This window comes from Hyaena hyaena, unplaced genomic scaffold (genome assembly GCF_003009895.1).
Source record: "Hyaena hyaena isolate Hyena2069 unplaced genomic scaffold, ASM300989v1 scaffold_1616, whole genome shotgun sequence".
NCBI classification, from domain to species: Eukaryota; Metazoa; Chordata; class Mammalia; order Carnivora; family Hyaenidae; genus Hyaena; species Hyaena hyaena.
The window spans coordinates 78016-150104 of NW_024082254.1; the positions used below are offsets into that span (position 1 = coordinate 78016).

Sequence of the window (72089 nt, forward strand, 5' to 3'; positions counted from 1 at the left end):
AAAGACCATAAAGAAAACCCAAGTTAAGGTAAAACTAGGAGTTTACATAGAACTGCAAGGCGATGCTAGGAATCTAAGCCTCAGAAAACATAATTGATCCTCTGAATTAACAAACCTTGAAGTTTCCTCTACATCTGAACCTCCTATTGTGTGCATAATTTAGTCTTTCATTATTTAAAGTCTTTAATCTGAGGGTTTTTTTTTTTTTCCTTAAGTGAAGCAAATTGTATCTCAACTGATTCAAAATAAGCTACCATGCTTAGGAACCTTTAAGCAACAGATTCTAAAATATGCAATTAACATTGGGATTGGAACTATAGACAATAAAGATCTCACAATTCCTGTCTGAGAACTTAGTTGTGAAGTTGATTAGGCTGCTGCATATTCTACATTATTTCCAGGCCAAGAGCCAACCAACACTACAATATTTCTGTAAATGGTAGCGAAATTCTGGAAGTTGGCATGGCATTACCATTTTTTGTGGACATTGGCAACTTTGTAAATGAATGGGGTTAGTTTTATCTAAAGGTGTCTATCTAAGAGATAACAGTACATCACTGATAGTTTGGGCAAGAGGACTTTTCTACCTGTGACTTCAATGCAAGTTGATGAGATTTTCATCATTTAAAAAAATGGTGGAGTAGGAAGAGCTTGAAATCTTGATGGCATCTAAAACAACTGAATCAATAAACATGCTAAAGTTTGCCCTACTTCTGAAATTTCTAACTGGATATAATGAGAACATTACTTGCTAGGCTTCTTTGAGATTGGGTTGCTAATACTTGCATTAGTAAGTATCTTCACAAATACAAGAACAGAGTTTATCTGCTTGCACAGTCAAGGTTTAACATTGGGGTTAGATTTCAAAATAATTGAGGGATGCTCCTTTGCCATATTTGCTTTTATATTTTCAGTAAGTCACAGAATACTTAGAACATGGTAACACTCAACAAACGGTTGTTTAAAGAGTGGATCTGGCAAGAATTTGTCAGAGTGTTAAAGCCTCACATAAAATGTGGAGGTTCAGTATCACTGACGGTACACGTAAGGCCCCACAAGGCCTTCTGAGACACTATCTCCCCTTTGATGATTGGCTTGGAAGCTGGAGATGGCCCATGACGTATAAAACTCATTAGCAGATATAGTCACAGGACAGGTCAAGACAAAGGCAAGGAGATTGATGAAGTGTGAGACAATAATGTGATCTTCTGATCTACATATTTAGTCCTACAGCTTTGGGATACTAAGGGTCATTAATCATCCACATTAAACCTTGTTGCAAAGTAGCCTCTAATGCCATTGTTGAATAATTAACTCTTCTTAAATTTACTGCCAGTTGCTATAGACCAGATAGTACCTGGTAGTAAGTTAGGCTTCCTATTAAGCACAAATCCTGAGACACTGACACAACCTTGTCCATCATCAATAGTGTATTCATTGTTTGCCACTGGCCTCTTCTCTGTTTCACAGTAAGGAAAATACTGCTCATACTCATAGGACTAATTGGAACATTAATAAGAAAGTGTCTTCAGAGGGTAAAAAGAAGCCCAGATATAAAATAATAGGAATGATCAAAATCAAGTTTTATCAGTTGGCATTACTATAATGAATAGTGTAATATTTAGTGTGTTAAGCAGACAATGTCATGTGTGATATAGTCCCAAATTCATGAAAACAAACACTATGTCTATTTGTCTTTGTGTGTGTCTTTGTGCGTGCGTGTGTGTGTATGTTGGTATGAATTGAAAAAAAATCTCACTGAAAAAGGACGATTGACAGAATGTAAATCCTAAAGTGTTTACTTGTTTTGCCTTTGTTTGTTTGAGAGAGGGAGAGAGAGAGACAGACAGAGTGCCAGAGGGAAAGAGAGAGCAAGAATCTTAAGCAGTTTGCCAAGACCCTGGGATCATGACCTGAGCCAAAATTAAGAGTTGTACAATCAACTGACTGAGCCTCCCAGGCACCCTGCCCCTGTTTGTTTTGCTTTGAAATTCACTGGATTCATATTGCTCCTTTAATATTGCACCTTTGTACTAGGAAGAGAATATTGTCAGGTCCCATATATTTTTTTACAATTCTAAAATAACACAAGCCCGTCTAGTCAGGAATTAAATGGGTAGGCCAATATACTAGTAAATATTCTGAATGGTTTCATGTCATGGTTTCTTCTGTACCTTCCCTACACCACCACCTCCCTCACTTCCATGTGAGCAAACTATGAAGCTCACATTCAGGGAAGGAGTGTTATATGTTTCTCTTCCTTTTATTTCTTGCCTATAGATTTATCCTCCACTCAATTTGATTCTGAACCTTTGGCGTTGGAGCACAGAAACAGTGAAGAGGCAAGTGGCACAAAGTACACAATTAACAGGTATTGTGAGCAGATATAATACCTGCTCTATGACCTGGGAAACTGTATAAACCCATTGTTTTCTAATGTATTGCCACTGTTTATCAAATTATGCCTCTGGCTGTTCTTAGATTTTGCTCTTAAAAAAATCCTAGATAGCCTCATGCTGATACCTCTTGTGTCTCATGTCAGATTCACAGGCAACAGAAAACACTGTCAACCTCAATAAAATCTGAAAATGCAAGATGGTAAACCCAGCTGTCTAAATTTGGTTTCCCCCTCAACAGCTAGACATGCAATGCTCTTGAGTTTAGGTCTGAAAGGTGAGGGATAGACAGAAGTCTCCTTTCAAGGACAAAATTCAAACTCCATAAGTGACTACATTCAAGTAACTTTTACTAGAACTTACGATGAAGAGCAGGAACAAGAAACCATTTAACTTCTTTAAAACGGTAAGACTAAGGGGCGCCTGTGTGGCTCACTTGGTTCAGCATCTGACTTCAGCTCAGGTCATGATTTCACAGTCCCTGGGTTCGAGCTCAGCATCAGGCTCTGTGCTGACAGCTTAGAGTCTGGATCCTGCTTCAGATTCTGTGTCTCCCTCTCTCTCTGCCCCTCCCCTGATTGTGCTCTGCCTCTCTCTGTCTCTCCAAAATAAATAAACATTAAAATAATAAAAGAAAATAGTAAGGCTCACAGCTCAACAAAAAAATAACGTACTTCTCTCCATGCTTCTTTTCTCAGACTTTTCAAGCTCTTTTGAATTGTGGTTGGTTGCTGCTGGAGGACAGCTTTTTTTTCACAAACTTCCAGCAGAAGTTGGTTGACAGATTTTCTGTTATTAACATTTTACAATTCCAGTGAGTGGTCTTAATTGGAATATAGTGTCGATTGTTACCAAGTCTCAGCTGAAACTGATCCTATGTTTCAAAACATATCCTTTTCTCTTTTGCTAAAGGCTTATAAATGGTCTCTTCCTAAATATGAAATTCATTTTTACTGATATGTTTATACCTAAGTGTTCTTAATTACTTCTTTACTGCCAGGCTCCTGATACACACCTATAAAAATAAATGATCTAAGTTTCCAGCCATGATTGAGTGGCAAGGATAAGATTTACTATCACTTGCAGCAGAAATAAACAAACAAAACGGACATGTTGTATGAAACAGTTTCAGGCAATTATACACCAGGTAGTAAAATGAATCCTGAAAGAGGAAGTGAGCCCTAAAATTTCCCCAGTTCACTGCCTTGAGAGAGCGACCAGGACACAGAAGAGGGAGGGTGAACCCAGTCAGAGGCTGGTGGACTCCCTGTTTTGAGGAGAAAGAGATGAAAGACCAAGACATTTCAAGGTATCTTAGGCTCACAGGGCAGAGTATCAGACAGGAGAGAGCTGCACAGAGAGAACCCTAGAGTAATCAGAGGGTTCCCTTCAAATCTTCAGCTGACTACTGATAAACATATGTGTCAAGAAACTACTTGAGGCTATGGAAAGAACTACAGAGAGAGAGAGAGAGAAAGAGGAGAGAGAGAGAGAGAGAGAGAGAGAAAGATACCACTGGAAACAATACCTAAGTCTCCAAGAAGTCTGTTCAGTTTCCTATCAGCCAGGTTGGAAAATTTCTTTATTCAGTAGGGCACTCCAGATGATATTGTCTTTGCAGTGAGGCAAAATTAGGCTTGAACTTAAAAGTGTGTCCTGATTCTACCAAACAAAGCTTAAGTGATCAAGTTGTTTTGAAGTTGACTGTATTTTAAATCAAATATCAAGAATATGTATGGGAAAAGTTAAAAACATATTAAATGAAAACAAATACCCCCAAAATGGAATATAAGGGGTGGGATCAGTCAAGGGTCAACAATAGAACAAGTTACAAAAATTATAATCATCTTCATTCTGTCTCCTGTAATTAACACTTCTTTGCTTCATCTTGGATTTAGAGTTTTATGAATCAATTTGTTTCCCATTAGAGTTTTAGAAATTCTTACCCAGTTCAGTGTTATTATCTTAAACTTCTCAGAAACCTCTATTCTACAGTTTAATCTTTGTTGAAGTCTTTTTTGTGTGAATCTCTTTAATGAGAAAGCGTTTTTGCCTGCTTGCAAAAGTTTTCAGAGAAAATTAAAGAGTAAAAAATAAATAAAAATAAAAAGTAAATAAATAGCTGCTTTTGAGTGCCAAAAATTTTAAAATAGCCATGATTAAAGATCTGATGAGATCAAAAAATGCTGCAATTGAGAAGCAAATTGTTATTTTGTGATGTCCAATATTGTAAATTAGTAATGAATTGTGACTGATATTATACTAAGACATGTCAGAATTTTAGGAATTTCACACAATTTCTGGGACACTTATTAATAATATATACTTATTATTAATAATATTAATTATATTAATAATATATACCCATCTAAATATTACCTAAGAAAATTAAATATTTGTTTTTATTTGATAATGTTTCCCATGCAATTTAACATATCAAATAAGCCTAACTAAGTTATTACTTCTCTTTTTTAAGGAGTGAAAACACTTCTTTTGAGATCTTCCAGGGAATCTCTGAACAATTCCAAAGTTAGAGGTCAAATAGACTTCATTCAAAATTTATTATGTGAGTTGTTAAAAATGTCAAAAAATGTAAAGCCATTTATCAAACAGGAGCGGGGGTCACTGTGAAATAATCTTAAATATGCACTCAACCAAAGTGACTTAAATATTTAAAAAGCAAATAAAGTTACATAGTTGTAAAACTATAGCTCTTTTAATATGGAAAAGACTTAATTTTTCAAAGTAACCCAAGACTTGATGAAGACAAGGTGAATTACAGAAATATTTCATAAGACATAGAATCTTTGTTTCCTAGGAAGATTACGTTAAAGGTAAAGAAAAATCTTTTATAATATTTTACTAAGAGCAGGACAATAACCTAAGAAATTTTGTAATTTTAACAGAGATCGTATCAATACATTTTTGGCTCATTAAAAACCCTTGTAAGTAAATATATTAATTTTAGCCTGCTTTGACCTCACAACATAAATTTTATATTCCACAAACCTTCTATGACTTTTTATATTCATTTAGGTTTTATCTTTTGTTTTTCCCTTTGCTATTCTGGAACAGCCAGTTAATTTACTTTAGAAAGAAAAATAACTATTTTTCTTTAAACAAAACACATCCTATATTATTTGCGTACTCTTCATATGAAAACACATACCATATTCTTCCTATACTTTGTATACAAAGTTGTTTCCCTTTGTTATTATTTCCAGTACTTTTGTTTTTAGATATTGATTATAAATATTAACTATTAGTAACCTTACTTTCTAGTGAAAACTGGGAAGCAAGAAATTATGAAGTCTATCATACATAAGCATTCTATAGATTAGCAAATTCATCAATACATAATTATAAAAGCTTATCATTTATTTGAGACCATGTAATTGAAGAATGCATTCCCTTCTGTTGCAAATGGTAAAATCTTATTCTTTTTTATGGATGAGTAATATTCCATTATACATGTTCCATATCTACTTTATCCATTCATCTATCTGTGAATATTGAGCTTGCTTTCTTATCTTGACTTCTGTAAATAATGCTGTAATGAAAAAAAGGCATGCATATATCTTTTCAAATTAGTGTTTTCATTTGGGTAGGCATAAATACCCAGTAGTGAAATTACCAGGTCAGATGGTGTTTCTATATTTTTAATGTTTATTTATTTTGAGAGAGAGAGAGGGAGAAAGAAAAAGAGAGAGGGAGAGAAAGAGGGACAAAGAAAGAGCTGAGGGGAGAGAGAGAATCCCTAACAGGCCGAGTGGTGTCAGCACAGACTCCTATGTAAGGCTCAATCCCACAAACTGTGAGATCATGACCTGAGCTGATATCATGAATTAGATAGTTAACCAGTTGAGCCAACCAGGTGCCCCATGGTACTTCTGTGTTTAAGTTTTTCAAGAACCTCAATACTGTTTTCCATAGTAGTTGCACCAACAGTGCGGGAGGGTTCTCTTTTGTCCCCACCCTGACCAACACTTGTTGTTTCTGCTCTTTCTGACAGTAGCCATTCTGATTTTTGTGGGGTGAGTATCTCATTGTGATTTTGAGTTGCATTTTTCTGATGGTTATTGATGTAGAGTATCATTTCATGTATATGTTGTCCATCTATCTTTGGACAATTGTCTATTTCAAGTCCTCTGGATATTTTTTAAATGGATTATTTGGAGGATTTTGATGTTGAGTTGTAAGTTCTTAATATAATTTGGATATTATATTTGGATTAGCCCCTTATCAAATAAATCATGTGACAACATGAATAGACCTAGAAGATATTATGTTAAGTGAAATAAGTTAGTCAAAGAAAGGCAAATACCATATGATTTCACTTATATGTGGAATCTAAAACAAATGAACAAACAAATAAGGGACAGAAACAGACTCATAAATACAGAGAACAAACTGGTGGTTGGCAGAGGGGAGGAAGATGGGAGAATGGGCAAAAACATGTTGAGGGGATTAAAAGGTACAAACCTCCAGTTATAAATAAGTCACAGAGATGAAAAATAGAGCTTCAGGAATAGTCAATAATATTGCAGCAATGTTGTATGGTGACTACATTTTTGTGATGAGCATTGGGTAGTATATAGAAATGTGGAATCAGTATGAAACTAATATAGAATTATATATCAACTATATTTTATACAGTTTTTAAAAATGTATTCCATTGTGTCCAAGAGGTTTGAGATCTTCTCTTTTCAAGGATGCTCCTTAAGGTAGTCTATCTTATCTAAGTTAAAGCCTACTCAGAGTGACTAATACAATTCCAAATTATGTAAAAATTCATCCATTTTCCAAAAAAGCAGAAGATCCTGGCCTATAATGAGTATACATATAGAAAACAGGAGTTTTTGAGAGAGGTGAGAAAAGAGTTTTTGACCAAGTGGAACCTGTTTTTGCCTTCATGGTCCTTAAGATGTCTCAACTATGGAGGGGCCCTGTTTTCTTTTTCTTTTTTAAAATTTTTATTTATTTTTGAGAGAGAGAAAAACAGAGCATGAGCAAGGGAGTGCGGGCGGAGAAGGGAGGCACAGAATCCAAAGCAGGTTCTAGGGTCTGAGCTGTCAGCACAGAGCCCAATGCAGGACTTGAACTCACGAACCATGAGATCATGACCTGAGTCGAAGCCTGACAGTTAACTGACTGGGCAATCCAGGTGCCCCTAGGGGTCCTGTTTTGTTTTGTTTTTGTTTTTGTTTTTAAAGAATGTTTTCAAACAGGGTATCACTCATTCCCAACCTCCTTATGAATGAATAGGATGACTTACTAAGAAGCTTCAACAAACAAAATATGGGTATGCACAATCAAGTCAAAGAGTTCAAATGCAAACAGAGATTTATCCTCAAACTCCAGGCTCAGCAAGAAAACAGTGAACTCAGTGGGTCCTGTGGGGACAAGCACCTGGTTGTTCAGAGTCCTTAGCATTTTATTTGGCTACAATTTCTGACCCCAGAAATTGTCAAACCAGAAGTAGCAAAATTAAAACCACCAAATCAATGAACAATATTTAGTAAAAGTTTATTGTGCATCCAAAAAAAGTGTGCACAAAGTGGAAGCTTCCAAAATCAAAGACTGATAAGTAATTCAGGAGCATGAAGTTACAGGATGGCTTATAAAGTGAAAATGGAAGTTGGTTACCCTCTACAATGATTGGTTATTACAATGAAGGTTTCCAGATGGCAATGGATTGGTTAAGAGTGGTTTTATCACACCAGATTTAAGAGGAAGTTTAAGTTTATTTTATGATTATCAGAGGCATTTACAAGAAGTAACCTAAGTTTTGCTTCTCTTCATGAAATTAGCTAGATTTAGTTTTGCTTACATTCCTTACATGGTTTTGTCTGCTGTGGAAATCCCCAAGTCCATTTGCCACTGTGTATGTAATTTTAACAATAAGGACCCTTTTCCCATTTCCCTGATTCAGAGAGGCAATTTCAGTCTAAGTATTTTAGATGTGAGTTCTCCCACTGCGTAGCATTAGTGTGGCCCCATAACTGAGGTTTGCCTCAAGGTAAGGGCAGGGAAGAAAAACTAGGAAAACATCCCTCATCTTGCATCACATGCACACACCAATGAGGGTTCTCCTCATGTACAGGTGCTGCTAGAGCCTTTTCATGTCCTTAAAGGAGAGAAGGGAGGAAGGATCTCATTCTGAATTGCCTAAGAACAGAGGTAGAGTGAGTCTTGTCTCCTGAATTAAAGTTCAGAAAGGTAAGTAGGTTATTTACAATAATCTACTGTAACCTTCCTATTAAACCACAGTACCTCTTTGTGCTTTACTATCTTGGAAGAAAAATGTGTTTTAGTCATAAAGTAGCTCTTTTGTTTTTCTTTTAACTTTGTATGTGTCAGTCTCTAGGCTAAAACCAGTTTGGGATATGTTGAGGATGGTGTGGTGACATCTCATTCTGTTATATAGGATTGAAAAAAATGTGAAATATGTCTTAAAGCCTAATACATATGATGGTTCAAAATTGTTAATTCAATCTAGCATGAGAAAACCATGAGCTAAAATAAAATGTTAAACGTGATAATTTTACCACATTAAAATAATTGTTACAAATAAATCCAAGTATTCAAAATGGGCTATAAAAATGTTTTCTGTTGGTGAAGCTAACATTCTATGCTTTTACAAACTTTTTTTTTTTTTTTGTAATCGCTGCCAATGTTTTCTCTCCATATCAGGTAATTAACTTGACTTGCTTTGCAGCATTGTGTTTACTGCTTGGTTACTCTTCATTGAACAGTTTTTAAATGCATTCCACTTTCCTTATTGGGATTCGGCAAATTATCCTAGTTAAACGTTCTTTCAAAATGACCTTTAAAGGCCTCTAGTATATCAATTTCTTCACTGTATTGATTTCATTATGCATTAGTTGAAACTACTATTGCAAACCCATCAAAAACACTGCTTTTCTTTTCTTCTTCTTCTTCTTTTTTTTTTTTTTTTTTGTCTTTGAAACTTCAGTTTTGGCATAATCAACCAAGTTTTCTGTCCTAAGAGTTTACTCTAATTATTAAAATTTTCATGATAACAAGCAATTATTTCTTGGATCTAGTATTTGGTTTCTGTTGAGTGTTTATTTTCCAAGTTAATAGTTTGAGTGACCTTTTTTAAACAGAAGAAAAATTAAGAACTTGGCAAAAACTGCATATTCTTTGTTTCTGTAAAATCCTGATCTTCAATATGGAACACAATTTGGAATATAATTATTATAATTGAATTATATTCAGAGTGCCTGGGTGTCTCAAACAGTTAAGCACCTGACTCTTGATTTCAGCTCAGTCATGATCTCACAGTTTGTGAGATTGAGCTCCCTTAGGGCTCCGAACTGACAGGGCAAAGCCTGATTGGTATTCACTCTTTCTTTGTCTCTGCCCCTTCCCCACTATGCACATGTGCACTTTCTCCCTCTCAAAATAAATAAACATTAAAAAATTGAGTTATATTCTTATCATATAAAGATAAGAGAAGATATTATAAGATATAAGATATATAAGATATTCCTGTTCTATAAAAGTTAATTTTTACAAGCAAGTGAATGAAAGAATCTCAAAAGAGAAAACACCATCAAACGTGTAGGTACTGTCCTTCAAAATAGTGACTAAAACAAATTTGGAAAATGTTCAATATTATAAAACCCCCCCAAAAAAGAAAAGCACTAAAAAAACACCATTTATAATGTCATCATTTATTAAACTAATGAAATGACCAGGATTGTGAAAGTGTGAAGAAATAGACATTGTTACACAGTAATAAATCTAAATTCACTTTATTTTTTAAACTTAAAAAATTAAGATATTTAAATTCCAGTTAACATATAGCTAAGATTAGTTTCAGGTGTACAGTATAATGATTAGCACTTCCATACAACACCCTGTGTGCATCACAAGTGCCCATCTTAATCCCATCCCCCCAACCACCTCCCCTCTGGCAACCATTAGTTTGTTCTCTGTAGTCAAGAGTCTGTTTCTTGGTTTACCTCTCCGCCCCCCCCCCACCTTTGGTCCTTTTTGTTTCTTCAATTCCATGGATGAGTGAAATACTATGGTATTTTTCTCTGACTTATTTCACATAGTATAATATTCTCTAGCTCCCTCCATTACTTTGTAGATTTCATTTTTGATGACTGAGTAATATTTCATTGGCGCACGCATGTGCATGCCTATATATATATTTCTATTTTTTGACTATTGTAGATAATGCTGCTGTAAACATCAGGGTACACATATCCCTGTCAATTGTATTATTGTATTCTTTGGATAAATACTTAGTAGTGTAGTTGCTGGACTGGAGGATTTAGAAAAATGTCTCTTCATGTCTTTTGCCCATTTTTTAACTGGATTATTCATTTTGGGGGTGTTGAGTTCTTGAAGTTCTTTATACATTTTGGATACTAACTCTTTATCAGATAGGACATTTGCAGATGACTTCTCTTATTCATAGGTTGTCTTTTAGTTTTGTTGATTGTTTCCTAGCTTGTACAGAAAATTTATATTTTGATGCATATGATTTATTTTTGCTTCTCTTTCCCATGCATCGGGAGAAGTATCTAGAAAGAAGTTGCTAAGGCTGATGTTAAGAAGTTATTGCCTGTGTTCTCTTTTAGGATTTTTATGGTTTTAGGTCTCCCATTTAGGTCTTTAATCCATTTTGAATTTATTTTTGTGTATGGTGTAAGACAGTGGTCCAGTTTCATAATTTTGCATGTTGTCTAGTTTTCCCAACATTATTTGTTGAAGAGATAGTCTTTTATCTATTGGATATTCTTTCCTACTTTCTTAAAGATTAATTGAATATGGTTGTGGGTTCATTTCTAGATTTTCTATTCTGTTTTATAAGTCTATGTCATTTCAGTTTGATTACCACCACTTTGTAATATAACTTGAAGTTATTAATATAACTTGAAGTATCTGGAATTGTGATACCTCCAGCTATATTTTTCTTTTTCAAGGTTGGTTTGGGTATTAGGAATCTTCTGTGGTTCCATACACATTTTAGGATTCTTTGGTTTAGTTTTGTGAAAAATGCTGTTGTTATTTTAATAGGTAATACATTAAATATGTAGATTGTTTTTGTGTAGTATAGATATTTTAACAATATTTGGTCTGCTAATCCATGAGCAAGCGATGTTTTTCCATTTCCTTGTGTTCTCTTTAATTTGTTTCATCAGTGTTTTATAGCTTTCAGAGTACAGGTCTTCTATCTAATTGGTTAGGTTTATTCCCAGGTGTATCTTACTGGTTTTGGTGCATTTGTGTATGGGATTGATTCCTTAATTTTCTGTTGCTTAATTATTGGTGTATAGAAATGCAAGAGATTTCTGTACATTGATTTTTGTATCCTGTGACTTTACTGAATTTGTGTATCGGTTCTAGAAGGTTTTGGTGGAATCTTTGGGGGTTTCGATATATAGTAGCATGTAATCTGCAAATAGTGAAAGTTTGACTCCTTCCTTGATAATTTGAATACTTTTTTTTTTTTTTTTTGTTATGGCTGTGGTCTACTTAGTGTGGTTAGAGTTTCCAGTACTATGTTAAATAACAGTTGTGAGAGTGGACACCCCTCTCATTCCTTACCATAGAAGAAAAGCTGACAGTTTTTCCTAATTGAGGATGATACTAGCTGTGTGCTTCCATATATGATCCTTATCATGTTGAGGTCTAACCTTACTTTGTTGAGGGTTTTTATCATGTGTGGATGTTGTGCTTTGTCAAATGATGTTTCTGTATTGACATGATCATAGTTCTTATCCTTTATTAACGTGATGTATCATGTTGATTTGTTGCAGGGGACCAGCCTCTGCAAGCCAGGGTTGGCCCGGAGAGTGATGGTTGGCATCGGCGAAAGAAGACACGGAGCCAGCCTCTTCAGGTGGACTACTCAAATTTATTTTTCAGCTTAGGGTTTTTATATAGCAAATTCAAACAATCATGCTTAAATAATTTACATTTTTTGAGTACAGTCATAGGACTTAACATTTCTAAGTTTTCTTGGCAACAGTGATTTCACGGTACGTAATTTCCACTTCAACCAATAAAATTTAACCAGGGAGTCATAACAAAGTTTTACATATTCTTTACTACGTATGACAGGGTATCTAAGGATAAGTGAAGCATGTTGCCAGAATACATGAGATCACAGTGCCCTTTAATTGTTTAAATTCAGTGGGCATGCAAACACAGGATATACTCGTACCCGCGGTTGTAGGTAACAGACTCTCACGACCCCTTACTAAGAAAGAACAATGTCAACATTTATCATAGATGATGTATGGAAATGTTTTACATGGATCAACTAGAATTTGGTCTCTGCATTTACCAATCTCATTCTTTGACCAGAACAATCCATAAGTTGCCTTACAGGCTTGAGGTCAATATTTTGAGGCAAATATTTCTCTAACACTTATTCAAGAAAGTCCTCCACAACTAGTAAGTCTTGTTTTTGTCTCTGCTTATGGCATAATATGTATTCTTACTGGCAATTAGATACAAGGAAAATGAATTCTAGGTCTCTCATAGATCCAATGCATACTGGACTGTCTCCAATTTTGCTAATTGCTACAATATTTATTAGACAATATCCGATTGAGGGGGAAGACATGATATTTAGGTACATTCCATTTTGGAGGAAGGGGGGAACTTTGGGCGATTCTGGTTTCACATTAACCCTAGAATAGACTAACAGCAGAAGTGAGAGTAAAAGGTACAGACAAAATAGAGAAGAATTCTTCTGGGGGTTCTTCTGACTGCATTGCAGTCTCTTCCCTGGGCCTTGCCATCAGGGATGATCTGTGCAGTTTCGGTCTCCGGCAATTTGTGAATATTGAACCATGCTTTCAACCCAGGAATAAATCCCACTCGATCATGGTGAATGATTTTTTTTTCAATGTATTGTTGGATTTGGTTTGTTAATATTTTGAGAAATTTTGCATCCATGTTAATCAGGGATATGTAGTTCTTTTTAGTGGTGTCTTTAACCCATATTGAAATCAGCGTAGTGCTGACCTCAAAGAATGAGTTTTGCTTCCTTTTCAATTTTTGGAATAGTTTGAGAAAAATAGGTATTAACTCTTCTTTAAAAGTTTGGTAGAATTCACCAATTAAGCCACCTGGCCCTGGACTTTTGTTTGTTGGGAATTTTTTATTACTGATTCAATTTCTTTGCAGGTTGTCAGTCTGTTCAATTTAACATTTCTTTGTATTTCAGTTTTGGTAGTTTATATATTTCTAGGAATTCATTCATTACTTCCAGGTTGTCCAATTTGTTGGCATATTGTTTTTCATAATATTCTTCTACTTGTTTATATTTTTGTGTTTTGGTTGTTACTTCTTCTCATTTGTGAATTTATTTGCTTCCTTTCTCTTTTCTTTTTGTCAAGTCTGGCTAGAATTTGATCAAATTTATTAATTTTTTTAAAGAACTTGCTCCTTCACTGAGCTATTCTGTTGTTTTTGTTTGTTTCTAAATAATTTCTGCTCTAATATTTATTATTTTCCTCTATCTTTCTAGCTTTAGGCTTTCTTTGTTCTTTCGTCTAGCTCTTTTAGGTGTAAGGTCAGGTTGGTTGTCTGAGATTTTTCTTGCTTCTTGGCGTGAGCTTGCATTGCTATATACTTCCCTCTTAGGACCACTTTTCCTGTATCCCAAAGGTTTTGGGCCATCACATGTTCATTTTCATTTGTTTCTATCTTCTTTGATCCACTCTTTATTTAATAGCATGTTGTTTAACTTCCGTGTATATCTGTTTCCAGATATTTTCTTGTAATTGACTTCAAGTTTCATAGCATTGTGGTCATAAAGGTGCATGATATTACTTCAGTCTTTTTGTATTTGTAATGTAATATCTGACCTATTCTGGAGAATGTTCCCTATGCACTTGAAAAGGTATGTTCTGCTTCTTTCATTTGGAATGTTCTCAATATATCTGTTAAGTTCATCTGGTCCAGTGTGTAAATCAAAATCCTTGTTTCTTGTCTATTTTCTCTTTAAATAATCTGCCCATTGATGTAAGTGGGTGTTAAAATTCCCTACTGTTATTGTATTATTGATTAGTTCCTTTAGGTTTCTTACTGTTTCATGTATTTTGGTGTTTCATGTTGGGTACATATGTATTTACAGTTGTTTAATCTTGTTGGATTATCTCCTTTATTTTGATATAGTGCCCTTTTGTCTCTTCTTACTGCCTTTGTTTGAAAGTCTAGTATCTCTGATATAATTATTGGTACTCTGACTTTCTTTTGACATCCATTAGTATGATAAATGTTTCTCCATCCCCTCACTTCCAATCTGCAATTGTCTTTAGGTCTAAAATGAATCACTTGTAGGCAGCTTAGAGATGGACTTTGTTTTTTGTGTGTGCTTTTTGGTTTTTGTTGTTGTTGTTGTTTTGTTTTTTTTAATCCATTCAGACACCTTATGTCTTTTGATTAGAGTTTTTATTCCATTTGCATTCAAAGTAATTATTGCTATATATTTATTGTCATTCTATCATTGTCTTATCATTGTTTCTGGAGATTTTCCCTGATTCTTTCTTGTCTTTTTTGATTTTTGTCATCTCCTTTGCATTCAAAAATTCCCTCTTAATATTTTTTGCAGGGCTAGTTTGGTGGCACAAACTCCATTAGTTGTTATTTGTCTGGGAAACTCTTTATCCCTCCTTCTATTCTGAATGATCACCTTGCTGGATAGAGGGTTCTTGGCTGTAGATATTTTCCATACAGCACGTTGAGTATACTGTGCCACTCTTGGCTTGCTAAGTTTCTGTTAAGAATTCTCCAGCTAGCCTTATGGGTTTTCCCATGTAAGTTCAGGACTTGTTTTGTCTGGGTCCTATAAAGATTTCTTTCTTTATCATGACATTTTTCAAATTTAATTATAATATATCATGGTTTTGGCCTGCATTTAAAAAAAAATTAATGTTTATTTTTGAGAGAGGCACACACACAGAGCATGAGTGGGTGGGGGACAGAGAGAGGGAGACCCAGAATCCAAGGCAGGCTCCAGGCTCTGAGCTGTCAATACAGAGCCCAATGCAGGGCTTGAACTCACTAGTCATGAGATCATGCCCTGAGCCAAAGTCAAACACTCAACTGACTGAGCCACCTAGGTGCCCCTGATCTGCTTTTATAGATTTGATGAGAGTTCTCTGTGCCTTCTGGATTTGGATGTCTCCTTCCTTCCCAGGTTAGGGAAGTTTTCTGCTATTATTTCTTCAAATAGATTTTCTGCCTCCTTTTCTCTGTCCTCTTCTTTTGGAACTCTTCTACAAATATTATGCTTGATGGACTTAGTGAGTTCCCTAAGTCTATTCTCATGTTCTGTAATTCTTCTCTTTTGTTCATCTTTGTTAATTTCTGTTATTTTATCTTCTACATCCTTGATACACCCTCTGCTTCTTTCAGTCTTCTTTTTGTATCTTCAAGCCTGTTTCTAATCTCATTTATTGCATTCTTCATCTCTGATTCTTTTTTACCCCTTTTATCTCTGTGGTAAGGGCCATACGGATACCTTCTATTCTTTTTCTCCAGCCCTGTAAGTATTCTTATGATTATGGTTTTAAATTCTCATCAGGCATGTTACTTATATTTGTTTTACTTACATCTCTGGTTGTGGCCTTGTCTTGTTCTTTCATTTGGGGTAAATTCTTCCATCTTGGTATTTTGTCTAAGCCTCTGCCTTCTTATCTGTGTTAGAAAAGCCAGTTATACTCCTGAAATAATGGCCTTATAGAGAAGAGGTCATGTAGTTCCCAGGACCTGCCATTTAAGGGAGTCTTTCTGGTGTACACTGTGTATAGCCTGCTGTTGTGTTTTGACTGACCTGCCTTCAGGCCAGTCATCCGTGGAGGCTCTCCTTGCCTGCTGTGGGTGGTGTGTTGTCCCTGGCCCAGATGTGATGAGTTTTAACTTGGTGTACTCTTGTCTGCCTGTGAAATGAGACTATCACTACCTCCAGTCTGAGGCCCTGCGAAAATCTCTGCTCAGAAGATGTGGTAAGGGCAAGGGTTTATCTTGGTGTTCTGGGAATGGTTGTCACCATGCTGGTACTGAGAAAAGTGTGATTGAGAAAGACAGTCCCACCAGTGTGCAGGGGGATGGGACTTGGTGTAAGCAACCTATGCAGTTTTCCAGCAAGTGACTTTGTGTTTATGCTGAGGGATGGGAGAGGTCAATCGTGCTGGCCCACTAGTTTGTCCTGGAGAGACATCTGTGTAAATGCTCCCTTTTGGGGATCCACTCTGAAGAGTGCAGAATATCTCTCCACTGTGTGCCCCAGGCAGTCTTTAAATAGCTGTTCCCATGCTGTCTTCCCTGTTTTGTTCTCAAAACAATTGTCTGCCTTCTCTCCAGGAGCAGGGCAGTCCTTTGGGCTCTATCCCAGCCAAGCCCACTGACCTTTTGAAATTCAGGTTTTAAGCCCTGCTGCTTGCAAAAAGTCATGAAATTCAGCCCATTTTATAATCCAAACCATACCTTCTCCTTGTACATTCCTCTATGTGCTCCTCTTACCCCCTCTTACCCCCCTCATGCACTTTACCTTCTTACCTGCTGCAGCCATGATCTGTGTCTCCGCCAAACCATGTGTCTGCCTTTCCTTCTTCATTGTGGCCACTTCTCTGCCTTTAGTTGAGGAGTTTGTTCTGTCACTCTCCAGGTCAGTTTTTGAGTATTCAGGATGATTTTATAGTTATCTAGTTGTGTTTTGGGGATGAGGCAAGTTTAGGGTCCTCCTTCTCCGCTGCCATCTTCCCTCCAACCTCTACTTTGCATTCTCCTTAATAATGTGTGTGTGTGTGTGTGTGTGTGTAAGTGTGTATATATGATATCTTTATGTATACAAATACATAATAGCTATATACATGTATGTATGTATAAATATATGTGCATATATAAATCTATATACATGCTTACAATTTAAGTTCATAGTAGTAGTAGTTGTGTATGAATGTGTATTTAGATACACCTATAGGGGCACCTATGTGGCTCAATTGGGTAAGCTTCTGACTTCGGCTCAGATCATGATCTCCTGGCTCATGAGTTCAAGCCCTGTATCAGGCTCTGTGTGACTGCTCAGAGCCTGGAGCTTGTTTCAGATTCTGTGTCTCCCTCTCTATGTCCCTGCCAAATCATGCTCTGCCTCTCCTTTAAAAAGAAATAAACATTAAAAATTGTTTAAAAAATAGATACACTTGTGTATGTGTATCAATATAAATTATTAATATATCACAAAATATTTTAAACATTTACTTATTTATTTTCAGGGAGAGCATATGTGTGCAAGCAAGGAAGGGGCAGAGAGAGAGAATCCCAAGAAGATTCCATACTCCATGCAGAATCCAATGTGGGTCTCAATCCCACAACCCTGGGATAAGGACCTGAGCCAAAGTCAGAAGTCAAATGCTTAACCAACTAAGCCACCCAGGCACTCTGAACAAAAGTATTTCTTCTATATAGTGATTTCTTTGGTCTCTGCCAATCTACTTCAAACAATTTATCTCCTCATGCTAATAAGACATCCATACATCTATTTCAAAGACTATACAGTGTAGTATTAGCCATGGTAAAAATGAATGAAAACAAAATATGTCCAATGAAAAATTGGTTAAATATGGCAAAGACAATGATTCTATTATAGAATAATGTGGAAAATATAAGCATTATATTTTAAAGGACATGTAATGTACTGATAAGTACAAAAGTAAAATTATGAAGCAGTATATACATATGGAATAATAATATGCACTAACATAAACAGTTCTATATAAGCAAAGTATATATTGCTCATATATTAACATTTCAATTTAGCCAAGAACTACAATTTTTTAGGTAAAAGTTTAGTTTCCATAGCTTCTACTTGACAATAGGTGATTTATCAATACAAAATAAAATTAGTTTTAAATGTATACACACACACACACACACACACACACAATGACAAGACAGTTTAATTTTTTCTTGGTCATATATTTTTACTCTTAAAATTTGTGTTTCTAGTTTGAATGCCTTTGTATGAAAAATTATTCTTGGGCTGGGAGGCCTTGCTTTCCTTCAATACACAGAAGATACGGCTCTCTAGGTAGGAGAAGAGATCCATCTCTAAGGAAATTTTATTTGATGCTTATCAGTTTCTGAACCTAGATGATTACACCATTCAGACAAAACAGTAGCTAGAATTGTTGGAAGTGAAAACTGTTTCCCTTTAAGGCTCAATATGCAAGATAGGAAATGTATACCTGTCTTATCCGCCATGTAGTGTAGTGATGCTTTATTATAACAAGAATTGTAGCCTCGGGTTGAATGAGTAAAGTAAGAAAAGCGAACCAGTTTGCTGGATAAGACACCATATTATATTTCTCAGAGTTGGAGGGCTTCAGTAAAAAATTCATCAGTGTAAGAAGCAAAGATTGCATGTGCATTTTGAAGTTGTATCATGTCACTAAATGAAAATGCAAATTTGTATATAAATTGTGATGAGTTCAAGACAAAGTAAATATAGTTAAGTCTTCTATATAGTAGCTTGTACCTTGCACCCTTCTAGAAGATTACTAATATGATTGTATGTGCATTTTCATCATTTCATATACACACAAGTATATAACAACTTTTAGTCCTAAAAATCTTAGAATTTTTATCATTAGTACGTTCATTTGTTAAGTAGAACTTCAAGATGGAATGAGTGAACACAATTTCAGTTTTGAAATTATCAGCTATTTTTTCCTTTTCTGCATTTTGTGAGTACAATAAACATCTTTGATTTATATTTTTAGAAAGATAATACTCATTAAAAATAATTTTGTAATTTGATTTAGAGAAGTTATCTCCCTAACCCAATGATCCATTTTGGAGCAAGGAAAGGTCAGAGAAGGATATTAATCATGTCATCATCATATTAGTTTAAAGTACTATGAATAGAAGTACCAAATAATATGAGCAGCTTCCCTGAGTTCTGACTGTTGAATTGTCTCCAAAACTAGTTTAAATAATTTCAAATATGTGATGGTAGTTTTGGGAAACCAGGATATATATTTTGTAGAAATACAGAATATCTGAAACCCAGGTAAGTGAAAAGCATAAAGATGTGTAGTTTTTTGTTTGTTGGTTGGTTTACTTGCTTATTTCCTCCAGATTTGTTAAGAAATAAGTGGCATGTAACACTGTATAATTTAAGATGTACAATGTGTTGATTTGATACTTACATATTAAATGAATATCACCATCACATTAACACCTAGTAAGTACCTGCATCACCTCACCTCCCATAATTACTATTTTGTGTGTGTGGTTGTGCGAGCTCATAGAGCCTGGTTGGCTAAGATTAAGAAAGAAATATTTGCAGCCTGGGAAATGGCTGGTTGAGAAGCAGCAAAGCAGACCAGGTAAACTGGTCTCTTTTGAAATGTCAAGGCTGAAAACAGCCAAACGTTGCCTATAGATCAGCATATTTTCTTACTCTGTAAATGCCAAATCTAAAGTAGTAAAACAACCCCCTTCCTATGATGTATACACTGCCCCCGTGACGTCTGCCTGCACATCACTACCCTGATTGTACTGTTCCACCGATAATCTTTGATTTTCCTCCCTCCCTAAGCCCCTGGTAGCCATGATTTTAGTTTATTTCTATGTGTTTGGTGTTTTCAGATTCAGATCTAGGTGATATCATACAGACCTCTTTCTGTCTAATTTACCTCAGCATAATGCTCAAGTTCGATCCATGTTTTAGAAAATGACAAGACTTCCTTCTTTCTCATTGCTAAATAATATCCTTATGTGTGTACATCTTGAAGTATTCACTGGGAATTAGATTGTTTCCACATCTTGGCTGTCATGAATAATGCTAAGAGGACATTAGGAATGCAGGTATCTCTTTCAGATCCAATTTACATTTCTTTTGGATATGTACCCAGAAGTGTAATTACTGGATCCTATGCTATTTTTAAATTTGGAGGACCCTCCATACTGTTTTACACAGTGGTTTCACCAGTTTATCTCCCACTAACCATGTACAAAGTTTCTCTTTTCTCCACACCCTTCCCAACACTTACCTCCTGTGTTTTTGATAGCTATTCTAACAGGTATGAATAGCTCATTGTGGTTTTGATTTGCTTTCCCTAATAATTATACTGAGCATCTTTTCAGGTACCTACTGGACATTTGGAGGTCTTCTTTGGAAAAATGCCTATTCATTTCCTTCTTTTAAGTTGTTTGCTGTTTTATTATTGAGTTATAGGAGTTCATTAAACACCTTGGATATTGACCCCTTTTCAGATATATGGTTTGCATTTTTTTTCTTATTACATAGGTTGTCTTCTCATTTTGTTGGTTTTTCTCTGCTGTGCAGAGGCATTCATTTGACATTTCTTTTATCAGAAGAAAAGATGGTTATTAATCACCTTAAAGTTTATATTATACATATTTTTTAATTTTTTTAAAAAAGTTGCCTCATTTATCATAGTTTTTCCTTAGAATGTAAGAATCTTACATTCTAACCAGATTTATAAATACAGATAAATTATGAAGATATTGCAAAGCGCCTGTATAGGCTACAGCCAGTCTATTGATATCTTGCATTAAAATGACTCCTTTATTACAATTAAGGACCCACTAAATATGTTGTTATTATGAGCTAGTATCTATTGTTCAACTTCTTTTAGCTCACATCTATTACCCTTTTTTATTGTTCCAGGATCTTAACAAAGATACCTCATAACATGTCATCATTTCTCTTTAGCCTCCCCTTAACTGTGAGAAGTTCTCAGATTTTGTATATATTTTTTTCCTTAATTTGTTTGAAAGTACTAGCCAACTATTTCATAGAATGTTCCTTAATTATTTTACATAGGATATTTGTCTCTTCTCCTTATTTGGTAACTTTGTAAGTAATTCACAGATATTAATTTAATCCATTGAGTTATAATCAAATAATAGTATACCTATTTAGATGTTCAGTTAGTCTAGCTTTGGCTATTGGAAAGTCTACTCCCATGTTACTTCAACATATTCCCATCATGTGGATCACTATTTTTACTTGAGCACTTCTCTACTTTATGACTGCACAAAATGATCTAGGCTAATTTGTATATTATTTGTCCCAGTCCTAGAATCAGGCAAATCTCCAAAGAATTCTGATTCCTTAGAGAACTGTGTGAGAAACTACTATCTACGCTCTAGGGGTTCTCACTACTACTGTAGAGAATAGGGAAATATCTGTATACTGACTTTGTTTATATACATATTTATTGATATTCTTGTATGTAGTTACTTCTATCTAAAGCTAAACTTGAATTCACATTCATATCTCCAATTCTAATCCATTGATTAGCAAATGGATCATCAAACACTCTTCCCATTCCTTACCTGTAACCTACTTACAGATCAGAAACACTGGCTTCTAACATCTAACTGGCCATCCATTTACTTAATTGTTTTGTTTCTATGTGCATGGATTGTGGTGTCAGACTTGTTAACCCTATCTCCATAGAAAGGGCTTTATCAACTAGAATACAATGCTTACCTACCCCTTCTTTTTGAGTCCTTTAATTTGTGTCCTTTAATCATCTGGATTTCACTCCTTTCCAAAGTAATGTGGGTCTGCATAATTTTCAGTAAAGTGTTTTCATTTTCTTGTAATACACATAAATTGTTTTCCCTCCTCCTATTCTCTATCCTAGAATCCCTAGAATGTCTAAATGTTTTTCTAAGATTTTTATGCATTAAAGGTACTATTTGTGCTGTAAAGTTCTAAGTTTTTCAACAAATAAACTGTGACAGGTCTCTATCTTCACAAATCTATACAACCTGTTTTCACAGCCCTAGAGAGATCCTATGTACTTCATCTACTCAAACTTCTCTATCTAACCCTGGAACCATGAATATATTCACTGTCTTAAAAGTTTTGTATTTCCATAGCATTATATGATGGGAACTATACAGATTAGTGTTTTTCATTTAGAAATATATATTTAAGATTTATTGTGTCTCTTTATGAATTGATAGCTCATTTATTTCATCATTGAATAATATTTTTATGAGTATACCATTCACCATTTGAAGGGCATATTGGTTATTTGTAGATTAGGTATTTTCAAATCTTCAATACCTATGTATGTGATTACTAGAATGTGCTTATAACTTTGAAAGCTGATAACTATCTTCCAAAATTGTTGTACTACTCCCCTTCCCCATTAGTGAACCAGTTTCTTTGCATGTTTATTGATATGGCACTTTCTACAGATTGAATTTTGATGTTGGAACAGACTTCCAAGACTCTAATAAATTTCACTTATCATGGGCTATAGTTCTGTTCATATTTTATATTTTATTAAAGATTTCTAATAAACATTTAATGTCTTAAATTGAGCAAAGCTGGTAAATACCCCAATACTTTGGGATTACATATCACACTTTTTTTCAAAGATAGTTTTCTATGTGAGTTTTTATTTTTGACAGAAAGAGAGATGGGGGGAGGGAGGGAAGGGGTAGGAGGGAGAGAATTCCAAGCAGGCCCTTCACTTTCCATGTAGAACTGGATGCAGGGCTTGAACTCACCAACTGTGAGATCCTAACATGAACTGAAATCAAGATTCAATTTCTTAACTGAGCCACCCATGTGCCCCACATCACACTATTAAATAACACATTAGTATAAGTCTCAAAGGAACTTTAAAATAATTTTGGACTAGGGGCACCTGGGTAGCTCAGTCAGTTAAGAATCCAACACTTGATTTTAGCTCAGGTCATGATTCCAGGGTCTTGGGCACCCTGCATCAGGCTCCACCTTGAGCATGGAGAGTGCTTACAATTTTCTCTTTCTCTCTCTGACCCCACTGTCTCCTCCCAAATATGTGTGTGTGTGTCCATATATATGTATTTGGACTAAATTGTATATGGACTAAATAGAAATTAAAATACAATTTGTAAAAATTGTTGGGACGAAATAAAGGTAGTACTTAGAGGGAAATTTATCACCTAAATGGTGACATTGATTTTTTTTTTATTTTCTCTTTTCCAATCTAAATTTAATTATCTAAGTATCTTAGGAAACATAGGAAACATAGAAAAAAGGGAAGCTTCAGTGTACAGCAAGCTAAAGAAAATACACAAGAAATTATAGTAAAAATTATAGTAAAAAAACCAAAATGAAACAAAGGTTTATTTTTTAATATGAGTAAAAATTGATTAAGCTCTAGTCTGTCTAACCAAACGTGAAAAATACATATTACCATGAAAGAGGTCATTAATATTGATCTCACAGCCATCAAAATGTAATAAAGGAAACTATGAACAACTCTATTTCCATACATTTAATATCTTGTATATGATGGACAAACCCCTTGAAGGACACGTGATACCAAAACTCACAAAAGTAGAATTAAACTGAATAGTTCTGTCACTAATAACCTTCTAAAAACGAAAGCAGCAAGTCCAGATGGTTTTACTCATGTAGTCTACCAAATATTTAAAAATGAAATTATAGTAGTTCTCAATCTCTTTCAGAAAATAGAAGTAGAGGGAACACTTTCTAACTCATTCTATGAGGCCATTATTACCCTATTATTCTAACAGCAAAACTAGATAAAAACATTGCAAGAAAGGAAAATATAGACCAATATCTCTCATGAGGAAAAATACCAAGAAAATATTAGCAAATTGAATCCAAGAAGGTATAAAAATTTTATTAACTTGTTTCAGTGTTTTAAATCCCTTTCCTTGTATCTGCCCAAGTTTTATCAGACTATTTCATTTCCTCCATAAAAATGTGAAATCTTTCTTGCATGAAAATGTGAAACTTCTGTGACCTAATCTGGCTATGATTCTACCCTCATGCCATTACATTTTCAGACAAATTGGCCCCGGGCTGAGCCTGAGCCCCATTTTCTAAAAGTTTGTTCTCTAACAGGAGATTTCTTATAAACTGGGCAGAAAACGGAATTGTGAGCCACTACCAACTTCCCATTTTTGACTCCCTAGAAATTATACCAATATGCTAACATTAGCATCTGAGACTGGCTGCTCTTTTATAATATTTTGACATATTTCAACAAGAACAAATTCATTGTTTTACTTTGTTTCTACCCTTTGCGGCTTGTTCTTTTTCATGCCTGCTACTAAGATCTTGATGCACCTAAAGCAAATAACTTAAATATTATGCGATCTTATTTTTATGTATTTTCTAAGATTACCCCAATAGCAACTTTATATGTTGTTCTAGAATTTTCCTTTTTCTTTCTTTCTTTTTTTTAAAATTTATTTCTAGGAGAGAGAGAGAGAGACAGCGTGAGCAGAGGAGGGTCAGAGAGAGAGGGAGTCACAGACTCCAAAACAGGCTCCAGGCTCTGAGCTGGCAGTCAGCACAGAGCCCGACGTGGGGCTCGAACCCACAAACGCGAGATCATGACCTAAGCGAAAGTCGGACGCTCAACCGACTAAGCCACCCAGGCGCCCCTCCTTTTTCTTTTTTATTACTTCTAGGCTTACCAGCCTGCAGCTTTCATTTTATTAAAAAATATCAATATCAGCCATCTTTATTTTTCTGACATTAACCCTTGTCCTTCCAATCTCCAAAATTTCAATTTTGGTGATCACATCAAAAAAATTTTTTTCTTTATTTTTAAAAAATTTAACGTTTATTTATTTTTGAGACTGAGGGAGACAGAATGTGAGTGGGGAAGGGGCAGAGAGAGCGAGGGACACAGAATCCAAAGCAGGCTCCAGGCTCTGGCTGTCAGCACATAGTCCGATGCGGGGCTCAAACTCATGAACGTGAGATCAAGACCTGAGCTCAAGTCGGGTGCCCAACTGACTGAGCCACCAAGGTGCCCCCACTAATTTTGGTTTTGGTCTTTTGAGTTAATGGTTCTTATAAAATACTTTGTTATAATAATCAGCATAAAAATTTTTATTTCTACATTTTCCCTTTCAAATATACTCAGTACTACTCTTAGGTTTATTTCCTAGCTGTCCTACATGTTCCTTTTAATTTTGAACACTAATCTTTGAAGACATAATTCTATTTTCCGGGTTAAAGTGTCTGAGCTTCTACGTGTGTGTGTGTGTGTGTGTGTGTGTGTGTGTGTATACATATATTGAAATATTTCTATACATAAATAAAGTGTTCTTATTCTTTTTCCAAATATTCTATATATATGTATCCACATATACCACCAACAAGCTGATTTGGATGGCTTGAATCTAATAGCCTATTTGGAAAAATTTAAAGAATCCTCTCGTACATGACACCTTTTGTTCCGTCAGTCTCCTGCTAATAGTTTCTTTCCTAAAGAGGTCAATTGTTATCTATTTAATGAATCCAGCTTCTCACACTTTGAACACTAAAGCCTTCATGTTTTTTCCTGAATGCTAAGGGCCTGCCTGGTCATGCGACATACTGCTGCCATGCCAACAGGCTAGCAAACATCTATTTTCAACTGACAACAGGCACATATCTCCTGCTGATTTTGCCCAAAGCTTTTTCAATTCTTTTGACATTCAACATACAAAGTATACAATTAGGAAGTAATATAACAATTAAGAATTATACCCCCTTCTTAATATCTCCAAACTTATTCTAGAAGAAATGCACAGAAAATTTTCTGTACTAATATTTATAATTTCAAACTCTTAAGTGTTGTGTAATTATTTCTGGGAGGTGCAATGTGTGAGCTGTTTATATGAGATGAATGGAACCATGAATTTATAAGTACATGCTCCATTACACTCGGAGTGTATTGCTTCTTAATTTACATCTTGCTTTGGGCCATGCAGAAGATTATTCTGGCTATTTTAAAAGAACTGTTCCAAATTCTGTAAACTCATCTCCCACAAGTCCTTTTTATTCTGGGATTTGAAAATCATTTGGTGGGCAGAAATTTCACCATGCATTTGTCAGATAAATTTCCCACTTATCATATTTGGCTTATGGCAATATGGTAGTTTTCAGAAGAAGAAAGCATAAAGCTCATGACTTACTCTAATGGGACAGGAAAATGTAGAGCTAGAAGACAAAGAATATAATTATATTTTTATGAGGAACCATGTAAATATATTACTAAAAATGTTCTTTTAAGTAGCATAGTCAAAAGGAGAAAGAAGTAAAAGCACTGGAAGCTAGACTGAAAAATCCTTTGATCTAACTTCTAGACTCTTCTATTTAATAAATTGAAGGCATCAACTTTATGCATCTGACTAAAATGTACTTAATTAATTAAGGATATCATTACTCAGGATCTTAGCTGGAAAAAAAAATAAAAACTTAGGAAGCTTTAGAAATGTTGCTTCTGAATAAAATATCTTTGAAGAAAAAATTTAATATACCCAAATTAGCGTATTTTCAATGAGTTCCTCTTTCTGAATTTGAATAACTCAAAATCATTGATGTTTTCTGTGAGAATGGGAGAAATCCAAGAGTTATGATTCTCCTGCTTATGATTAGTTGTATGTTTGGGAAGCTTTTTAAGCTTTCTGTGTTTCTGATACATAATCTGTAGAACCAAAGTAGCATAGTCAGAAGACCATTCTTGCAACTTTAGAATTTTGTTTCTAACCTGTTACCAAGCATATTACCTATAAAACAAAAGATCAGTGGAATTTTTTTTCCCAGTTAACCTACTCTAAGTAAATCCATTGTATAGAAAATAAGTGATTTAATGCTTAGTGTTCTTATAATTAAATTACTGAAAGGTCAATAGACTAGAAAAATGCCTCCATAATAATCTTAAGGAATGTTTCCCCAATTCCCAGAGGCACGTGCTCCCTACCCTTCTCCACACGTATGACTCCTGGATATTCTCTTTTATTGAGGAGATTTGTGGGGAGCAAAATTGGAGAAGGAATTGATGGCCATGTGTGTTTTGAAAAGCTGACAAGGTCTCTTGTGATACAGTCTCTTCCTAACCCAGTTGAATAACACTAGGTTGAGCTAACATTTCTTAAGAGTATATGCAAATATGTGGACAGTATTCTAATCTTCCCAAAACAATATCAATGTTATTGTTACATTGATACAAAAAAATCTACATTAAAATTATTTATATATTATTTTAGAGAGTGCACGTGCAAGTGGGAGAAAGAATCAGAGGGGGAGAGAGAGAGAGAAAGAGAAAGAGAGAATCCCAAGCATGCTCCACACTATCAGTGCAGAGCCTGATATGGGGCTCAATCCCATGACCCTGGGATTATGACTGAGCTGAAACCAAGAGTCGGACACTTTCCTGACTGAACCCTCAAGGCACCCCAATCAGTTTTAATTATGACTGTAGTGTATCCCCACTCTTGAATTTGGAAAAAATGTAAGGCTAACTTAAACTATTAACTATAATTATGGATAGGTCATATCTTTATACCCCCCAAATTTTATGTCCTAAACACTTATTAAATATTTAGAATCACTTCAACATATAGAACTTTAAGTGTATATACTTGTTCCTTTACATGTTTCTGGACATAAATCGTGGGAGGAAAGAGTCCTCTAAGAAAAGGTACACTGAGGCTATGGAAGGTTTATTGCCAAAAAGGCAAATGGGATGTCAGGATCTATGATCCAGGCTTTGATGTAGGCTTAGATTTTTATCCTTATCAGGGCCTATGAATGAACAGAAAATACACAAATGACTAAAGCAAGCACATACTGCACTCAAATATAAATAGTTTATTAAATGCATATTATACCATGCAGTGCATCAAACAAACCCAGCTCAATCCTTGCCACAATCCTTTGAAGTTTGTATTGCTTTCTTCATTTTATGTATAAGTTTAAATTTATACATGGTCATAGAGTTAGTAACTCTCAGATGGCATTTGACTCTGTTCAAAGTTTTGTAAAGACCTGTATCAGAACTCCTCCTTGCAGCTTATTAGGTTAGTTGTACAATCTTGGGAAGCTACTGATAACTGCAGTGCAGACCTCAACACTCATGTGTGTCCATAATAAATCACCTTTCCTGCTTGTATCTGTGTACCTAGACAGTATCTATCTATCTATCTATCTATCTATCTATCTATCTATCTATCATCTATCTATCTATCTATCTATCATCTATCTATCTATCTATCTATCATCTATCTATCATCTATCTAGATGTCTGTAGATCTAATATAGATAGACACTATTGCTAGATATAGATATAGATATATCTGGAGAGAGAGAGTGTGAGCACGTGAAATTTTGGTAATACAAGCCACGCAGAGTAAAGCTCCCCAAACTCTTCTCTGATACTGTAGATATGTAAATGAGTATGAAAACAAATTTCAAAAGAATGTTGTAAGGTTAAAGTTAGCAAATTTGATCTTGCTAAAGAAAAGAAAAATACTTTTATAATTTCTGGAAACCATATAGAAAACAAAAATTTTGTTTTGGGGGCATGGGTATTCTTAACATTAGATGTCCTCAAAACTATTTCCTTGGGAAATATATTTGATAATACACATTATTTTCTGTTCTTCTTTAGAAAAGATCTTACTCTTAACTCCGTATTCCTTTCATGGACAAATACTTAAATTTTCTTGACCTTTAATATTAATCTATTGATATAAATGATATTGATGAACATTAATATGTATTGATTATCGCAAATTTTATTTCACCCAGCTCTTTAAAATCTTTCAACCACTTCTATTCTTCATAGAATATCATTCCTATCTTAGTCTGCAAAGCTTTGAATAATATAGTCATATTTTAAGTTTCTTTGGGCTCAAGATCAATCACTCCCACCATAAAAGGCTATTTACAGTTCCTTAGAAGTTCTTATATCTTTACTGCTTCTGGCCTTTGAACACACTACCCTTTTTGATTTTCACTTGGTGTTCTAGCTAAATCCTTTTCATCTTTTAGTACACAGCTTTTTACTTCTCCAGTAAAGCTAAACTCATACAGGTCAACTCATATAATATTCTATATTAAAATATAGTGCTTAGTCTTCATTAGAGTTTTTTGATATCTATAATGATTAACACATAATGCATTTTTAATAAAAAATGAACAAATAAATGATTTTCCATGCCTTTATTCAACTCTAAGCTCATTTTAATATATTTTTAAAAATCTAGATGAAGTGACATCAGGTATAAGACCTGTTACAAAAATTACTTGGCCTCTTTCAGATGATTTTTTTTATATTGATACTTTTGTAAATATTGATTTCAATGTGTTACCCCATTTATAAGTGACAGACATAAGAAATAACAAATCTACTCAGATACATAAATACTGACATTACAGTTTATTAGCTTTGACATACATTTTTTCCATCTTTTTTCTTTTTTTTAATTGATATTTTAACTCCTTAATTTCATGGAATATCTTCAATATTTTCTATACCTCACAAAATTTAGTACTGAAAATTTCCTAATCATCATCTTCATCATCATCATCATTTCCTCTTTGTTTTTTACATGGACCCAGTGCTTACTTAGCATCAGACACAATCTTAGCAACAATTCTGAGATAACTACAGATACTATCCTCATTAAAAAAATGAATAACCTTAGAATCTAAAGTGACTTCTTCATGTAGCAAATGTTAGGGGAAGAATTGAACCCATAAAACCTGTCAGTGGGGTCTCTTCTGTAACTGGTATTCAAAAGATATGTGTTTTTATGGTTTAAGATTACTTGAGTAGCTAGTAATCTGTGTATTCTTGACACACTAGTTAATATACTCAAGAGCAAGAGACCCATCTAGGATCTGGACAGATGTTTAAGAGGTATACTTTTAGGTATACCCTGGAGAGAGGTTACTAATGCTAGCCAATATAGTTATCAATAATTGAATGCTTTATGACAATCATCTTCCTTTCTGATTCTATACATTTTCCTTGTTGCAATGCCATCCTTAGCAACTTACTCAGATAGCTAATGTGTAATTAGTTATCAGTGTGTTTGTTACCATTTTTCATAAAATGTAGTATATTTATGCTTGTACTAATAATTTGACTAAAAATTATATCTTTTGTTAATTAGTAAGTAGTTCAGTTTTATTAATCACTAAAGGAAATGGTTGTCAACAATATCTGACTCTCTCAAATGTGAATAAGTACAAGAATTACTATATTTGCAAAATTACTTCTATTTCACAAGTTTAAAAATGTTCCTCAATAAATGATTTTTGATCATGTTAGGAAAGAATTTGATAAGAAATCCAAGAACAAGAAAAACAAGTTATTTGGAAAATATTTACTTCGCTCTTTACACTATGATTTCTGTATAAATTCAAATAAATACCCTCATGTTCTCTTTCTCTCTCTTGAAAGAAAACAAGTTTGATTTGATGATTAACTTTTAGAAAATTAGATATTTTTTTCAAAGTTTTCAATAAATGTAATGGAAATTATATATTAATGAAATATGAGTAGAATTTTGCCTTTTTAAACAAAAAACAAAACTGAGGGACTTTTGGCCAAAGGCAGTGAAAAGGGGTGTTTAACTTGACCCAGGTTGATTGTATTCAATTCTTTTATTTTTATTTGAAATAAGAAATATAGAAACAAGTGATTCAACTCATGTTATATGTTGCAGCAGCAAAGTTAAGTAGAGCCAGGCTGAAGTTCGCCCCATTGGATGTCAAGGTTGAGAAATTTACATTTGGGTAAGTAGAAACAAAACACTAAACAGAACTGATATGCTCAAGAGAGAATAAAATATTTCTACAATAAGGAATAGGAAATAGAGATCATACAGACCCAAACGTTAAGATCAGCTATCTAAAAATTTTTCCAATTTTGTGGTAGCTAACTGTACTTCCTAAAATTAAGGATCAGGAAAGTGCTTTGTATGTTCTCAATTAGCTACCTTTGTAATCTGAACTTATCTGAAAATTCTTGAAATCAAATTTCTTTTAATTGTATGTACATAACCTGTGCTATCTAGATTTGAATCAATGTGTATATAACAAGGATAATCCTTTTTAACATATATTCAGGATTTAGTTTGTTGATTCACAATTTTTTTCTCTGTCAAATGAAATGTTTATTTCTAAACTTCAATTAAAGATTCTTCAAATAAAAACAGTATAATTACATGAAAAATGTGAGAAAGGAATGCACTGCATGAGGAATATATTTATTCTTTCTCTAATTCTATAAGTACCTAAGTTTATTGTTGTTTTAGAAATTACAAAGAGAATCTGAATAGTAGTTTATCCTCACTGAAATTCCATGTTAACCTTTACCAGTGTAGCTAATGGGTGTGGTGGCATGAAGAGCATTGGCTTTGAGAGAGCCAGGACCATCCTTAAACCCAACTAGATGGGACCACTTTTCTGACCAGGCTTGAAAGTGCTCCATCCTGATCCTCTCAACACGGAGGGAAATACTTAAGTCTAAGGCAATGTATTCACCTGTATCCCATGTACCTCTTTCCAGATCACTCTTCTGATACTCAGAACCTGAGTTCTTTCCCAGTGTGGTTCCTACAGGGTAGGCTAAACTGCCAGTGTATTAAACTCTAAGTTAGAGTGGGGGTAGGGGAGAAAAGGTGGCCAAGACATGGTTCTTGTCAGACAGTGTGGACAGAGCTTGAACAGACAGGCTAATGTCTCCATGCCCATGTGCAAAAGTCTCATAGTATGAGATTGAACCTGCCATGTAATCAAGGAGAAATTGGCCAAGGGCCAGGAGCTGGCTCTTTCTTAACTACCACATTCAGGAGTATAAGAATGCTGTAACTGATTCTTGCTTTCTAGGTCATTATGAAAGTATGTTTGTCAAGTTAGGAGGCTAAAACATATTCCTTTGTCTGCTTTATAACTTTTAAGTATATGGTATGTGGACTTCTATTTGTATTATCATTGTTAAGATTCTGATGAATGGATATTGTGATCTACTGGTCTTGTAGCTTTTAAGCTCCTCATCTTTATGGCTCATGATATCTGCTTTTTGGAATACTCAAGGGGAAGGGTCCATCACAACATCCCTCCTCTAATCACTAAATTAAACTCAGGACACAGAGCTGTTACTCTGTGATTTTCCCAGAATATATTTTCTCCTGTCCATTCAGTATTAAACATTTTTTTTAACTCAAGGAGCAAGGGATATCTTAATTTATTTCTTGAGGAAAATAATTATTTCCTATTTGAGTTTAAGTGGAAACAGTCCCCCTATAGTGTAGCTCTGATTTTGTCCACCCTTTATAATAACATTAATGTTCTTCCATGAACAGTAGGTAGAGGCAAGATTAAGTCATTTAATGCCTAATTTATTTTGTACAGCTTTACATTGAATTATATATATGTCCTGGTTATAAAACACAAGAAATAGTGATAAAATAAATATGGAAATGGTACATTTTCTTAACTGTATTTATTTCATAAACCTAACTCCTGGTGTTTTATTTCTGTTCATTTGTTTTGCTAATTTATGTTTATATATTTTTTTCTGTTGAAAATGTCTTATGGCTACATCTACCAGAAAAGGAACCTGGTTTCTTTATCAAAATAAACTTAAAAAAATTTGGTGTGTTAAAAGCTATTTTTTAAAGTATCAGCAAAAGTTGTTTCTTGTTAATATATACATTATACATGGTCAGTAGCAGTAGACACTTTCTTCGTCTTTTCTATTGATACTACTTTTTAAGGCAAGGTGAAATTATATATAGAATAATATCCAGCTCCATTTAAATAAATATTATTGTAATTGTCTTACAACTCCAATAATGATAAAAGTATCATTTGAGAGGTAGCAATGCTTCATTCCACACCAAAATTTTAGTGTATGGGGTAGAAATATTTTATGAGGTTTCCACATTTAGATTTTTGTTCTATTGTATGTGATTGTGTTCTAGTTGGTCCATTCAGGGAATCTTACCAAAATCATAGGTTGACTTTGACTTTAAAGCTGTTAAGGCTTAAACACCATTTATGTAAATGATGATACAAATTTTAAAATACAAAGTAGGGGCACTTGGGTGGTTCATTTGGTTAAGCCTCTGACTCTTAGTTTTAGATCAAGTCATAATCTTGCAGTTGTGAGATTCACCTCCACATCAGGCTCTACACTGGGTGTGGAACCTGCTTAAGATTCTCTCTTCCTCTCCTTTTGCCCCTCTCCTATTTGTGCAAGTGTGCATGCATGCTCTCTCAAATAAAAAATAAATAAAATAAAATACAAAGCAATACACAAATTTAGATTACAAGACATGGTTTAGAACTCCTACTCTGTCAACAGGAAGGCACATATGTGGCTTTTTATGTGGAAAAAAATTCTAAACTGAATTCCCCATTTTTGTAAATTTGCATGAATTTAAATGTAAACCAAAATGTTTGCTTATATAGTCTGTGTTAATAAATTTCACTATCTCTATTGGTATTATTTTTCCTTATTGTTATTTAAAAGAAGAGTGATACTATTTGTATAAAAAATCTACCATATGAAATAAGGATATACTGATATTTTAACTATTGAATTTAAAATTATACAGTCAGGACTTAATTTTAATGCTTTTATTTAATAAGTGTATAGCTGTGAATAGAAAATCTAGTTTATATCAATAGTAATTTCATGTTTTCATCAATGTTATTTTATATGCAAAAAAGTCCAAAATAATAATTGGACTGTAAGAAATTGTTCATGAACATATTTTCAGTTTATAAAAGTAAATGATATAATTTAAATTTAATTCATTGAAAGTACTTGTAAATATGTTTTACCTGGATTCTAGTCTCATCCCTACTCCATTTTATCTTTTTGCCCCTCAGTGGCCTCATCAACCTCATGTGGGCTCTAAATTAGAGCTGAAGCATTGTGTCTGTCATTAACTGCTTATGTGACTAAGGTAAGTCATTTTTCTTCTATAAAAATGAACATTTTATAAGTGAGCTATAATCTCAAAGTTAAATCTAAAACCTTCAATGGAATTATATTTCTGAAAGTCAAATTTAAGGCTTAAGCTCTGTTTGTTTTCCTGAGAGAATTTTAATACATTATTAGTGAATGTTGATAATTATTTCAAACTTTTTCAAGAGCTTGCATACAATGTGCACAGGTCTTCATCAAACAGTACAATAGCCTACAGAGTGACTTCCACTTATTAATTCCTGAGAGGTTTATAAGTGAAGGTAATGGATTATGCATGGATGCCTTTTCCATATTAAGTGGAATAATCAGCTAATTTTTCTTTAACATTGTTTTGTAGTCTATGAAGGAAGCCAGAATGTCACCCCAAAGTGTCTCTTTGACATAAAAATTAGTTTGAATTGAAGGCAATTAAGAAGAAAATCCAGAAAAAGCTTTCCCTTTTCTGCTTAAAGGTAGGTATAAGATTTCCTTTTATTGGAGACATTCTTATCAGGCCAGAGATGGCACCAGAGAAATCTGCAAACACACCTCATTCCATCAGTTTTCCTTCCCACAGCTTGCCACCCTTGGAGTCCTTGAACTGCTTTTCTTTGTCCTGTCCTTTTTCTACAAATTTGTTCTTAGCTGAAGATGCTATACAGGCTGCTGCTTTGAATTACTTTTTTGTCAAATTTCTCCTGAATAACATCTGTTGCACATATTAACAAACTATTTTTCATATTAATCTGTCTTTTTGTAAAAGAGTCCAAGCTGAAACCCTAAGATGGGTAAAAGTAAAGTTTACCCTCCTTTACATCTGCATGTTCATTACAATCTTAGATGCTTTTCTTCAACATTTTTTTAGTACCTATATATCCATTAGAATCCCAGGTGTTTTTATGTCACTCGTCCATCATGGCAATTATTTTGAGTTTGTTATAAACGGCTGGAACCCTTGAAATTAAGAGAACCTTCCATTTTTGAAGGTAATGCGAGATACAATGACACATTCATGGGCCCCACTAAATTAATGGTGGATCTTGTCTATTCTTGCAATAGATATATTCTAAGTATTAACTGAAAAAAGTAATATTAAAAATGCAATGAAATCCTTTGATCACTGGAATTATACATTGTGGTTCAAAAGAAATCTAACATCATTTAGGACACATTTTAGAATTATACAAGGACCAGAGGAGAGAAAAGATCTTGCTTTCAAATTCTGAATATATATTGTTGAAGAAGAGTGGTGTATTGCTTTCCTTGTTGCTCATGCCTCTGCAAAGCTGGGCATGGCTTTGGTTTCAGTGATGGTGGAAATGAGAAAGGTGCTAGTGAAGTGCAATTTTTTAGCTGCCTTTGATAGGGTGGCAATCCTTTCAGAGTAGAAATTTGGAAAAAATTATCTCCTTTATTACCTATTGCAAGTGTTGGCTTCCTCCCATCTCCTTCTTTTTGATGTTTCCCCATTAATGTAAACTTCCTTTTCATTTTCTAGCTTCCTTTTATTTCATTCAGTTTAAATATTTAAAAGTACAGCCATTTAGGTTTTCTGAAACAAATTGTGATTTCTTGATTGAACTTATTTTCCGTTAAGGAAAATAATAGACAAACATTCAATTGTTTAAATACTGAATGGCTATAGTTCTTTAATTTGCTATAAGAATAGCAGTAGCTACTCATCTTTTGTTTTGTTTTGTTTTGTTTTTCTTTCCTTCTCCCATATGACTAATTTTCCCTGGGAACCAGTGTGCAAAGATCAATAAAATAAAGGTGTAGAGACCTAAACGTACTTTCATCAACTTGCATTCCTTTACAGCTATCACCTTATTAGTTGCAATCTCTGACCATTGTTATTTCAGGTAATTCCTTTTGTCCAGCATGAAAATCAGCAATTCTGTATATACTTTTCATTCTTTCCTTATTCCTTTTGATCTAAATTCACAACAAAGGCCTATTTAAAAAATATTTTTATAAAATTTAATGTATACTATCACTGTAATATACACAAAGTTGCAAATTATAATTTTCGATGAATGATATCAGCAAAAATAATGTACCACATTGAGAAAGTAATATAAAGCATCATAGAGTAGAAACTAAATTCCTTAACTTCTAAACCAACAAAAAATTTTGCTTTAAATTCAAGAAATATGATAAAACTTAGGCTACTAATACTGTCAACACATAGTCTAATCTCTTGCTTATAATTGTTACTTGTTTGTAGGTGCAGGTAAGGGTACATTTTTCAGATAGGATATTGTACTCTGAAATAGAGTTGTGCTATGATGCTCCAGAGGGAAGATTTTTAAGACTTTGGTTTAGGTGGTGATGTGAAAACAAGTGAATATGCCCTCTGGGTACAAAGGTATCAAGAAAGCTTTCACAAGTTTCTCCATAACTTAAAAAAAGACCTGAACAAAGACAAAACCAAAAGATTTTAAAGCCAATTACCTTTTAGTAGTTGGTAAAATGAGTCAGAAGTTTTCAAAAGAAAAAATGAACATTGTTGACACATTATGTTCTATGCAATGTTTTAATTCATTTACCATATGAGATGTACAGACTACTGAGAAAATAAGATTTAAGGAAAATCTATATTTTGGAACATTGTAAATTGTTGTAGCCACTTAGATTTTACACTGGACTCTACAACCAAAGTACAAAACTTGTGTTTTGGTTCACAATCATAATCCTTATAACAAGTGCCTAGAACATTGCAAATGATAAAAAAATTATTGAAGGAATTAATATTAAACCTGATTAACACATCACAGTGCAGTTAAATAAATAGTACTGATAATCTTACCCTGCTTTGTCAAGAAAGGTAAAATTTTATTGAATATACTCTATTTTAAGCTTTATCTTCTATTTGTTCCTACATTAATGGCAACCATTCCCAAATTCCCAAGCAACTAGATTTTAATCTACTATTTATTCAGGAACCTGTCCACTCAAAATGAACAAATCTTTAAAATCAAAATTTAAATATAAAGAAATTTTATCCAACCCCAAGTTAAGATAGCTGCTTGGAATACACAGTCTTGACAAAGAAGAGAGTACTCTAGGAAATGAACATCTGGTGTAGGTTTGAATGTTTGTTTTTTACATAGAGTTAAATATTGTCATGATGAAGAACACTCCAGAAAGTTACAGAGTTTATGATTTTACTATGTGGAAGGCTGTATGAGTTTGATTTGGGGATCAAGAAGATTATCTTTTTCTTTGGAAGGCTCTTTTTTGGTTTTTATTATTATTTTTAATGAAGTAGACATACTATGTGTATGCTTGGGCCAGAAATAAAGCCCACATTGTGAGGATTTTGTGGAGTCATTTTGACCTCAGTAAATGATAAAGTATAGCTTCCCTAGGAGCCCAAGAACAGACCCCACAAACATAAATTGAAAATTCCCTTTATGAGATCAAAAATCTACTTGTTGACAAGTCTACTGCAGTTAAGTATTGGATGTGGATAGCATAATTTGAAAAATAAGAATACCTCCATCAAACAATGGAATGATAGAGGAAAAAAATTTATTAAAGACCTCAGGGGGCATCTGGGTGGCTCAGTTGGTTAAGCTTCCAACTTTGGCTCAGGTCATGATCTCACAGTTTGTGGGTTTGAGCCCCCCGTCAGGCTCTGTACTGACAGTTAGCTCAGAGCCTGGAGCCTGCTTCAGATTCTGTGTCTCCTTCTCTGTCTGACCCTCCCTTGCTCACACTGCCTCTCTCTCTCTCAGAAATAAATAAAACATTAAAAAATTTTTTTAAAGATCTCAAATATATCAGAACCTTTGATAGGATCACTTAAACTATTTAGCCATTTTTTCCCTCTTACTTTGTTTCTCATTCTGTGGCTGTATCACTCTGGTTTTATACATGAGAATATTGTGACTCAGAAACATGAAAGGTTATATAACTAGTTAAGTGGTGGCATTGGATTCAGCTCCTATATGATTTAAATTAAACAGGACCTGTTTAATTTTGTCTGCTTTGAATTTGCATTGCATCTACAATATATTTCCGTGTGTGTGTGTGTGTGAGAGAGAGAGAGAGAGAGAGAGAGACTATTGTCAGTATTGTACATTCTGTTTGAATCCTATATGTCATTACTTTCTCCTTCTCATATCTCAGAAAATTCAGTTTAATATGAGATTTTCTTTCCTTTTTTAAGCATTATTTAGTTTTTGAGAAAGAGGTAGTGTGCACAAGCAGGGGAGAAGCAGAGAGAGGGAGACACAGAATCTGAAGCAGGCTCAGGCTCTGAGCTGTCAGAGCCTGATGTGGGACTTAAACCCAGTGAATCATAAGATCATAATCTGAGCTAAAATCAGATGCTTAACCAACTGAGCCACTCAGGCACCTCTAAGAAAAGCAAATGGTACCTACATATTTTATTCTTCAATATACATACTCTACCCTCTTGTGCTATAACTAATTATCAATAGATTTCTCTACCAAATATTGTGGTGTATTTAGACTATAATTAAAGACTTTTACTTTCTTTTTCTTTTTTTCTTTTTTCTTTTTTTTTTTTTTTTTGTCTTTCTCTGTATAGTTCCTTTTTACCCCCTATACATTCTAATATAGACATTTTACTCAGGAGAAATTTTCATTTCATTGAAGAGATACTTCGGGAAATTTTCCATTTTAGTCATGTAAAGAGCTTGGAAGTCATCACTCCCTTCCTAATAAGATAAAGCTTAGCAAACTGAAAAGTCAAGGACTTTTTTTGGACTCGTAGAGAAATCAGGTGCAGGACAAATTGCTACTCAGAAATTTAAAGAGAGGAGTCCAGGTAGTCACAGATAAGGTCTACTTCTTAGGAGCAGAGGCCACTGAATCATAAACTGCTAGGAACTTGTACATGAAAATCTTGATGAATTTCTTGAGGATAAATGTGGATTCATTTTGAAAGATGGAAACTGTTAGGGCCACAGTTTCAAAGCCAGTCTTAAACTTTAGTGTGTCTAGCCTTTAAGAAACCCACCACATTTTCATGGTAAAGAGCCAAGAGAGATCAACTCTAGGGTCTGCCAAGGGGAGGAAATGAGTAACAATTGTCAAGTAAATCCAGTAAAACCAGTAAATCTTTATGGTTAAAAAAACAAACAAAAACAAAAACAAAGAACAAAAAACAAAAAAACAAAAACTTTTTTCAGAGCCTTATCTTTCCTGGGAGAAGGGTGTTTTCCTGACTCCAGTCCCCTCTAGTTTTCAGGTCTGCAGGAATAAGAGGAAAAACACTAATGAATGTCACAACCTACATATGCAAGCCCACTAAAAAGCTGAGAATTGATCATAAGGATACATAATCTTCCCATTTCACCTATCTTACTATCCTATCTTACTATTCCACTATCTACTACTCCCATTCCAGCAGGATTCTTCTTTAGTTATAGTGGATTATTCCTGAAAGAACTTCAAAGTGCCAGCTCTGTCTGAGTAGAAATTCATAGGGAAGCCCAAGAATTCAATGGGAAAATAAAATGACACTAAAGGAGTTTGAAGCTTCAGGTAACTCCAACTATAGCAAATATGGAACACAGAGAAGCTACTAGCTAGATTAACACATAATATACTAAGTGCCTATTTATGTCCATTACTATTACCTAATACATTATGTCTGACTTTAAATTTTAAAAAAATTCAAAGCAAGCTAGAAGGAAAGGAAAACAATTCAAAGAGACAAATTAAGCATCAGAACCAGACTCAGATAAGACACAGATTTTAGAATTGTCTGGCAAGAAATTTAAAGTAACTATGATTAATATTATGATAATGGGGAAAAATGGAGAATGTTTAAGAACAGATGAATAATGTAAGCAGAGAGACAGAAATTTTAAGTAAAAAATCTAACAAAGTGTTAGAAATAAAAAATGCAGCAGAAATGAAGAATGCCTTTGATGGGCTTGTCAGTAGAAAGGATGTGACTAAGGAAAATCAGTATACTTGAAAATATGTCAATAGAATCTTAAACTGAAATGCAAAGGGAAAACAAAGAATAAATATAACAGAACATTCATAAACTCTGGAACAACTTCAAAAGGTATTATAAACATGTAACTGGAATGCCAAAAGGAGAAGAAGAAATTGGAGTAGGGAAATATTTGAACGAATACTGAATAAGAATTTTCAAAATTAATGACATGGCAAATCATGGCCTAATGAGGCAGCTCAGAGGGCACTAAGCAGCATAAATAACTTTAATTAAAGGCACAATATACTTTATATAGATACATCAAATAAAGTATTTTTTATGGTGGTGTTAAATGAGAAGAGATATTTTGATTTCTAGTCAGACCCACTGAATATGATAGCGGGTTGTGATAGGACTTGTTTTTGACATTGAAGTCAACTCTGATTATAGGACTTTCTTTTATTTGGTCAGCTAATATGAAGAAAATGGTGACAATAGTAAAAAAAAAATAGATGTGCACTAATTTAAAAAAGTTGATAGTTTTCAATTTTACCTGTAATTTTAATTATTGAGAGCAAACATAAATTTGAAAATGTCAAATGCCATACTTTTAAGTATTCTGTTAGTAGCTCAACAGATATGGTATATTCTTAATACAACTGTCTAAAACCTAATAAAAATGAAATCAAATCAACTCACCAATTAAGACTTTCTACTTTGGCATGCTTTTCTTAATCTCAGAGACGTTGCTAAGTACAGATGAAAAATCAATTACTCTCTTTCCCAAAGAAATCCAAGTAAGGTAAGTATTTACTTCTAGTTTCACCTGTGCCAAAGTTTAAAATTTCCAAGCTATATCTTCTAGTTATGCCTAAAGGAAACCAAGAAGAACTTACCTGAAACATTTTTGGGGATGGTTATATTTCTCTTAGTTTAGTACTTGATGCCATGTGGTCTTACAGATAGAACACACAGAATTTCTTCATGCTTTAGATGAAAGACTGTATTCACACACAAATGATTTTTAAGTTCATTCCGGGAACACATTATGGAGAAACTGAATGTCTCTAAGAGTTCCTGGTACTGTGTTAATAGCCGTGATAACATGAGACAAAGGTGCAGTTCCCGTCCTTAAGATGATAACATTTGAGTGACCATCTCTTTTATTTTTCTCCATTTTTAATTGTCTTCTTGTCTTCTCAGTAAAACAGGTGCCAGTAATTTCCACCAATAGCAATTAGGGACACCAAGTTAAATGAAATTATGGATAATTACTTAAAGTGATCCCTGGCCCCTTTCCCATCTGAAAATCTGGACCTTGAATATTCTTCCTATAAGATACCATTTCTTTGCTCTTGGAATGGAAACTTTCAGACAGACAATTTTTGAAACTTTCTATAACCAACCGAAACAGCCTCTACTGCTTATTTAGTGCTATTTGTCAATATATTTAGAAAAGCTGATGCTAGTAATCAGAATAATATATCTTTTGTCATATGCAAATAGGTAAGCCAAGAGACCCTTTATCTGACAGTGCACATTGTCTGTACAACTGACTTTTTTTTTCTGTAAATTGTTCAGGTTCTAAAACTGACACTGATGCCACAAAGAAAGAAGTGAAATAATTATGGAAGTATACAATCAATAAGTAATGAACAGTAATTATTTATTGGACAGTAAGTCAATAGGAGCAACTTGTGCCCATTTTCATATTGTCACACACATAACAGATAACTAGGCACAATCAATAGAAAGCTAATTCTTACAGCCCCAAAGAAATGGCTGATTTCATAAATATGTATGTGTTCAATATATCAAGCTGGCACAAGCTCCTTCTAAACAAATTAGAAATGTCTTATACTGTCTAATTTTTCCATAGTCTGTTTGTAAAGACTTAAAATAGCAAAACACCATTTTGTACTAAATATAATCATCCAGGCATAACCACAAACATATATTTTTTCATTTATAGGTACCAATGTTTTTACAAATGCTATATCATTAAATATCATAAGAACAACCAGTTGTCACCAGATTTGCATATTAAAGGACCTTCCCAAAGGAAGGTGTTCAGATTGAAAGGAAATGATTCTAGTTAAAAATTTAGAACTACAGGAATAGCTAAAGAATGGTATCAATAAATACATGAGTAAATGATTTTTTTCTGATTTTTTAAAAATAAAAACCTGAGTTATTTAGTGAAGAGATAATAAAATGCACTTTTAGGCTTTTGTAGATGTATAGAAAGGTGATATAACAAAGGATGGATGGATATCAATAGTTTAAGATTCTCATAAGTGAAATGATAGATGTATGATAAAATGGCATAACTCAGGCTGTGATGATAATATATACTCTAACTCTTAGAGAAGCCATTGGAGAGAAAACAGGTACAGTTGCATGTATACAGAATGAATAAAAATAAATACTGAAATTAATTGATTAAAAAAACTTAGGAACCTCCATACTGTTTTCCAGAGTGAAAGCACCGGTTTGAATTCCTACCATCACTGTTAGGAGGATTCCCCTTTCTTCACATCCTCACCAGCACCTGTTGTTTCTCGTATTGTTGATTTTAGCCATTCTTACAGGTATGAGGTGATACCCTATTGTAGTTTTGATATGCATTTCCCTGATAATCAGCAATGTAGAGCATCTTTTAATGTGTCTATTGACCATCAGTATATCTTCTTGTAAAAATGTCTATTCGTGTCTTCTGTTGATTTTCAATTGGATTATTCATTCTTTGAGTGTTCAGTTTTAGAAGTTCCTTATGTATTTTGGAAACTACTCCTTTATTATATATGTGAATTGCAGGTAATTTCTCTCACTCCATATGTTGCCTTTTAGTTTTGTTGATTGTTTTCTTTCACTGTACAGAAACTTTTTATTTTGATGTAGTCCCAATAGTTTATTTTTGTTTGTTTCCCTTGCCTCCAGAGATCTATCTAAATAGAAGTTGCTACAACTGATATCAAAGGGGTTACTGCCAATGTTCTTCTCTAGGATTTTTATGGCTTCAGGTCGGACATTTAGTCTTGAGTCCATTTTAAATTTTTGTGTGTGTATGGTGTAAGAAAGTGGTCCAGTTTCATTTTTTTGCATGTTGCTGTCCAGTTTTACCAACACCATTTGTTGAAGAGACCATCTTTTTCCCATTAAATATTTTTTTCCTGTTTTGTCAAAGATCTATTAACTATGTATCCTATGATCTAGTAATTGCACTACTAAGTATTTACCCAAAGAATATAAAAATATAGATTCAAATATATATATATAATGTATATATATAATGTATATATAATGTGTATATAATGTATATATATATAATGGAATATTACTTGGCCATATAAAAGGATGAGTGAGTGCCTGCATGGCTCAGTTGGTTAAACATCCTACTGTCTGACTCTAGGTTTCAGCTCAGTTCATGATCTCATGGTTCATGGGTTTGAGCACATTGATTGGGCTCTGCACTGATAGCTGCAGAGCCTGTTTGAGATTCTCAGTCTACCTCTCTACCTACCCCTCCCCTGCTCATTCTTGATCTTTTTCTCTTAAAGTAAATAAATGAGTATTTTTAAAAAAAGAATGAATCTTGCCAATTGCAATTACATGGATGGAGCTAGATAGTATTATGCTAAGTGAAATAAGTCAGTCAGAGAAAGACAAATACCATATTATTTCACTCATATGTGGAATTTAAAAAACAAAACAGAGGGAAAAATAGGCAAACCAAGAAACAACTCTTTGCAGAGAACTGATAGTTACCAGAGGAGAGGTGGGTCACAGATGGGTAAGATAGGTGACAGGGTGCACTTACTGTGATGAACACTGGGTGTTATATGGAATCATTATAGTGTACACCTGAAACTAATATTATATTGTATGTTAACTAACTGGAATTTAAATAAAAACTTAATAACCAGAAATGTTATTCTAAAATAAACATGGTAGGGAAAACAATAAGCAAGGGGGATCAAAAACAAGTTAATACACATGATTATCCTCATTTTATAGGTTAGGCCTTAATACTGAAGAAAGTTAAGATACTTGCCCAAGATTACAAAGCATTTCAAAGAAGTTCCATGATTCAAATACAGACCTGCCTGATTGATTCCAATTATGCTCAGTTCCTAAATGGTACTGCGTAAACATCTTAATTATAATCATTACTGCAGGATGACAGTTTTGACTGAAGTTTTAGATCGGAGTATTACAGTATAAATATTTCTGCTGAAAAGATACTTTTAAATAAAATTTTGAAATAAACTTAATCTAGGTAACAAATTATTCTTACTCCTATATTTTCCTTCTCTTTTATGATTTTAACCTGAAAAGCAGCCACTTAAAAATTGAAATAAAATCCTATAACCACATACCAATTGAAAAAATGTAATGATTAAAAAATCAAGCAATCCAAAAGTAGGAGAGAAGGGACAAAGAACAGAGGAAAAGATGAAAAAGTCATATCAATAGTTACATTAATGTAAATTGACAAAGTATTCAATGTTAGATTATCAGAATATGTTTAAAAACACAAGACCCAATTCCATGATGTCGTCAGTAGTTGCACTTTAAATATGAAGACTGAGGAGTGCCTGGGTGGCTCAGTTGATTAAGTGTCCAACTTCGGCTGAGGTTATGATCTTACCGTTCCTGAGTTTGAGCCCCATGTCAGGCTTTCTGGTGACAGATCAGAGCCTGGAGCCTGTTTCAGATTCTGTGTCTCCTTCTCTGTCCCTCCCCACTCTAGTTCTATCTCTCATGAAAATGAATAAAATTAAGAGTGATAATTTATAAGTATAAATACAGGAAAAAGATTTAATAGAAACCTTCGTGTTAAGAGAAAGTGGTTATATTTATTTGATAAAAATATATACATAAAGAGAAATAGTATCACTAGGGATAGAGGGACATTTCAGAGTTATAAAAGTGTCAAATCTTCAAAAAGACATAATCCTAAAAGTAGATGCACAAGATAGGAAACAAAAAATGACAAATAGAAGAATGAATAGATAAGATTTATTAAAATTGTTGAAGGTTATAGCTTTATGTTTTAGCAATGAATAAGGAAAAGGCAGACAAAAAGTAAGAAGGCAACGTATTTCCTGACATGACAGAAAAATTATTACAATAGATTTCTTACTAGAAGAAACTATAAAACTGAGCAAAATATATGTGACAAAATCTTTAGTCTGGACTGGGCATTATAAGATGGCAATTGCTAATAGAAAGTAAACTCATAAGATGAAACTTATGATCACCTCAGCCTAAGAACAATTCCCCAAAGCAGAAGATTGTGATTTTGTTGAGTTAGAGAGGCTTAGAATTTAAGGCTGGTGAAGGAATTTGGAATCTAGGAGGTGAGGACCTTAGAAAAGAAGTAGAATGAATAAAAGGAGCCTGTATTGGGGGTTCTTCACAGGTTTCTGGTTGAGAGTTAGGCTCATGTAAGTGCAACAGGGCAAGACAACATGATGTTTACAGAAGAGCAGCTGCTGTGAGGTTATAAGAAGAAAAACAAGTTTAAAAGGCAAACATCCTGAGAAATCATTTATAGTATCTTAGCCACAATAAAGAAAACATTTTAATGCCCAGCTCACTTACCTGAAATACCAAAAATACCAAATTTAGGAGTAATGACTACTATAAAAAGGAATACTCTGGACACTCTTATGAAGTTTAACACCAAACTTCAATAAGATCTACAGGGGAGACAGCATTTGTAGATTGAGAACCACCAAGATAGATGACCTTAGGAAACTTTCCACTTATCTTCCCTGATTAAACATTAAATCAAATATGCACAAGTGATTAGGCATCTACAGGTGATTGTTCTATTTACTAGAACAAACATTAACACTTTGCAGTACAAGATAACAGAATGCATAGCCTCTAAAATATATCACCCAACATCTCCACAATGCAATTAAAAACATTGCTAAACATGCAAAGCCACAGTAAAATGTTACCTAAAGTCAAGAGAGAAAAAAAACAGTCAATATAAATTGGTCTGAGAAGATTCAAGAAATAGTATTTAACCCACAATAACTTTAAAACAGCAGTTATAAATATATTTAAAGGCAAAGAGATCATCTTCATTACTAAAAATGTAGGTATTTTCAGCAGGAAAAAAATTATGAAAAGCAGACATTGGAAATTATAAAACAAAATAACTGAAGCAGAAATGTTCTCTGATGTGTGTAGAAAAGACCTATCAACAATAGCACAAACAGTTGGAATAGATGAACAAAATTTTGCTATGTTTATTACATTCTTAATATAGGAAATGGGGTGGGAAATGTGGGAATTGTGAAATGTGAAGTAGAAAGTGAGCATGAAAATGTGGGGAGTAAGAATTGGGAAGTGTCAAGTGTAAAGTTTACAATGGTAGAGTTGTAATGTGACATATACTTTAGTAAGTGAGGGATGTCTGTATTGAAAGAGGTAAGGCTTACTAGCCAATAGAAGAGATAAATTAGAAAACTAAAAATATTTTATTATTTTAGAAATGTCTATTTATTTTGAGAGGGAGAGAGAGAAGGGGTGCAGGGGAGGGACAGAGAGAGAAAGGGGGACAAAGGATCTGGTGTGGACTCTGAGCTGATGGCAAATCAAATCATGAGATCAAGACCTGAGCAGAAGTTGTACACTTAATCAACTGAGCCACCTAGGTGCCCTGAAAAATAAAAATATTTTATTAAATAAAAAGATAGGAAAAGAGTAAGAACTGATTAAGAGCTTTAGTAATAGAAAATAAAAAGACAATACATGTCAATAATTATATTAAATCTAAAAGGAATAAACATTCTACTTAAAAGACTCAGTTTTTTTAACTGTATAAGAAAGCAAGATCTGGGGGCACCTGAGTGGCTCATTTGGTTAAGTATCCATCTCGACTCAGGTCATGATCTCATGATTGATGAGACTGAGCCCCACATCATGCTCTGTGCTGACAGCACAGAGCCTGCTTGGGATTCTCTCTTTCCCTCCGTCTTTTCCTCACCCCTTCTCATGTGCACTTGCTCTCTCTCTCTCTCAAAATAAATAAACTTTAAAAATCCAAATTTGTGTTGTCTATAGAAACACATAGGTTGAAAACAAAAGTATGAAAAAATAGACATACCTCACAAACAGCTGAAAGAAGCTGATGTGGCTATATCAACAAAGTAGACCTCAAGGCAAGGAGTTTTATGATATATAAAGAAGGGCATTCCATAATGATAAAAGGTGTAATTCAGTAGGAAGAAATAGCAAGTCTAATTTAGTGGGCCTGTAATAATAGAGTTTTAAATGATGCAAAAGAACCCCTCACAGTATGAAAGGAGAGAGAGACAAATTTGCAATATTGGAAGCACCATTCTCTTAGTGATTGAAAGAAATACACTTTTCACTATGTAGAAAGTTGTAACTTGTTATTGTTGCTGTAAAAAATCACAAATTTAACATCCTAAAACAACACAAATGTATTATAGTTTTGGAGGTCAGAACTCCAAATAGGTCTCACTGGGCTGAAATCAAGATATCAGCAAGGCTGTTTGCCTTTTTCAGGTCCTGAGAGAGAATCTGTTTTTTCTTGCCTTTTCAGATTCTAGAGGTTGTCTACTTTTCTTTCTTTTGGCCCCTTTCCATTTTAAATGGCAGCAATGTCTGGTCGTGTTTTTCTCACATATCAAGACATGGACTCTTCTGCCTCCCTCTTCCACATTTAAGTATCCTATTACATTGGCCCAACTGGATAATCTTGGATAACTTCCCTCTGTTAAATCCAGCTGACCAGCAAACTTAATTCCATCTGCAACCTTGATTTTCCTTTGCCATGTTAGGTAACACCTTCACAAGATTATTACGTGGACATCCAATGTGGCCACTGTTCTGCATACCACAAAATTATACCTCAACAAAAAATAATGAAAAGAGAAAATATTGTTAGACTAGCTTGAAAAAGTCTTAATATGTTTAAACTAGAAATATAAATCTTTGAAAATGTTAAACACTACTTAATATTTTTAATATAAATTTCCATAGTTTATCTCACATTACAGTTTCCAATTGCAAAGCTATCCTTTTCTTTACCTGCTAGTGTCCTTTCATTCAAGATCTGCTATGACATGAGACAGCGTCAGACCACTAGTTTCACTTTGGCTTAACAGATGCATGAGATTTTACCAGAAATAACCTCCGTTGATTTCATGCCATGGTCTAGATGGTTGCGTATTTCATACCCGAGTTCTTGCATTGGTATCCTATGTGATGTTAGTCTGATTGAAACAGATGATATTTTTTACTGTTTATTTTGAGAGAGAAAGAGAGAGAGTGCGAGCACGAGCAAGCAGGGGAGAGTGGGAGAGGGGAAGAGAGAGTGGAGGGAGAGAATCCCAAGCAGGATCCATGATGACAGCAGGACTCAATCTCATGACCCTGATATCATGATCTGAACCTAAGTCAAGAGTCAGACACTTAACTGACAGCCACCCATGTGCCCTGAAATGGATGACATTTGTCAATGCTCCATGACTCACATGTCCTTTACCCTCAATATCCACTTCTTGTTTACCTTGGCAATGATGTTTCTGAGCCAGAAACTTCAAACCAATGTGACTTATTTATTTAAGTAAGGCAAACAACTATGGCCTTGTGTTTTGTTGTTTTCGTTTTGTTTGTTTTGTCTTGTTTGTTTGTTTTCCCTGATTAAATTTCTGGTTCTTTATTTTCAGTTTTGAAGGCACAGTGGTATTGGTTTTAACTTGGGAAGAAATTACCTTACCTATTAGCTTATTTGTACGACCACCAAAGACTGCAATTTGTCCCTTATTTTTTAATGGTTGCTAGGGTACTGCTGTATTGTGTCTCTCTTTTATAAAATATTTCAGTTATTAGTAACTATCATATCATACTGATTTTCTGTATGCCTTCTGGATCATTGCTATAATTTATATTTCCTTCTATTTATTTGGTCTGCTATTGACTTCAACGGCAGTTTTGTTACTATCCACTGTCAACATTTATTCTACTATTTCTGTTCAAAATCTGTCACTGAAGAAGATCTTCATTAATTCCCACCACTAATGAAAATCAGCCAGGGTGGGTAAATTTGTGTTGATTCTCAGATCCCACTTGTTTACATTTACATTTCAGTTAGGTTGGGAAAGCTCAGCTCCACAGTTATACAATGGTTAATATAAGATGGAACATAATTTTCTTGCTACCATAATAAGCAACGAAGTGACAGAGCAGTGAATTTAGTTTCAAGAGAACTGGGTTTGGACTCCGGTTGTTTTTTTGAGGATATGTATGTGTAATCTTCCTTGGTCTTCCTCTTTGCTAACACTTAGGAAGATATACTACATAAATCTCTACATTTCCATCTATCTACAAGCCTACCTGATTGGAATCCAGCTGCTTTTATTATACAAAAATACACCAGTATAAACTATAGGCATGTAAAGCATAAATAACTGGAATTTTTAAGTGAAATTAGAGATAATGAGATCCCATCTTGCTTTTGCTATGTAGATTCAGTAGTCCTTTGCACTAAGAGTACTGCTCAAAGATTAGAATAAAGAATAATTTTTAACTATGTAGGTCATAAATTTGACCAATAAAGACATCTCTCATATCCTTAATTCCTATAAAAATAATATTATTTTATAATGATAATATTCAAGATTTAATTATTAGAAAATTATGTATGTACATGTATGTAAATATTATATATTTACTGGAAAATAAAATAATGACTACTTAAATACCATTTTGAGAACTTGGTATCCTAGGAACCTGTTTTACTTTTGAGATAGATCACTTTAAATTGCTTATCTTACTTTTCCAGTGGAGCTTATCCACATTTCATAAAGCAAATTAGCAGAGAATGTAAATATTTTATCATAGCGTTTTATGTTTGTTTTTGATAAATGAAATCAGTTGCCTTTTTTTTTTTTTTTTTGGTTTTTGGGTTTTGATTTTGTTGTTGTTGTTGTTTTCTTAAAGTTTCACAAATCCATTGAAGACTCAGTGGCATAGACATTTAGGAAGATGACCCAGATTAGGCTCTAAAGGTCCTCTTGAGGGAAGCCAGCTCTCAGCTCTCTGCTCCTTCTAGAGTCCAAGCTCTAGGCCAGAGAGGTGCTGGCATCCCAACCTTAGGTCACAGAGTCACCACCTAGGTGCTGGATTACTGGGATAGCCAAGCTGAGACAGAATAAGACCCTATAGCCCAGGCTGGGGCATAGCCTGGTTCTTGAGGATCACTCTCCATGTGCCAGGCTTTGCCCGTCAGCTGGGCGGTGTTGGATCTTGTATGAGTGGGACTCTGGGACTTCTTGGTGGAGTCTTGGACTCATTGAGGATGTTTCCTCTTGTCCTTTTTGTGACTGTGTGTGTGCAGTGATGCTGTGATAGCAGAGATCTGCTGGGATAGCAGTGGGTCTCTGGGCTTCTGGGTTAAGGCTCTGGTCAGCTTCTCCATGGATGACAACCTCTTCCTCAGACCCATGCCAACTCTTGCTCCGGTGGGGGCAGTCTAAACATCTGGGCCCCTACAGGTCCAGGTCACTGATGGTGGTCATAGTGACTGTATGGTTGGGGTGATCATACTGCACCGGCTCTGTGTTTGCTGTCACCAGCCTGTCTAGTTCATCTGCCTCCTCCAGAGCCTCGTCTTTCTCTGCAAGGGGCTTCAAGTATTCCTGATGGTGCTCCTCCCAGAGCTGCTTCTGCTGGGAAGAGAATCAAGCCAAGGGTGGCTACTTCTAGAACTCAGTATCTCTTGAAATTATGAGTGACCACTGTCTTGTCTTTTCAATTCACACATAGTGTTCACAAACCATTTGATTCATTGCACTTTGCTTCAGAAGCTCAATTAAATAAGGTTATGGAGAGATGTTTGAGATCTCCATCTAATATGGGTTTTGGGGATTAATTTCTCTAAAAAACTTGACCTCATCTATTCACTGTACATCACTGAGGTCTTGGTATCACCTAATTTAAGATTCCCTTCACCATTCATGGTATTTTATGCTCTCGTCTTTTTCTCTCTGGTCCCACATCCTCCCACTATATCCTTAGGAAAATAAACATACAGACCAAACTCCTGAGCTGTCTGGAAAACTTGTTCTCTAGTAGACAAATGCTCTTACACATAATTGAACTCAATACTGAGTGAGTATTTACTCCATACATTTACAAATGGAACTCTTTACCTTTGAGTTTGTGATTTACTCTGGTTTCACAAGACTACTGACTCATTTACACTCCACATACCTCAGTATTAGGATGTGAGTTTAGTCATCCTCACTTCAAAATATCACTTTATAATCATTGATCTTTTTTATGTTTCTATAAATATTTCTTGTGTTTAATGTATATAATCTTATCTACTTAAAATCACTCTCCAACTTTAGTAATTTAGTAGAATCTGTCAGGTGGTAAATAGATGATTTATTAGAAATATTGAAATCTGAATCCTTCACTAAAAGCCTTGCTATCATGATCAAGAATTTTTAAATGTCATGTGGATGAACTAGTAACTCAACATCCCTACTTCTCTACTTCTACTTATGTCAGCCAACATCCAATTTCCATAGCAGCAACTTGGAACTTATCAATATGGTGTCATAATTGTTTTAACAACCAGTTCTAGAAAACAAACAAACAGAAAAGCCTAATTTGGGTCACTGAAAGATTGACACTGGTAAGTTCTCTCACTGAACACAAGTTGGGAAAAGTTGCACATAGTCTACTCCAGCTCATCACTGCTAATAGCTTAGAGCAGATATACTTTAAATATTTCAGATTTCTGGGGCATCTCAGTGGCTCAGTCAGTTAGACCTCCAACTTCAGCTCAGGTCATCATCTCGCAGTTTGTGGGTTTGAGCCCCACATTGGGCTCTAGCTCAGAGCCTGCAGCCTGCTTCAGATCCTGTGTCTCCCTCTCTCTCTGCCCCTCCCCTGCTTATGCTCTATGTCTTTCTGAAAATAAATTAAAATTAAAAATATTAGGGGCATCTGGGTGGCTCAGTTGGTTAGGCATCCAACTTCTGCTCAGGTCATGATCTCACATTCTTGAATTCAAGCTCTATGCTGATAGCTCAGAGCCTGATGCCTCCTTCGGATTCTGTGTCTCCCTGTCTCTCTGCCCCTCCCTAGCTCACACTCTGTTTCTTTTGGTCTCTCAAAAATAATAAACGTTAACAAAACAAAAAAATAAAAATTTTAGATTCCAACTCTTTACATGTAATTTGCTATTAACTCAGTGACCTGTAATTATCTAACTTTCTTTATCTAATAATAACTTCAAAATAAATAACAAGATCTTTCCTGATGCTAAAATTGCTAATTCCCACTGCCCTCTGTTTCAAAGCTTTGCAAAACATTAACTTTAGATCAGTCCTTCTTGGCTTTTCTATACCTGTTCTGAGCAGCTAAAGTCAAACTGGCATAGCCACTTTGGAAAGCAATATGGAGGTTTCTCAAAAAGTTAAAAATAGAACTACCCTATGATCTGGCAATTGAACTACTAGGTATTCACCCAAAGAATACAAAAATATTAATTCAAAGGGATTCGTGTACCCAGATGTTTATAGCAGCGTTGTGTACACTAGCCAAATTATGGAAACAATCCAGATGTCCACAGACCTAGATATTTTTAAAGAAATTTTGTGATAAAGACAAATTAACACACTTTATTAAGCTAGTTGTTGTAAGAAATGCCTCAAAATTTCAGTGGTTTAAACATAAAACTTTACTTTGCCCAAGTATTAATTCCATAATGAGTTTTTCTGATCGGCAATAGAAAGCACATTTTGTTTATTTGAGAGAGAGAGAGAGAAATAGAGAGAGAGAGGGAGTATGTGAGTGAATTAGGGTCAGGGAGAGAGAAAGAGGGAGAAAGAGTGTGGATCCTGAAGTGGGGCTTGATGTCACCCAGAATGGGGCTTAACCTCACCTGATGCAGGGCTTGAGCTCACAAGCCACCAGATCATTCATGTCCATTTGGTTCCATTATCATCAGTGCATCATGACCAAAGACTTGTGGAATTGTTCTGATTTAATTTTATATGGTGGCTCAGTCTGTCCCAGCCATCTGATGCTTCTGAAGACAAGGTCAAAAGAATCAAAGATTCCTTGTGCCTGATATCATTGCACTGTTAAATGAGTAAACACCTACCTCTAGACTTCTGTCAGTAAATGGAGCCTGATTGCCTTAAGACAGTCTTGTCAGGTATTTTATAACTTTCAGCAAAAACATTCTTAACAGATACATCTGCCATCTGGGATCTTACAATTTAGGTGCTTTTTTGTTGTTCTTAGGCTATTACTTTGGGAGTTAGTATTCTACATATATTCTGTGTTCAAATTTAATAAGGAAGAAGTGATGCATAGAATAAATATATTGTTATATGTTAATAAAATATATTATGTGCTTGCTTTAAATATGAAAAGTGTGAAACTGTCATGCCTATGAATTTTAAGTTTTTTATTGTATTCCCTAAATTCTATGAATATTAACGTGGAAGTTTAATTAATAAACTTGAATAGATGTATGACTTAAATATAAAAGAGTACTTTTTTCTTCAAATATTTTCTCTTATTTAATTTTTTTATTCACAAGAAACATTTTATATATGGTGAATTTTTATAACCCATCATCCCCAATGGTGGATCTGTATTGTTATTTATTTATTGCTAGAGGAAAAAATATTTTTTAAATTATTTTTGAACAAGTGACATACTGATATTATGGAAAGTCAGAAACACAGATTGACTAAAAATGCATATTAAATTTCCATTATGTCCTTTTACCCAAGCCACCTTATTCTTTTTAGCAATGGCAAACAATCATACTGGCTTCCTATATATTATTTGCAAGACTCTATGCATATATATGCATATGCTTATTACAAATACATAATTTCCTTTACTTTGGCATTTTCATATTTTCATCTGTATTATTATTTATAGATGTTAGAAAATATGTTTCAAGTTATTGTTTAAAAAAAGAATTGTTGGGCACCTGGGTGGCTCAGTTAAGCATTTGACTTCAGCTCAGGTTATGACCTGCCTGCCGGTATGTAGTTTTAAGCCCTGCTTGGGGCTGTCTGCTGTCAGTACAGAGCCCACTTAGGATATTTTCTCCATCTCTCTCTGTCAGTCCCCTACTTGTACTCTCTCTCCCTCTCTGTGAAAAGTAAATAAGCATTAGAGAAAAGCAAAAGAATTGTTAAGCTTTGCCATAGTCATGGATGTTTGTAAAGTATTTCATTTTCGTCTTATTATTCATTCTTAACCATACTATATCACCATGTGTATGGTTTTCTAATTTGTTTTTATAATTTGTGTGTGTTCTAGAAGAAACAACATGGAAACTTTCACTGTCCTTAGTCACAAAAAATGTGACTCAGATTCATCTGCAATGAGGGAAGTAGAGTTTTGTAGCAGATTGCTGTAGGTGATACTGGGCTCAAACTGCTTTCTAAGGAGCAGCCTTCAACTAACCTTATGTCGACCAATAACCCTTTGTCTCTAATTGCAAAGGGACCTGTTATAGCAGTTCTCAATTCTTTTGAGGGTTCTTCCGTGGAAATCAACATCTGCCCACTTTTCACTTAGATTTCAGCTATCTCAGAGCTGCTTCTGATTACCCTTTGTTTATCTGCTTTCTAGCTGACAGAATCTTGTTGCTGTTGTCATATCTTTAAAATCTCTGTCACTGTGGTTTTATACCTTAAAAGTCATTTTTTTCCACAAAGTGAGATTTCATGATGACACAAAATTAAATGTAGGTCTTTAATCTACCTTCTTAACTTGGAACCCTAACCAAAAATTTAAAAATATTCTTTCTCTCTCCAGTATCTAGAGAGATTTAAGATAGAACAGTACTTGATGACATAACATGGTCTTCAATTATACTATTTTACAATGTCTTGAATAGTTTCGAATAGGTTGGAATAAAAAGACCTAACATTATTATTAAGAACATGGGTCTTTTCTTACATGTATAGGATCTCTTTGTAAATATCCTTTAGTTTTATTTAAATTGATCATTAAAAAATGAAAACAAATATACAAAGTAAATAAATATATAAAATTATATTTTAGCACATCTAGCAGAATAGAAGAAGACTCAAACTATATTGCAAAATCTGAAATATTTCTTTCAAATTGCATATTAGCCTAATACATCTGGAGCTTTATCTAAATCTACATTTACATGATCACAAAATACATGCTCATCATATTGTTGAAAGGAAAACCATACAATCATGGGGCATCTTATGAAGCCAAATATTCAATTGGCTTATGTATGTGGAATGCAAGGAAATCAAACAAACAAATCCATGCCTCTGTTAAGTGATTTTAGCTACATTAAAGTCCTGTTTTCTAATGCCCTATTTTCTCATATCCGGATAGTAGTTATTAAATAAATGACTTTGCCATAACTCTTAATCATGAAAGTGAGTAAAACTACCAGTGTCTATAAAGATAGCTAACATTGTTTAATCCTTTTTAAGGAACTAGAAAAATTGATAACTTTGAAATAGTTGGTGACTCTGGTCAAAGAAAAGCTGAAATGGAAGAATATTCTTAGCATTCTATTTGCTTAAGAAACCATTTTGAATTTTCACAACTGATGGGTTTTTATGGATTTTGTGAGAAGAAAAATATTGCACATTGTGATGTCCATTTTTGCATGGCATGCATAGAAAAACATTATTATGGGATTCTGAAGGGTTTTTGTTTGTATTTTCTATACTGCCATGTGAGTGGATCTCTATGAGCTAAACCTTGAACCATCCATCACCTATTCAGATGAGTTTGTGAAAATTAGGGAGAGAAATAATTTTCAAACTGCATATTTTTCACTGGTTTCATTGACCACATCATGGAAGAATTTATTCAAATCCGGCAAAAGTTTCACTCCTTTAAAGATTAAGACAGTGGCCACTTTGAGAACAATTTAAAAATAAACAGTAAACTCTATTGTGGTGCATTGGGTGGAATTCTATAGATGTATAAGTAACTTAAAGGCTTCAAAATTCAAAGTTCTTCAAGTCACAATTAGAAATACTGCTTTGGTCAAGCTGGTAGTCTACATTAAAGTTACTTGAGAAAGACACCTATGCAAATCCTCCCATTTAATTTATATGCAGGCAGGAATCTGCAGAAACCTGGAAACCCTAAAGAAAATTGTCGAAGGTTACTTACTTTTGCTCAGATGACCTTAAAATTGAAACATGGATTTGTAATCCTTTCTTTGCTGACATGGACAGCAAATCAATGATGTGGGCCTTGCCAAAAATGACCTCACTGACTTAAGGACACAGGGAATGATGCTTCATGAATTTCACTCATGTCTTAGATAATTTTGTTGTTCCTTCACAGAGACTTATCCTCATTTGCCAAAGTGAGCTATGGGAGTTTTGATTCTTCTTCTATATGTTCTTTTGATTCAAGGTTTCAGCACTTAATGCATACAAATGAAAAGTGAAAAATTGATTGGAGTTCAAATATAGTATTTTTCCTCATAAAAGACCACTCAATAATTTAAACCATTTTCAAGCTATTTAAACACAACATTTTAATTGAACTGTATAAACAGAAATAAATTTGACATTTTGATTTATGTTCACAATTGCTTTTTCTTGGAAGTAGAAGGTAATTAATGGGCTACTTCGACATTCTTAAACTCTTTCTTGAATGTTCCCTATAATACCTGGCCTTAACAAAAATTGGTGCTTTACAAGATCCTGCTTTCTTAAATTTCTTCCAAGTGGAATTTGGTAATTTTATCAAAATCCATATGTAGTCATATAAGTTGGAAAGATCATTTTCCTCCCTAACCAGTGTCTTTTTGAGACTACTGTCCTCTAATGTCTTAATAGTAAAATAAATACATAAATAAATAAAAATAATTAAAACCAAACAAATCTTTGATCTTTAAGCTTCATATAAATTGTTTCTAGGGGCACCTGGGTGTCTCAGTTGGTTAAGCATCCGACTTCTGCTCAGGTTATGATCTCATGATTTGTGGGTTCAAGCCCTGCATAGGGCTCTGTGCTGACTGCCAACTCAGAGCCTGTAGCCCATTTTGGATTCTGTGTCTCCTCTCTCTGACTCTCCCCTGCTCATGCTGTCTCGCTGTTTCTCTGTCTGTCTCTCTCTCTCAGAAATAAATAAAACATTAAAAAATTAGAAAAATTGTTTCTAATCCTGTACCCTTACTCATTTTCTCAATTCTATTCTCACATTCTAGTCATTCTCCCTCATTCTTAATGACTTTTGCTTCACAGCCTAGAGTTTGACTAACTTTTTGTATTTGTAAGTGATCCATCCAAAATCTTGCCCTCTTGCTTTTTTGACCTCTTTCCATTAACCTTATCTTCTGTTTATCCATCCCCCTTCTTTTTTTTCAATTGGCCATACAATGGGATTTATAATTAATCCAAACTCTTTTTTTTTAAGTTTATTTATTGGGGGCGGGGCAGAGAGTGGGAGAGAGAGAATCCCAAGTAAGTTCTACCCTTAGCATGGAGCCCAACACTAGTCTCAACCCTATAACCAGGAGATCATGACCTGAACTGAAATAAAAAGTCAGACACTTAACTGACTGAGCTACCCAGACACCCCTAGTCCAAATCTTCTAACTTTGAATCACAATTCACATATCCCAATTTCTGACCATTCTATACCTCCAAATTTCTGATTGCCTAACACTTGGAACATATGCAATGCAATTTTGTTCAATTAAATGTAAAAATCAAGTACTACAAGTAATAGAAACACACTTCAATAAAAAGTAATACAAAATAGTTTAACTCAAGAAAATAATATACAATACAAAATTAAGTTGTATTTTTAATGTATAAGTTCAGTGTAATTTTCAAAATATTCTGTGATCCAGAAAAATATTTATAATTCATGATTATGTATGTGTGTATGCATGTATGAGCATATGCATATACATATATATGTGTACACTTACATACCTATATACACAGAAACACATGAGATTTTTCATGAATATGTGGACATTTTTCTCCATTGAAAAAGGAGGAATTTTAGCTATTTACTCAATTTATTCTTTCTCCTAAATTTTTGATATCCCAAATAGAAAGAGGGATGTTTTATGTTTCCTTATATCCACAACAAACTCTGCACAGCCTATGCTCAATATAACCCCTAATTTTAAAATAATAAATAATGAAGTCCTACTTAGGTTTTAAAATGGAAGATAAAAAGCATTATAAGAGGAAGGAAGGTATTTAGTGAATATAAAATTATTTAAAGCAAAAGAAGCCTGACTGGAAATAATGTTAATGGCAAACCATCAAAGAATGCTGACTGGAGAGAGTGAAAATAAAGAGAAGAGCATAAAATTATGAAAATAAATAACTGTCATATCCAAAGCTGTAGAAGAAAGGCAAGTATGTCAAATTTCATGAAAAGTGTATTTGTATACCAGAAAAAAATAAGAAAACCAAGGTCCATCTGAACCATTATTTCTTAACTTCCAGGCAGTTGTTAATATTGGGATGGGTAACTCTGCTGCAGAATTTGACATGTGCATTGTAGGAAAATAGCAGCATCCCAAGCCTCTACCCACTAGGTGCCAGTAACAACCTTTTCCAGTAGTTGTGACAAACAAAAATGTCTCTAGACATTTCACAAAGTCCTCTGGGAAGCCAAATCACCCTGGTTGAGACCCACTGACTTAAACAAAAGCACAATAAAGGATTTTGCACTTCTTGGAGAAGTCTAAATTCTTGAGGATAGTAAAGTTCCAATATAATTAACTTTAATCTGCTATTGGATGTCAGTGACAATTAGGAGGCATAAGCCAGGGGACTTAGGAGAAAGATATGCCATTTATTGGCATCTAGGAATATAACAAGGCAAAATTATGCAAGAAATAAAGATTTTAATGAAGTAAAGTGAATGTATGGCTAATAGAAAAAAATTAGATCAACTATAAACAATATATAGTAATATAGTATGCCCCCAAACTTTAGAGATAAATAGTTGACCCCTGAACAACACAGGGGTTGGGGTACTGACCCTCCAACACAGTCAAAAATCTCTCTGGAACTCTTGACTTCTCTAAACCTTACTGATAACATAAACAATTAAACCTATTTTATATGTTATATGTATTACATACTGTTTTCTTCAATAAAGTAAGCTAGAGAAAAGGAAATGTTATTCAGAGGATAATAGAATACATTTACAGTACTGTACTATGCTTACTGAAAAAAAAAAATCCACATATAAGTGGACCCGTTCAGTTCAAACGCATGTTGTCCAAGATTCAAATGTATTTATTTTTATTTTTATGCTTTCCTTTTCAAGTACTTAGTATTCTCTTTTTCTCGGGAAAGAAATTCTGCTATTTTTTACAGTGTTGAAAGATAAAGATTTATGGAAGGCATTACACAGCAAGCCCTACTATTTGCATTTCAGTATATGATTGAGAATCACTGTATAACTTTATTCCTGCTGTTTTATATTGATTGTACACTACATGTTTCATTAGACTACCTTCAAAAACTCTATTCCAAATGCTTTATAGATTTGCTAATTTCAGTAATTGCCCTGAGACTGTGACTCTATAAGTAACTAAAAATATTACTATAGGAAGGCAATGCTACTCAGTGATTTGGCCATATTCACAGCTGAAGTTTGAAGACTCAGTAAGGCTTTAACAATTCATATTGATTAAGACCACTCTCTGAGTTGAACAATACAGGGTGGATTTTGGTTTAAATGTATGTTAGTTTACTTAGTTTTGTTTTTGGGGGTTTTTTGTTTGTTTTTGCAGTATGTAATTTGCATTCCATGAAATCTGGTAACTTTACTTTTACTTTTCTACTTTATCCATGACAATTGTAGCATAGCTAGAATCCTGTGAGTACATATGGAAAATTCAGATTCTTGACTTATAATAGAGCAGGATAGAACAGGTTCTGTTTAGCCTCCATTGTAGGGTTAAAGTTGACATAGTTATGTTATATATTATTCTTCCACCTAAACAGAACTCAAAGTATAAACCTGAGTGCCAGGTTTTAGCAAGACACCAGTTGTTTTTTTCCACATAATTTAAGCAAAGAGACATAAATGCTACCTATTCTGTTTGGCTTACTACTCATTCAGTTTTATATTTATAGACAGTCAAACTCTGATGTGAAAGCACATTAATTTATTAATGTGTTATTACTTATCATTTTCTAAGGAAATATCATTTCCATAAGGTGATATAGAACAGCTCTGTGGACTGACAGTTTTGTCTAAATATTACATTTTTATAGATTTACATGCTTTAATATTTTTTCACTTGTTTAAAGCTGTGAATAGATCAAATATGTTTATTACCTGTAGTTCTTTAAAAGTGGAAAATGGCATATTTGACATCTGCTAACAAGGAAAGGGCAATTTTCTGTCTGCCAAATAATGTCTATAACATATAAATTCAGTGAAATAATCTAAGGATAATACTAAAAGAAGAAACTTATTTTTAAATTATTTAAATTATTAATAACATTATTAGGAAATAGTAAAATATTATAAGCACTTCGTATTAATATTCCACAATCTTTTCCTATATAAGTAGACTTAAAACTGAAAAGAAAGAACTAAGCTTACATTAGAAAACATTTTTTTCTATTTAATAGTGATATTTAATTGTCTATATAATTGAGACATTTTTGGAGCCTTGACTTCATTTAAATGTTAAAGCAACATGTGGATAATAAAATATTAGCCAATAAATTGGTGGATGTGCCCATTTGTTCTGATTGGATCTTTACATGATTTGAATTTAAGTAGAATATGTAATTGTAAGCACTTTACCACATGAAAAGATGAATTTCAAATTTTGTTCTCTCCTTAATATTCATGTTCGCCACTGCTTCCCAATGTTCCATTAATGTAGGTTTTGTTCTCAAATGAAGTTTAATTGTGAAGATAAGAAACTGTGGAATATTTTCTTCTGATAACTTTTATAGGATAAAATGCCTTGATTGAAGTCATGTGTCTTTCATGAGAATATATAAATGGTAGTGAAAGGTAGTTATTTTATGAAATTGATGCTATCCAGAGGTTACAGTTTTACTGAAGCTCTTGGTGCTCTTAAAGCTCTCAACTGTAAGACTAAGAATTGTGTGACTGATTATAGGACCATAGTTTGTAAGATCACTGCTGTAGCCTCTCTGATAATGCTTAGAAAAGTATGGTGCAGCAGCTGAGACTTCACAATAGTCTGAACTCTTCCATATGCATTCTGAAAATACATTAAATTATTTGCTTTTTTATGTTTATGTTCTTCCCTAAATTGCTAACTGTTAAATATGTCATATTTGAAGAGTTTTCTTTCACTCCTGCTGTTTGATCACATTAAGAGGTCATTATTCTTTGTTTATGATCTCACAGTCTGTCAATTGAAGTGTACAGTGTCAAAAGCAGAAAGTGTCAGAATAAGCAGGAAGAAACAAGTTAATAAGCTAAAATGTTTTATAATAATGAGTCATATTTATTAATATGAAACAGAACCAAGTTACCATTCACACAGTCAACAAATATACATGATCATAAATTTTCATAGATGTTGTGATAATTGAGCTACAGTTATATAAGTAATAAACAACTGGATTGTATTGAATGAGGGATTATGGAAACTGCCTAACCTATTTTTACAACTATTCTATAAATCTAACAATAGATGAAGAATTTTTTAATTAAAACAGCTGAGATTAAAATTCTTAGCATACCAATAATTATTTGCCTAGAAAACTCTCTCTAATATTTCTGAGAAATACCACGGAACAGTTTGTATATACACACACATATATGACACACCTACATATTTGTCTGCTCAGGCTGCCAACAAAGCGCTACACTACTACAGGTGGGGTGGCTTAAGCAGCAGACATTTTCCTCACAGTTCTGTAGTCTAGAATCCCATGATCAAGGTGCCAGCAAATTTGGTTTCTGGTAAGGGCTCTTTTCCTGGCTTGTAGACAGCCACCTTCTCACAGTACTCACCTGGCCTTCCCTTTGTGTGTAGTCAGTAAGAGAGCTCCAGCTTTCCGGTGTTTCTCTTTTTATAAGGACATCAATCCTATTGGATTAGGGTCCCACTCTGATGACCACATTGAACCCAAATTGGCTCCATAAAGGCCCTATCTCCAAATATAGTCACATTGACAGTCAGGACTGCAACATATGAATTTTGAGAGAACACAATTCAGTCCATAATAACATACTTAACATGTATATACACACTCAGTGTAACTTGGAATTAAGTAACCGGATTCATGAATAATTCAGTCTCAGTTTTAAAGATGTTTCTTTTGGTCGAGAAAGGGCTTTGGTACTTACACTGTGCAAATCATTTAGGCAATATTGATCATGCATCCATTCCATTTTCAATATGCTGAATTCTCCATTAGCCACATGGCCTTTCCAGTTTAAGATCAGTTCATTCTTGGCCACATCAGGGACATAGGAATTTCAGAAAAGCAAGGTGGTTTTTTGCTGTATTTCTTTCTAGAACTCAGGCAAGTAACTAGTAGGAAAGTTTTTTTGGTTTTTGCCCAGAAAAAGAAGCTACATTTAAAAAAAAGAGGTCATAGAAAGGTTGAGGTCAGCAACCTTTTTAGACCAGACTTTACGAAGGATAGCAGAATAAAAAACAAAAGCAAAAACAAACTAACCCACCCAAAACAACAACAACAACAAAACCAACTCAGAATCCCTAAAGATTCAGAGCCCTTTCCCACAATAAATTTCCTGTCTTTCATATAGGGAAATAATGAAGCTTTCATCTTAAGCCGTTATTGTCTTGTTTTTGTCTTTGTTTTTGTTTTCTGTTAGAGGTATCAGAATTTATTGCTATATAGTTAAAAAATGCTAAAATAACGTGTAAAAAAAGTGCAAAGCTGTGTTAAGACATCCTCTTCTTGAAAGTCACTTCATTGATAAGACTTGTCATGGTATATTATTCAATGTCAGATTAAGATATGATAAAGCTAAACTTTCTGTCATGGTATTGTCCCAATATGAAAAAGCTTGGGAGAAAAAAATGCACGTTTACATCTTTCAACTAATAACAATAATTCTAAGACCTTGCCATCTAACTTTATACTTTATAGAAGCTAAAAGATTTCTAACTTTATAGAGACATAAAGTTACACCTAATCTTCTTTACTGTATATACCTATTAGCGTAACATCTACATTTAGATTAATGGTGTTTCCACTCTAAAGAAAAAATCATTTTAGTTAAGGAGTCATTCTCTTGATTTACAATATCCCATCCAAGAGATTCCCAAATTTATGCTTCAAAAGTAAAAAAAATATATATCCATTGTAGAAAGAAAAGAGAAATTCACATTCCTGTTCTTTAGTTTTCACCACATAACATCACAAAATACTCAGATATACAGTAAGAATCCTATATGGTTTATTTTCTCACTATTTTATGTTTCATGTGCAGATAATGGTGTGTTAAAATCTTCAAATGCATTGTGTACTTTGTATATATCTCTGAATTTAAAACACTTTCTGCTTAATATACTTTAATGCTCTGTTATTTGGGTCATAAAATTTTATGACTATGATATTTTCATTGTAGACAGTATTTTGTAACAATCTACTATAACATTCTCTGTCCCATTGAATGCTTTTCTGCCTTAATTACACCTTGCCATATTTTAGTATCCCAACCTCTAATTTATCTATTTTCTTTTTACATCTTTGCTCATTCTTGTACCCTCAAACTTTATCAATTTGTTTTAAAAATGCTTTTAGGGTGCAGCAGATAGTTGATATTATTTTATTATTATTAATCATTTGATACTATACTTTTCCTTGCACTTAATCAGGAGTAAATCATTGAAATGTGTTGTTATAACTGATTTTGTTGGTATTTATTTTGTTTTACATTATTTTTATTCTGACTGTATAGGTGTTTAAATTTTCTTGTAATTGTTTTGTTTTTGCTCACGACTAAGTGATTAGGTACAAAATAAATGGATATTCTATTTTAATTTCATATGCTTTCTTTTAATTAGTATCTGCTGAGTGTATTTTCCCATATATTTACTATTAACCTTTCCATGCCCTGCCATAGCTTAGCTAGATTATACATTCATATTTTCAAAATAATGTCACAGTCTCTGCCATCCAACTACAGAAAGCAGTACACATACATTCCTTGTAACCACTAACATATTTCAATTTATCTCTATCATTATTTATGCTTCTATTTTCCTTGATTTTTCTATCCTTCATTTATTCTACTTTATTGCCCTATTTTGGATCGTGGGATTGTTTTTCTTTTTTTTTTTCCTTTTAGTAGTTGAGAAATTATTATTGTTAAAACTTTTTTAGTGAATACCCTTTTTCAAAAAATATTTTATTTTTAAGTAATGTCTACAACCAATGTGGTGCTCGAACATACAACCCCATGATTAAGAATCACATTTTCTGCTGACTGAGCCAGCTAGGTGCCCTTAATTTATTAGCGAATATTCTTCAACTGTTGTTAAAAAGACTAACTTAAGAAGAATAAAACCTTAATATTAAAAAATTTCTCTCTCTCTCCCTAACAATAAAGAAATCTTAAGAAAACATGAAATCTGGTCATTTCATAGGAGTTTATAATAATTGTGATCCAGTTTTTAAAATCAACTTATTTTAAAAATTCAAATTATCTACAATTTTAAGAAATCTGTATTTTTGTAGATTAACTCATACTTGTACACTTATTTCTGTCAATTTCTCCTGAAATGACTTTCCTTTTTTTCCTAAAGTAAACATCTTTTGTATTCTATGATAAACACTATGTTTTTACTTGTTTAAAAAGAGTATTAAAATTGCTCATGTGGGTAAATTATAATTTAACTGACTACAAAGGTATGGTTTGGCAGTTATTTATTTTCCTAATACTTTGAAGATAAAACTGCTTTCTCCCTACTCTTGAGAATAGTTTTCATTTTACTATAATTTCTACTTAGTAAACTGTTCCCCCATGACTGCTTGATTTTTATACTCAAATACACTTTTGTTTAAGAAAAGGGCCAAATTATTACCCATAAATCAAAACTGTTATCACTTATCAATTTTTAACTATTTAAGTTTTGATGATTGTGGACACATTGTAATCATAATGCCAGGAAATATAGACGAGTTCCATTACAATTTTATTAGCACTATGTTAAGTGAAAGAAGATAAACCAAAACCAATATATTATATACAAAATAATGGACAAATAAGTTGATGACTGATATCATCATATCAGTGGTTGCATATTAACAGAGTTTGGGAGGGGTTGATTAGAAAGAAACACAAAACCACTTTTGGGGATGATAGAAAAGTCTATTTGGGTTGATATTTTCAAGGCTTATCATCAATGTATCAAAACTCATCTAATTTTAGTCTCAAAATATATGTCTCTCATCATATTTAATTTTAATTCACTATTAAGAATTGAAATAAAAGATATTTTTGACCCTATTGTTTACGGTAACTTTATTACACAATATTATATGTAGGGTTTTTGTTGTTGTTGTTGTTAATACATTATTTAATCTCTGGTGAAATTATTTTTTTTAATTTTAATTCCAGTATAGTTAACACAAAATGTTATATTCGTTTCAGGTATGCAATATAGTCATTCAACAATTCTTTACATTACTTAGTGCCCATCAGAAAAATTGTAATCCAAATTCCTCTCATCTGCTTTACCCATCCCTCCACCCACCTTCCATCTGGTAACAATCAGTTCTCTGTAGTTAAGGTTCTGTTTTCTGGTTTGTCTCTCTGTTTTTTTCTTTTTTCATGTGTTTTGCTTCTTAAATTCTACATATGAATGAAACCATACAGTATTTGTCTTTCTTTAGCTGACTTATTTCTTATTTACAGCATTGCACCCTCTAGCTGTATCCATATTGTTGCAAATTAAAGGTTTTGTTCTTTTTTATGGCCAAATAATATCCCATTGTGTGTATATGTCACTTCTTTATCCATCCATCTATTGAAGGACACTTGGGCTGCTTCCATAATGTGGCTATTGTAAATAATACTGCAGTAAACATAGGGAGCATATATCCTTTTGAATTAGTGTTTTCATATTCTTTGGGTAAATATTCAGTGATTGAATTACTAGTTCACATCATAATCCTATTTTTAATTTTATAGGAACCTCCATACCGTGTTCCATAGTGACTGCTTCAGTTTGTTTTCCCATCTGGTTTCCCATTTATTATTTTGATAGAAGTATTGTGAATATTTGTAGTAAAACAATGCATACTAATAAGCAAACCATTTGCTATTAGCTTGTTCACATTAAAGACTTAATAACCTTTATATACTTGAATATATTTGTATACATATATATAAATAGCTAAATTTAACAATGTATTTTACAGATATTTCAGTTTGGAGATACTTTAGATGATAATATTTAAGTTAATTCTACTAATCTTGTAGTCTAGATTATGTAATTTACTTATTTACCAATTTAAGTAAAATATATTTGAAATGTTTTTATAGGTATTCATTATTTCAATAATACTGATTTGTATTGTCTTTAACAAGTTTTCAGAATGATATAAAATAGAAATACCTAACAAAAATTATATCAGTAATAAAACAGCATAATACAATTGACACTTCAATAAAATGAGATATAAGAATTTCAAAATGAAGATGTGTGGCTTTGCTAAAATAAGCTAATTACTGTTGCTTTGGGAGTAAACATTAATGCCATCAAGGTATTTATTGCCCCGTGGTTAGGTTAGGTTAGTTTAGTTTTGTTTTGTTCTGTTTTTAAGTCATCATAAGTGTTAGATAAGTACACTTTGATATCATTTACAGAGTTATAAGTTTGATTCTGAATTGTACTTTGGAATTGTAACAGTCTAAGTTTTGTTTCATTGACTCCAGAAAGTCTTGAGGAATTGCCAAGAGTAGTTTTCAGACAACTAATTCTCATAGATCTATTCTATTAACAGATGATTTAAAGATTCCCAATTGATATCTCAAATTAGCACTTTGTAGTGGATTATTTGTCATTAAATAATCCTATATAGGTAAGTTTTTTCTTCTTCAAAGATTTATTAAAGGAACATCCAGCACAAATCATTTTATTTGCTGTAATTTCTAGTAATGGCACAACTAAGTTAAATAAGAGTTTTCTTCTGAATATTTTATTAGAAAATTAAGATAACATAAATGATTGATTTCACTGTTGAGTAATGGGTATACTGCTAAGGAATATAAACATTGCTGATTAACTTACATATAAATAATATATGATGGAATACGTTAAATTACCCACAAAAATAAGGAAACAATAAATCTTAACATTTAACATTATAAAAATATAACTCAATATTAATTTCAAGATATGTTAATAAAAGGGACTTGGTAGTAAAATGAAGTCTATTGTTTCTCATTCTTTAAAAGTGAAGTAGATTGATTATAGATTACATGATCTACACTTAGAGTTGATCGTTTGTCATTTTTTAATTATGAAAAAAAATTGCCACCTCATTAGCATTCTTGGCACTGTGTTTGTTGTAACATTAAATGAAACTCGTAGGAGGTGATTTTGAGATTATTCAAAGTTGTGGAAAACATTTCGGTATAAACAAAAGCCAAGAGTCAATACATAATGCAGTAAGTATATTGTGCTGGGAATCAAAAGCAAAAATAGATCATTCGGGGTACATATATTAAAAATAGAGCAGCTGCTACTTATGAGTCTCTAGGTTTGAGTGTATATCCTGAAAGTAGTATCGCATTTGTTAGGCAAATTTACAGAAAATTCTATTATCTCTTGTAGTCTTTCAAAAATATAAAAGCCTGTTTGTTAACATGGGAGAGCAGACTACTAATTTATACAAAAATATGCTAGAGTGTCACCAAATCTCATCTTTCAAGGCTAACCAGGATGCTTTAGTATGACCATGGAATGAAACTAGACTCTTTAGTGGTGAATTTGATAGTGGATCAAATTTAGCTAGCTGCCTGGGAAATCTACACTTAGAAGTTTAATGTATGAATAGCCATATTTCATATGAATCTGCTTTCTGCTCCCTGCATTTATTTTCAAAGTTGAAGGAAAAAAGGAAAATGCTATGAATACATTTCATTATCCTGATTAACAGAAAAATACTATAATACATTTTTAAATGGGTTCAGTGATTATACACCCATAATCTGTGTATATCTGAAGAAAAGTAATGTAGTAACATACGTTTTCTGATCAAGTTTTTCAGAACAATATTGACATAGACTTAACAAGTAATAGAATCTCCCAATGTGATGAAATTTCAGGTGGAAGAGGGAGTAGGACTGCTAAACACCATATAAATATAAATATAAATATAAATATAAATATAAATATAAATATAAATAGGAAAAGGAAGTCTAGTGTGAAAAATATTTTTTTCTTTTCTATGGTAAGAATAGAATAATTAAATCATTTAAAAATACTTTTGGCAATAACAATATTTCTTTGCATGTCTGATGTCAAATCAAAGACAAGGTTTTTAATCTTTTTGAAATAACCTGACAGTAGTAAAGAAGTTCAGATTATTGGAATTTCATTTACTTTTAACCTTTCTCTGTTTTGCTTGAGCCATAGGAATCGTACAAATGTATAAATGGTTTTTTTTTTTTCAAACTATTCAGGTGTACCTTCGGCATCTTACTATTTTTGCCAAAATGGTTCCCGATGCCAAAATATGAAATGAAGCAAAAATACCAACTGAAATGTTTATATTTTGAGTAGTTTTCAGTTGATAACAATGTCCTCTTTCTCATTGTACTTGGTCCCTAAAGAAGCAAGAAGTGCTAGTGAATGTTTTTCTGAAGTAAAAGAGGGTACAAAGTGCTGACCACGGAGATGAAGGAAAGAAAGTAAAACTGCACTTTAAAATAAACCTAAAAATGTGATAAGGGAAAGAAAATGCTGAGAAAAGTCTATCAATAGTTTGGCATTTATGTTAGACAAGTTATATAAGAAATCCTGAGCTTACAACATAGGGAAAGTAAAATGATTTTTAATGGTCTTGGTAGACGGATGCTACAAATTATAGCTTGGTGAAGAACTTTCGTTATTCCAAATGCTAGTTATTTCTGTTTTCTAAATTATAATAAATATATTTAAACTCTGTGAACAAACCTTACAGATACTCAATCACAAGTTATACATATTTAAAAATGATAGAATAATAAGTTGCTTTGAATGTTCAGCATTTATTTCATGAGATGTATTTAAAGTAAGAGCATTTGAGTTGAGCTTAGATATTATTCTACATCAATTACATCAAACATATGTCATTCAAATTATTGTCAGATGAAAGATTTTCATGTTTTAAAAGTTGTCTACCAACATTCATATTATTGTTCTTTCCCTTAGCATTGACTGCATACACTGTTTCAAATAGTACTCACTATCTCTGCAAACTTTTAGCCGCTAGTAAATTTTCCTAACGTTTTTTACTTGTGGATAAAGGTGTTCTCTCTGTTAATTTGGGTTATGACCTCCAAGAGAAATGACTAGTGCATTAGTCATTCAGGGTGCTTTCTGGTTAATGAGGAGACAACTCATCATAAATATTCCTGAGCTCCTCAATGGCTTCTGACCACTCAAAATTCTCCCAAGCAGATGAAATATAATGTTTCTCCCTAAGTCCAGTGGTGAACATAAGGGTGTTTTAATCAGGAGGAAAAGTGAGGGGTATGGGAATAACTGTCTTGGAGTTGTTTTATCAATGATGGAGAAGTGGAGATCACTGATAAAGTATACAATTTCAAAATAATATTTAAAAAATATCACTGGTCATGCCATTAGATTTGCTAGAGTACCATTGCTCTGCAAATTAGTTTTAAAAGGAGGGAGGCACTAACTATTCTGGATTTCCCAAATGTAATGCCTTTTAAGGTCCAAAAGTGTTGATGAAGGAAATTTCCACTTTATAAAATACATCTAAGAGATGTAAAAAAAAAAAAAAGTGGCAAAATTCAAATATTTTCTATCCTCTAAATAAATAAACTAAGAAATAATCAATACTGTCTCAACAATCATTAACTGGAAAATTGATATGGAATTTTGTAATGGATTAATTGAATCAGCATTATCAGGAGGTCACAGATCATGACACTTTAAGAAGTACAACATGACATCTAACTGCATCTGGATTAAATCTAAGTCTCTGTATCTATTAAGCAGTTTAATATGCTTAAAGCAGAGGAACATTAAATAGCACAAGAATTAATTCAAACCATAATGTTGAAAATTCCAGAGTATAAATGATTAGATATCTTATCAGATAAAAAAAAAAGTGGACAGAAAAATGATTATAGACTAAAGAGGCTTAAGAAACATACCACCCAAATGTTTGTGTGAATACCATTGGAATGCTGATTCTTAATAAATTCTAGAAACACATTTTGAGGACTATCAAGGAAATTTAGAAACCATCGCTGATATATCAGAAGTTTTGCTATTGTTGTTGCACTGATTGTATCGTGCTTATATGAAAAATTAAATTCCTTGGTTAGGGTGCATTTACTTTAAAATATTCTAGCCAAAAAATGGCAAAAGAGGATGGGGGAGTTGTGGGGACACAGAGAGACAGAAAGAGCTGGAGAAAGAGACAGGGCAAGACAATATGTGAGATGGGTGAGGTAAGATTAGTAAAATAAGAACTACGGAGTCTTGCTGAAGTGTACCTAAGAATTCATTATAGTGTCTTCTCTTTTGTGCTTATTTGAAAATTTCCATTAAAAATAGTATGATGTTGGTACTTTAAAAACATTTCAAAAACTGTCAGAATTGAAATTAATTTATAATTGACTGAGGATAATTATAAGGTAACATTTCCCAGAACCACAAAATAAAGATAACTGAAAAAGTTGAAATGCGTATTAAGGTGCCTCAAAAGTTTTATCATATTTTTGATAGTTTTGATTGTGATACCTAAGAAAAAGACTGGCTCCATTGTATTTTTCTTTCCAGCAAATTGAAGGAGTCCAATGGATGATGTAATTCTATGAATTCTTGTATGTGGATTCTTTTTCCATTGACCTAGCTATAACTTTCCCAGCCAGAGTGGCCCAGCCTTCTAGAGTTTGTCATCAAGTAGCTGATCAACCTGCACAGTAAACCTGGAGAGAGTTGAAATCTTTTCCTTGTCTTCATCTGACTGTTTCACTTCCAAGCAGAGAATATGAGATAATGGAAATATATGGCCATAGTCAGTGAAGCTCAGGGCACCTAACTTATCATATGTTCAGTTCTGCACATTTATGACTCATTCACAGTTTTTGACACATACCACTCCAAAATCCCTCTCATGAAAGATTATTTTCATTTATTATATAACATACCTACAACCTAGTATTTCTTTTTTTCTTTGAGTTGGCAAGTCACTTTGCCTTTACTTTTTTTTTTTTTTAATATTTTTATTTATTTCTAGGAGAGAGAGACAGCGTGAGCAGGGGAGGGTCAGAGAGAGAGGGAGATACAGACTCTGAAATAGGCTCCAGGCTCTGAGCTGGCAGTCAGCACAGAGCCCGACGTGGGGCTCGAACCCACAAACCGCGAGATCATGACTTAAGCGAAAGTCGGACACTTAACCGACTAAGCCACCCAGGCGCCCCACGTTGCCTTTACTTTTAAATTTCACCTAATTTCCAAGTCATTTTCCAGTTTTTGAACTAGAGCAGACCAGGTTGTGCTATGGTAAACAACCTCCAAATCTCAATAGCTTACTACAGCAGAGGCCCAGCTAGTCTCTGATCAATCCACATACTAATCACAGGCTGCCAAGAGAGTACTCATTGTAGTGATGGAGGGACATGGGCTGATGGAGCAGCCACCATCTACAATACTTGCTGTCACCATTGCAGAGAGAAGAAAGAGGAGTTGTTTTTTTTTTCTTAATATTTATTTATTTTTGAGAGATGAAGGGGGGAAGGGAAAGGGGCAGAGAG

The 72089-nt window shown here is 33.7% G+C and overlaps 1 long non-coding RNA gene across 1 annotated transcript; it reads left to right on the forward strand.

The window, feature by feature from the left end:
- The first annotated feature begins 30900 nt into the window (after positions 1-30900).
- LOC120226185 lies at positions 30901-42674 on the forward strand. Its single transcript, XR_005526958.1, has 4 exons — positions 30901-30984; positions 34090-34166; positions 34527-34641; positions 42567-42674. It is a non-coding gene; the product is annotated as an uncharacterized LOC120226185 (long non-coding RNA).
- The last annotated feature ends 29415 nt before the right edge of the window (positions 42675-72089 follow it).